Source organism: Eulemur rufifrons, chromosome 1 (assembly GCF_041146395.1).
Source record: "Eulemur rufifrons isolate Redbay chromosome 1, OSU_ERuf_1, whole genome shotgun sequence".
Lineage (NCBI taxonomy): Eukaryota > Metazoa > Chordata > Mammalia > Primates > Lemuridae > Eulemur > Eulemur rufifrons.
This window is the reverse complement of record NC_090983.1, coordinates 20,097,593-20,167,133: the sequence shown is the minus strand read 5'-3', so window position 1 is coordinate 20,167,133 and position 69,541 is coordinate 20,097,593. Positions and strand designations below refer to the sequence as shown.

Below are 69,541 nucleotides of genomic sequence, written 5' to 3'. Positions count from 1 at the left end.
TTAGCTTATATACTATTATATCTATGTGTGCTTCTTGGAAACACATTTTATTTCTTTTGGAGCATGACGTCAAAGACTGAAATAATTAATTTCAAATCCATGGGGGAAAAGACACTACAGGAAATAAATGCTATAACCGCGGCTGCTTTAGGTGTTGAATTAAGTGGTTATTAAGCTAATTGGCAGATAATTATGGGATCTATTATCATTCACTACAATTAATATGTAAATAGGTGATATAAATTATGTTTTGTGTGAAGTTGTTATTGATGGTGATTGTTTTCTCTGTGTGAAAGTGAGAAAACAACAGAAAGATGATTATTAGTGCCAGTAATAATGATCATAGGCATTTCTAATTATTATGACCCAATATGACACTTTTCTTCTGCTCATTTTGATTATACTTATACTCTTTTCCACACAGACTGGCATATTATTATAGTTCTCTTAAAAAAATTTACATTGAATCTTTTTTGTCCCTAATAGCACTATAAACTATTTGATGGTAGGCACTGAATTAATTTCTTTTAGAAAGGCTTTTTTTCCCCTATGATTTGAGTTTCTTTAAGGAGTGTGGTAGAGACTGCTAGTTGTCCACTCAGATCCATCCTCTTCTTCTACAGTTAGTCCCATTGTGCACAACTGGGCTACATTGTACAGCCTCCCTTGTGGTTAGGGATAGGAATAGAAATAGTTTTCATCAGTGGAATGTGAGAAGAAGTGATGTGTTCCAACTCTGGGACAGGGACCTAATTCGTTAGCAGGCTTCCTCCAGATTCTCTTGTTCACTCCTACTAGCTGCAATGCAGACACGGAAGACACCCGCCTTTTAACTAGGCAGATGATGAGAAGGTCTTGGGTCCTGAATCACCATGAAGACCAGAACTTGACTACTGACACAGATCATTCACTTTGAGACTGTTGCATGAGAAATAAACACATTCCTTCATTCTTCACGCCTCTGTGTCACTAAGCACCTTCGTTGCAGTGGTCCAGCTTTCCCAGAAACCGAGGTATTGGGCCTCCCACTACCTTCCTTACATGCCTCGTCACTGAGCTGCCTTGTGCCTAGTGACTGCATGTGGTTTGTCTACTAGATTTGTCCTGATGTTTGCAACTCTGCTTTGGAGTTTTCTCTCTTTTCCTGGCTTTTCATAAATTTCATGCAGAATTTTAGCCTCTATGCTAACTTCCCCTGATATTTTACTGTTCATTTCTAAATAATAAATTCAGGTCATCCATGAAATATTTTTGACCATCTGCTAAGAGCACTGTCATGGCTTGAAGTGTATCTCTCCCAAATTCATGTGCTGGAATCCTCACCTCCAGTACTGCAGAATGTGACCTTATTATAAGATAGAGTCTTTCAAGGGCTAATCAAGTTAAAACAAGTTCATTAGGGTGGGCTCTAATCCTATAGGACTGCTGTCCTTATAAAAAGGGGAAATTTGGAGACAGACATGCACACAGTAAAAATGCCATGTAAAGAGGGAGGCAGAGATCAGGAATGCCAAAGATTTCCAGCAAACCACCAGAAGCTAGAAGGGAAGAATAGAACAGATTTTCTCTCACAGCCTTCATGAGGAACCCACCCTGCTGGCACCTTGATTTTGGACTCCTCGCCTCCAGAACTGTAAGATGATACATTTCTGTTGTAGAAGCCAACCAGTCTGTAGTCTTTTGTTTTGACAGCCCTGGCAAACTACTCCAAGCACTAAGAGTATTAATGATCAGAAGAGTGTTAGTGATGGATTCAGGTTGATAGAGCTCTGGAGCATGATGTAACATGTTCAAAGGCAAACTCCTAGTTAGCTGAAGGGCTGGGATGGCTGGAGTTTTTGGTGCATGCTTTTTCTTACAGATCTTTTTGTGTTAATCATTGTGTGTAGGAGATAAAGACAGGCATGATGTAGGCCCTACTCTTAAGGAATGTAAAATCTAGTAGCAAACTGGCAGGGATGAAAAGTTTGATTTTACATGCTATTGGCAAATGTGTCAGGTGGGAAAAAGTATACATGAGCACAGATTTTAGGAGCATAAATTAGTGCAATCTTTTTAAAGGGCATTTTGGCAATATTTAAAATGTACATTCCTATAACATGGTAGACTGAACACATGCATTTCCTTTATACCCTCCTGAAATCACATTAATATGATAGTTCAGAGATGAAAACAATATAAACCTGTAAAAATCAAGAAAAGGCCAGGCGTGGAGGCTCATGCCTATAACCCCAGAACTTTGGGAGGCTGAGGTGGGAGGATCACTTGAGGCCAGGAATTTGAGACCAACCCGGGCAACATAGCAAGACTCCGTCTCTACAAAAAATAAGGAAAAATTAGATGGGCATGGTGGTGTTCCCCTGGAGTCCCCATACTTGGGAGGCTGAGGAAGGAGGATTGCTGGAGTCCAGGGGTTAGAGACCATAATGAGCTATATTCATGCCACTGCACTCCAGCCTGGGTGACAGATAGAGACCCTGTCTCTAAAGAAATAAAATAAAATAAGAAAATAAAAAAGAAGACAGCAGATAAGACATATCAACAACATTTTGGAAAAAGAAAAGCAGATGGAGAAGAGATAATAGAGGTCACAAGAATAAATGCCTGCAAGCCAATAAGAGGCAAGCTGACTGACATTCAAGAAACCTTGAAAGCCTTAATAATGGGAGGCACAATGTAGCCCTGAAGGTAGGGAAAATTGAGTCTGAGAAGTGTTTGACTCAGGTGGAGCAAAGGCAATATATGTAACCTAAACATTTGTACCCCTGTAATATGCTGAAATAAAAAGACAATGGTACACACACACACACACACACACACACACAGTGTGTTTGAAAGTCTCTAAATAAGGAGTAACTAGACACCCTCTTTCATCCCTCTCCTATTCTATCCAGCCAAGCACTGACCCACCCTTCCCTCACCTTGCCCAGGTAAAATCCAGGAATTTTACTATGTGGATAGGGATAGGTTGAACCAGAAAAATCTCAAACTCAGTGGCAGGGAGGGTGATAGAGGTAGAACAGTGCTGAAAACAGGAGGATTAAGTGAAAGTCTACGTGCTTACTCTTCATGTAGATTGAAAAATTTCTCCCTGAACTTAGTCTCTTTGGAGAGAATGGTGTGAAGATACCGATATTTTGCAATGAAATAGCTGGATCCCAACTCAATCACCTCCGGTGCTGCCAATCAGTCTCTAAGCTCCGCCCCCGTGCTCAGAGTTTCCAGCCAGATGCTTAATGCCTTGATTCTAAATATGAGTGGACAGCAAAATGTCACCAAACATGGGAGCAAAGCCTCCAACACAAAAGAAAGATCAAAATGGACTTATAGAAGACAAAAGAAAGGATGTGGGTAAGAGGCAATTCAAGAAATAGAAGAAAATGAAGAACAAAAATGAATTAAAACCTGAAAATCAGTGACTGTGGAGAGAGAAGATATTGCAGGAAGGAAACAAGAATAGTGACCTATATATATACAGGCATTTGGAGGGCAAGAAATAACTCTCAGATATTAAAAAATAACATAGCAGAAAGAAACTCCAAATATTGACTTTATTGAAACTTATGATGGAATTAGGAAGATGAGAGAAGAAGTGTGTATAGGGAGTAAGGTGATGGTGGAAAGAAAGACAGGGAGGAATGAGGCAAGAACAGCTGTTTTTTGTTAAAAACCTTATAGCACTATTTGTCTTTTGGTAAGAATAAAATCAAATTATAAAAACAGAACATAATGAGAAGCAAGAACTGTTAAAGACACTTGATTTAAACTTAATGTTCTGAATTACTCCATTACTGAGATGGATTTTGTAGTTTTCTCCATTTTAGTAACTTTTCGAGTTGGAAGGACAATGAGAAGCCAGGACAACTGAGAGAATCCTGCTACCCAGACCCCACAAGCTGTCTTTGGCAAACAAGAATCATTTCAGCTCCTTGGGAAGGAAAGAAAAAGGCTTGTTCCTAGACCCCAGATATCCCAGTGTGTTCTGACCATGTGAACACTTGAGCTATGAGGGGATTAGAGACACTAGGTGAAAAATCAGAAGGAACTACTGATGATTATTTCCAGAATGTGCTGATATTCTAATGTATATCTATTAAAAATACTCAAAATTATACTTTAGATATATGTTATAGACTGAATGTATTCCCTCAAAATTTGCATGCTCAATCCTTAACCCCCAATGTGGCTGTATTTGAAGTGAGGACTCTAAAGAAATAATTAAGGTTAAATGAGGTCCAAAGGTGGGGCCCTGAGCCTATAGGACTAGTGCGATTACAAGAAGAGACACCAGAGACACCCCCCCTACACCCCACCGGCAAGCACAGGGGAAAGGGCATGTGAAGACACTGGAGAAGGCAGCTGTCCACAAGCCAGGAAGAGAGCCCTCGCCAGAAACATACCCTGTCAGACCTTGATCTGGGAGTTCCAGCCTCCAGAACAATGAGAAAACAAATTTCCATTGTTTAAGCTCCCCTAGTCTGTAGTATTTTGTTTTGGTAGCCCAAGGAGACTTATATAATATTACATTAAATAAAATTAGATGAATCCTAAAACAAAATGCATTTGCCTTTTTTGATGAAGCAACTCTAAATTTCTTTGTCTATTCTTTAAGATACCTAACCTAACCTAGGGGTCAGCAAACCTAGAGGCCAAATCTAGACTACTGTTTGTTTTTGTGCAGCCTGTGAACCGGGAGTGTTTTTTAGATTTGTAAATAGTTGAAAAAATTGGAAAGAATAATATTTTGTGACATGAGAATATTATACAAAATTCAAACGTCAGTGTTTATAAATGAAGTTTTTTAATACAACCACACCCCTTTTTTTACATATTGTCTATGGCTGCTTTTATGTTACAATGGCACAGTTCAGTAGTTGACCACAAAACTGAAAATATTTACTATTTGTCCATTTAGGAAAAAGTTCACTGACCCCTGGCATTGGCTGTCAGAGTGAAATCTCCTTCCAGATTCTTATATTAATAATATTTTCCCCAATTTTTCATAGCTGTCTTGCCCACACTTAATTCAACAGCAATATTTTAAATGCCTCAACTTTAACGAGTCTTTCCAAAGTAACTCAAATTGGTTTGTAAAGAAAATGCTCTCTTTTTACATTTTTATTTCAAAGGTTCAAATAATATTTAACTAAATTACATGATTATGAAAAACAATTTCAACTGTGATAAACAGTTTGGTACCCTACAACTGACCCCATATACTTCCACTGATAGGCGCAGAAGAGCATTGGCCCAGGAACCGTGGGCTTTGAGCATGCCTTGGGCACCACCAGTATGTTTCACTGAGGGAAAACACAGCACAGGTTACTGTGGTGAGTGGATTCAGTGAAAGTTGCTTAAGAGGTGTTACATCGTAATTATAGTCTGGTTGTTTCAAGTATTTCCTTTTCTGTCCATAACAAAAGAATAAACCCCTCAAGGGCAAGGATCATTTTTTGATTCCCTTTGTTTCCTTCTTCCAAGCTTAGAGCACCAAGTTGGGCACATGACAAACACTCAGTAATGAAGCTTCGACAAGCCGGAGGTGACAACTCCTGAGGAAAGTCAGCTCTCGGCCACATAGAAGGGTTTGCTCAACTGCTGATTTTAGACGCTCAGTCTGTTTTGATTTGTGATGCTGTATTCTTCTTTGCCATTCTCCCAAATGACATGTCAGCTTTCATGATTCATTTTTATGTTTTCTCATCTATCCCTTCAATATTGGACTTCTGCCTAAGCAGCAAAATTCAAAGAACTCTCTCGTGTGGAATTGCTGATGTGAAAGACGACCATAAGGTTCGAATGACCTCATAGTGCGTAAAACAATGTGAGTGAAAATGAGGAATACTATTTATTGTCCAAGACAAAAATGAGGATTTCGTGAAAAGCTTGCTCAGTTTTTGGTAAGATGAAATTGTTTGCTGCAGACTGCCTGAAACCTGAGTTATAAGATGTCTTTAATATTGATAACAAAAAAGAACTGTCTTAGGTCAACTCTTATGTATAATTTGTATAGTTTTTTTTTTGTTTTTTTTTTTGAGACAGAGTCTCACTCTGTTGCCTGGCCTAGAGTGCCATGGCGTCAGCCTAGCTCACAACAACCTCAAACTCCTGGGCTCAAGCAATCCTTCTGCCTCAGCCTCCCAAATAGCTGGGACTATAGGCATGTGCCACCATGCCTGGCTAATTTTTTCTATATATATTTTTAGTTGTCCATATAATTTCTTTCTATTTTTAGTAGGGATGAGGTCTCACTCTTGCTCAGGCTGGTCTCGAACTCCTGAGCTCAAAGGATCCACCCACCTCAGCCTCCCGGAGTGCTAGGATTACAGGCATGAGCCACTGCGCCTGGCCTAATTTGTGTAGTTCTTGAATTAATTATTTTCATTTTTAGCCACCCAGGAATATTATTGAGAATCTTTAGTAGCACAGTCTAGTCTAAGTTGCTGTGTTATTTAATTTTTTTGTAGAGATGGGGTCTTGCTTATTGCCCAGGCTGGTCTCTAACTCCTGGCTTCAAGTGAGCTTCCCAACTCAGCCCCACAAAGTGCTGGGATTACAGGTGTTACCCACCGTGCCTGGCCATGCCTTGTTATTTCTTTCGGTTTTTTTTTTTTTAATTCTTATTTCAGCATATTGTGGGGGTACAAAAGTTTAGGTTACGTATATTGCCCTTGTCCCCCTCCCCCGAGTCAGAGCTTCAAACGTGTCCATCCCCCAGACAGTGAGCATCGCACTCATTATGTATATATACACCCATCCCCTCCCCCGCCCACATCTGCCCGACGCCGATCAATGTTATTCCTAAATGTGCTCTTAGGTGAATTTGGGGTTGAAAATTAACCCAACATTTTGCAACACATCTCAGTGTATAATTACTGTCAAATGCTGAATGTGTGTAATCTGGCATAGGAAACATTGATAGGAATTCAGCTATTTATTAATTTTATTCTTGATTTGTTTTAGGATTACAGAAAAAGTACTTATTTTTATAACTTAATCACCCTCTTTTGGAAAAGCTGGATAAAATTATATCTGTTTTGCCCATGCCATTATTACATTGCAAAGATGTATAAGAGTGGTCTCCAATGGCCAGATGTGGTGGCCCACACCTGTAATCCCAGCACTCTGGGAGGCCAAGGCAGGAGGATCGCTTGAGGCCAGGAGTTGAGACCAGCCTGAAGAAGAGTGTGGTGGTGCACACCTGTAGTCCCAGCTATTCTGGAGGCTGAGGCAGGAGGATTTCTTGAGCCCAGGAATTTGAGGTTGCATTGAGCTATGATGATGAGCTATGATGATGTCACCCACTCTAGCCTGGGTGACAGAGCAAGATCCTGTCTCAAAAAAAAAAAAAGTGGTCTCGAGAGTGGCATTTATGGCTTTGAGTTTCGTGATATTTATCAACTAGTATTTACATATATATAATTGGTACTCTGGTCCCTACTCTGTTGGTATATATCTGTGTGAACTTGATTATGTTTTAATCTCTTTGTGACTCAATTTGCTTATTCATAAAACAAGTGCATTAAATTAGATTATTTCTTATTCCTTAAGCACAAAAATTACATAATTGCAAAAAAGCTCATATCTATTATAATTTTTACCTTTACTTTTTAAAATGCCCAAATATATAATAATGATATATTTATACTTGCTAAGCATTCATGCACATATTTTGCATATGCCCAGAATATTGGAACATACATCTTAGTGATGAATATAGGTTAATATCCTCAATTTGCCTTTGTTTCTAAGAGAAAAGGTAGGAAGATAGGTTAATATCTTCAATTTGTCTTTGTTTCTAAGAGAAAAGGTAAAGAGCTGAAACTCTACCTCTAGCAAGAATAAAAGCTTCGCTTCTCCCCTCTGTTTAAGTAATTAAAAAATCTTTGTTACTCTACTTGACAGCTTCCCACTTTGAGGATCCCTAGGGGTGAGAGGAACAGCTCCTAAAACAGCACATCTCTTTCCGGCCTGAGTTCCAGATAGAGGACTGACAGGGGCCACGGTGTAGGGAGTGGCTCCGGAAGGGAGTGAGGTCGGCCTGGGAAGTGTGTCCCGCATTAAGGAGTCTCATCGCCCAGGAGTGGCCCACACAGGGCAGGAGGCTGCCCCAGCGAGGCCAACTGCGTGGATAAGCAGTGTAGCAAAAAAATCTCAGTGAACAGGCTGCCTACCTAGGGGGAAGAGGGAGGGCAGAGCGGAGCACTCTTGTCTGGTTATTCTTTCCAAATTCACAAATCCAGGAAGTCACTTGACTTCTCCAAATGAAAGACAAAATGAGAAAATTGGCGAAGGGGAGTACCAAGACTGTGCTTACGGAAAATCACCAGGAACAGGGAAAAGGTGTTCCCTCTAAACCCAGAATTGTAATCACCGCTAGCTATGTTCTGTAGAAGTAAACTTTTGCAAATTAAAAAAAAAAATTATAAAATGCCAAGATATGTCATGTAAAGCAATTTAATATAACTTTTCAAGTAGATTTGCCGGTAATGAAACCACTCGGAGTTTTAAATTACAGATGCTCTTTCCAAAGCAATGTATGCATGTGTTTAACATTTACCATCAGTATTAACTGTGTTAATATTACTATTGCTTACTTTGACATTTTAGTTTTAACACTTATATTTGGAGGAATTAAAAAAACACTTGACTACAAAGGAACTGTAATTCATTTTCACAATCTGAGTTCATGTGAGTGTTTTAGAAGACATTTCAGAAATGGTTTTGAATTCTTCTGAAATAATGTTTAAGATGGTGCTATTTAGGAATTAAAATCTTACTTGTAAAAATTGCTTCTACAGAAATACAAATTGACGTACAATGTAGAATGTAGTTTGATAGCATGAAATGTTAGCATTTTTACAGTGACTAAATAAAGACTAATAATTAAATTACAACTAGTAAGAGAAGAGCTTAATAGCCACAATCTTAAGTACAGTTTGACTTTCATGACTGTAGATAGAAATTACAGGAAGGCAGATTTTATTTCAACATAAAGATGAACTTCCTAACTGTAAGAGCCATCCAAGACTGAAATGGGCTGCTATAGTTAAACAGACTGTAAAATCACTCGGTGATGGTATTTGAAGGGGACTCACTCGTGCTTGTATTGTACTGGATGACTTCCAAGTTCTTTTCCAATTCTAATGCCTGTATTCTACACAGCATCCCCAACCTTTTTGGCACCAGGGACCAGTTTCATGGAAGACAGTTTTTCCATGGACAGGAGGATGGGGATGGAGGGGGTGGCAGAGCCCTGCAGCCTGGTCCGGTCCCTAACAGGCCCACGGACCCGTACCAGAATGCAACCTTGAGGGTTGGGGACCCCAGTTCTATAAGAGCAATTGAATTATGTAAGCATAGAAACCTTTTCAAAGTTGTTTCCTTTTACATCAGTTAATAGAATATACTAAAACTATACAGCATGCCTCTGCTTACCATAATACACTAGAAAAGAACCAAGAACATTTAAAATGGGTTAGGGAAGAAGGAGACCACTTGAAATAAATTTTTTACAAATTAAAGTGTTGAGAACCATATCTACTTTCTAAATAGATTTAAAAAAAGACCCTCGCAAGTATTCTGCTAGTATTCCTTTGTTAGTTCTGAAAATAGCTTCTGTGCTTTACTCCTTAAACAATACTGTATATGATTAAAATCTTATTGGCCAAATTATTTGGCTGATTCTAAAATTTATAGAAGGAAACCCCTGAACAAAAGTTGTCCAAAGAATGGACAGTATTAATTTGGAAGCACGGTCCTGAGGATTTGCTAAGTGGATGAGTTCTAGTGAACTGGCCATAATTTATAAGTTAATTTATAATAAGAATAGCCTCTTATTACCTGGATGAATGGGGCAACGCTGACATACAGACCTTGAGGCAACAATGGTCAGGATATATGACTAGTTTCCTTATTCCCCTTTAGAGTTATAGACTTCATCAGAAACAATTTCCTGCTTTGTAATAAACGTCATGCCCTCAGTGACCACTAGGAGAAGCTGTTCGGTCTCCACTCTGTCTCAGAACTCTCTGTGGGATCAAACATTGCACCAACTTGTACTGAGTTCACCTTTTGTGTCTTTTGGCTCACATACATAAATGGTAAAGAAAAATATATGTATTTTTAAGTCCTGTAGAAAAAACAAAATTTCTGGATTCTTGGGTCATTAAGAGTTTATGACAATGAAGTTTGCTTTGTCCTTTGTTCTCAAGATGCTTTCGTGGGCTGTTTTGAAAAGACAGCTTGTTGAGTTTTCAGCCCAGTTGTCACCTCTGAGTCCTGCTTCTGTGCATGGGAACTTTCAGTGCTCTTCACCTCCTTTTTTAGTTTGAAGATAGAGAATTCTAAAGTCTCAATCTGTGGTCTACACTGAAAAATATCTTTTCTCTCTAGTGGTTATGCTAATATAAAATCTCCCATATTACTCTGCATAACTCTTTGCATTTCAAAGTGCCAATATTGTAACCCTAAATGTTTATTTATTAATGTAAAAAAACATTGTACTGGAAACAAAGATATGGTTTCGGACTTCAAATACTTTCAGATCACATTTGAGAATAGGCACAAACTAATATGCTCACAATTGGTAACAGCAGCAGTTAGAAACAACAGGTTATGGGATAGAGTACATTTTCTCTGCTATAGGACCGATGAAATTGTCAACATATTAATATATGCATTTTTTGGTGTGTGCTTTTTTGGGAGTAAAGGGGTAAGCAAAGTCTACGAACATATTTTTTTTGTGTCTTCTTTTAAAATGTCAAATCTGTAAGAACCCATCAACTAAATCATATTAGATTGAACATACTCAAATAATATTAGATTGAGCCAAATGAAGTAATTATTTCTGTAGGTCACAACAGTCAATATTGGCAATTTAATGTGGTTCAATCTAATAAAAAAATCCTTGTTAGTTTTCTACTTCTGTATAACAAATTACCACAAATTTAGCAGCTTAAAACAACACTCGCTATCTTCTCAGTTCAGTAGGTCAGAAGTCTGGATGGGCTTGTCTGAGAGGGTCTCACAAGGCCAAAATCAAGGTGGGGCTGAGCTCTTATCTGGAGGGTCCAGAGGAGAGTCTGTCTCCAACCTCAGTCAGATTATTGGCAGAATTCCAGTTCCCTGTAGTTGTTGCCAGAGGTGGTTCTCAGAAACTAGAAGCTGCTCTCTGGTCCTTGCATGTATTCCCCTCCATTTTCAGGATGGCAATGGCCTGTTGAATTCTTATGTCTTGAACCTCCCTGACTTCTCCTCTGTCACCAGACTGAGAAAGCTCTTCGCTTTTAAAAGGGTTCCTGTGATTACATTAGGCCCATCCAGATCATCTGCTTTTGATTAACTCAAGGCAATTGGTTAGTAACCTTAATTATATCTGCAAAATTCCTTTTGCCACATATTGTAACATAATCGAAAGTGCTATGAGAGGTTGTGTAGCAAAGTGGCTAAGGGACTGTGCTAGAGCATCAGGCTGTCTGGTTCAAAGCCGTGCTCCATCACTGATTACATGACACTGGACAAAGTTTCTTAGCCTCTCTGTGCTTCTGCAAAACAGATGTCATCTTTAATAACCTATTTTGTTGAGTGGATTAAATGAAATAATCCATAAGAAACGTTTAGCACAGGGCCAGGCACATAGTAATTGCTCAATGAGTAACACATTATCAGTATTGTGGAAAAAAAGATGGGAGAAAAAAGAAATGGAAGGAAATTTATATAGGCAGAGTGATCAAGGAAGGATTTATAAAGGGGGCAAGGCTTGAGTTGGATTGACTTAAATTGAATTTTTGTAATCAGTAAAGAGTGGCAATTAATTTATTCTAAATTATGTCAAATGTACCAATAAAAGGTTTTTACTTTGTAGAAATGAGAAACTGATTACATCTGCTTATTTGGACAGAGAACGGGACCAATGGCCATCCACACATGCTGCCTGTGGGCAAACACCAGGTCTGTATAGCTTTTTTTTCTTCAAAGATAAGTAAACAAGCAGACCAAGCAACAAGGCACAATGCGCTGCCATGCTATCTTGAATAAGCAGGCTATTGCTGATACATGAGGCTTGTCCCAGGACTTTGGTAAACAGACATGTGACTTCAGCAGACCAGGGAGGGATCCTGAATATGCTTTTCCTTCATCTTCTGATTGGCCCAAATGCCTTTGCCATTTTCTCCCAGCATAATCCAAGCTAAGATGGACAATGTCCAATGACTAAGGCTCAACCTTCAATCAGACAAATGGGAAAGCACCACAGCCATTTAGATCATAAAAAATCTGAGTCTGTAGCCACTCTGAACATTCTGCTATCAACTTTCTGTTTATATATTTCTTCTCCAAGAAAGAGCTGATCCAGGGCTGATCCTAGATAACCAATCAGCAGATCAATGAACCAAGAGCCAGTTAGCCAATTAATCATCACCTCTTTTTTAAATATCTCTCTGTGATGAGAGAGCACCCTTATTTTCCTCTAAAGACCCATTTGTTCTTCATTTTCAGTCCATGATCTTTAGGCATGGCAGACCTCAGGGATGGGACTGGTTCATGGATGGGCTCACAGTTCAAACTAGACCAATGGAGACCTTTCCTGAGAATTCTTCTAGAATTACTTAATAATTGTGCTTCCACTGGGAGTTGCTAAAATGGTAGAACTGTAGGTATGGAGCTGCTGGTGGGTACCTTGTCTCTCGTGAGAAGAGCCTGCCTGAAAATAAAAACACCCCAAAGACAAGTGAGCTTTGAGGTGGAGAGACTTGGTCCCAGAGATGTCATTTGAGCACCTATATTCAGCCATGATATACACATCATCCTTATGGATTTCTACGTTAATGAGCAAATAAGTTATTATATTTTGCTTAAACACTTTCAAGGTTGCATTTCTGTCACCATCAATCAAAAAAGTTATAATACAGTCTGCAGAGCCTCAGATTTAACATCCCTGCTTTAGCTATCCAGTTGATTCGTTGATTTGAGTCCCAGCTATAGAGCCCCGATAGAGAACATCTCCACCCGCTGTTCCAATCAACTGTGTTCTGCATCCGATAGGCTCAGAGAGCATAAGCATGCCTGCTGTTGGGGCTTAGCTCAGCCTGTGAGTGAGGAAGGGTATTCTCACCAAAGAGGGACAGAGATACATACCAAAAGCCATTTGGTTCAAATGTGTGTGACTTATAACCGGAGAATAAAAATATTTATTTATTTTTGTTTTTAAATTTTTTCCCCTTTGGTTGGTACCCCAAATATTTATTTACTTTGAAAATTAATTAATTGAAATAAATTCAAGAAGTCTAAATAATTTAAAAAATTTTGCTCTTTTATTAAATTCAGTGGCTGCCAAGAATTTTTAGTCCTTCAAATAATTTTAATTATTTAATAATTTTAATTAACATTGAACGATGGAAATTCAAGCAATGAAAATGTTCACTCTAAGTCACCTGAAGTGAAGGGAAGAGTGCTCAGATGGTACACAGAGAGCCCAAATCCATTTAGTTATTCTTCCTGTACATGCTTCACAGTCTCATGCTCTTTAGCCAAATTCCTGAGTCCCTGTGATCTAGTCTCAGTCTCAAGCTACCTCTCAGCCTAAGGCAGTCTGGCTCCATGGAAACAGTAATGTATTGCTAAGTGGATCTTACAGATGATTTAGGTGAGCTTTCATTTGGGATGATAGATCTCCAAGAAGTCAAGTATAGTGAAATATATGTGTATATATAAAAGGAGGGTATCTAATTTTACTGAAATTCCCTAAACAACTTGATATTGCAGGTATCTAGCGGTCCTAACTGAGACTGTAGTGAGTTGAGTCCTTTGTTTCATAGACTTTATTCCTAAGTAGATCTTTGTCTTTAGAAGCGAGTGGTCCAGTCTGGCTCAGGAACGACAGGCTGGAGGAGACTTTGGGCGTTATCTAGTCCATACCCACCGTGCTACAGGGAGGAAACTCAGGCTCAGAAATGGAGACCAACAAGTGAAGCGAAGAAAGAACATTCCAGGAAGGACAAATAGCTTGAACAAAGACACCAAATTTAGAAAAGAGATGCTCAGGGACGAAATTCTGACAATGAACTTGGATGTGACTGCAAGTAGTTGAGGGGTTAACCATAAACTTGAAAGGTAAATTATTAGGTCCAAATTATAGGAGGTTTTGAATGTTAAGGGAAAGGGTTATTCTTATTGTTCCTTAACTTTATAAAACACACAAAAGCAGGTAAAATCCAATAATGAATCCTGTATAGTTATTATTCATTTCCTATAATGATGGACTCATGGCCAATCTTATTCCATCCCTGCCTGCACTCCCAGTCTCCTTTCTTTCTGGCCCCTGGATTATTTTGAAGCAATTCATTGTCATAATATCAATTCATCCATAAATATATCGATACATATCTCCAAAAATAAAGACCTAGAGGGTTTTTAACTATTCTATTGGTAAAAAGGAGGATTTTGAATATTTTTATTCTGGAAGCAACATATGCAGAACTGTAGAAAGCTCTTCTAGCAATTACAATGGGCTGAATCAAAGCAGAAAGGGCCGGGGCAGTGTAGCTCCTAATATTCCACATTGTCATCATCACATAAGCTACATTAATATCATTTCCTATTTTCTAAGTTTAAAATATAATATATGGTCTCCCATGCTGGTATTTAAGAGTAGAAATAATTTACATTCTTGGCCAATGGAGATATATCCCTTTTAGAGGTTTTGTCATCTAGAAGGTTCAGTTTCACGCTTTGTGGTTCCTTTATTCATTGAGGTGTATGGCAATAATGTAAATGTGAATTTTTCTGTGTCTCCTTATATGTTAAATATTCATATTTTATTTTATTATATTGCTCATGAGGACATTCTGGGTACTAGCTTGATGTTTATGGGAGGAAAAACAAGCTTTCTTAGCTCTAAAAAATTGCCTTTTAAGTTCCTTGTCTCTATAAGCAGCAAAATACACCACATAAATTATTCAGGCGCTACAAAAAGAAAATAAATACATTTCAAGTGGCTATCTAAGAGATCATTTCTGTGTGCACTGAGTCCTCTCTCATATAGACACTGCAAAACCATGAAAGATTGAAATATTTTCTGAATGAGAAAACTTTCAACATGATGCACCACACAAAGCATTGCAAATAGAAACAAAAATAAACCCTGTCTGGCCTCAAGGTTCATGTTGAATTAGAGTTGGAAATAGTCATTTTAGGGTACATTTTTCTTTAACCCAGTCATCCCAAAGTGAAGCAACAAGACTAGAGGATAGATAAGAGTGTCCGTCTGGCCAGCTGAACATGCTGTCCTTCCTGCTACTGAAAAGATTTACAGAGTACAGTAGAGGTTTTAGAACCTGAAACCATACAATACGTCTTCTGCTTTCAATTTATGCTTCGAAGATTTACACAAAACTAGAAAGACCAAATCACTCACTTTCCATTTAAAGTGCTTGCATTTTCCATCTGGCCCATTGCTATGAACAACATGTCTGCATTACATAAGAGTAAATTTTTCATACCAATGCTCATCTGCCATCAATTTATAATCAGAAATGTCACGTGATGCATTGAAAAGAAATCAGAATTACCCGTGGTTGCTACGCTTGCCTTCTTACATTTCTCACCAGAAGCTTTTTTCTTCTTTTTAGTGACCTCTGTAAATTGTGTGGAATCAGAGAAAAACCCAAGTAGAGAGCTAGAAATTTCACAAGACTGCACCAAAAAAAAAAAAAAAATTATTTGACTAACCATAACAATGGTATGTTTTTAAAGCTCTCTCTTATATCTTTTTGGATGCATTTTAAAATCAAAACATAAAATTGATAGATGATAGATAATCACAATTTTTTAAATCAAATCTCTCCTGATGCTTGAAATTTCAGACAGAACAGCAGGAAGTGACACAGGCGTGGGGTGACTGCTGCAATGGGTCAGACGGATGCCTCATGCTACCGAAGAGTCTCTTCAACTGTGGCAGTCATGCGTGTTGCTGGAAAAGAATTCTAGTTTCCCAACAGGATATCAGCCTTCGAACGTCAGAGATATGCCCAAAACTTTCCCCAAACTTCTTTTAATTAAGAGAGGAAAGGCAAGAAACCTGAGTTCTCGTTACTAATCTCCCACTAGCAAGTTGTGCCACCTTAGGCGTATTGTGGGTTTTTGCTTTTAGTGCTTCACTTTTCTTTATTTTTAAATAAGAAAGAATTCTAATTATAAAAACAATTTAAAAAGAACACACCATATAAGATAATAATTGCTATTATTTTTATTTATCTAAAACTGAGAAATCGTGATTGTCAACAATCACTCAGCCTCAACAATTTGTTGAATGTCTATTCCATGCCAGCACTGTGCTTGTGGCTGGAAATTTAGTGGTGAACCAGACTGAGTCCCTGCTCCACTGGGTATATAGTGCGAGAGTCAGACAGACACCAGTGAAAATGATTCTAAGTGCCACAGATATTTCAAAAGGAGGAGTAAAGAGGTCTGTGGGACTGAATGATAGGGTGTGCTAACCAAATATGGGAAGTCAGCGAAGGCCTCCTAGAAGAATTGGTGCAAGAGTTGAGTCTCAAAGGATAAATGGGGTGATGGCTTGGAACATAGTATTCTGGGCAGTGAGAACACCAGGGATAAAAGCCTGGAAGTGGAGGAGAGGCTGATGCATTTGGGAAATGGAAAGGAGATCCGCGTGACTGGACTGCAGCGATGCTTCCTGGTATTTTTCACATCGTTGCACACGAGGGTCCTGGACCGGCCCCTGCCTCCGTCTGTCCCAAAAGGCCCTATATCTCAGCACATTTGTAGTCAGTTTGCAGAACTCTAACTCTAATTCAGCATTCAAGAGACTACTTGGCATGAAAGGATGCTGGCCAGGTAGACAGAGGTCCAACTGGAAGGGCTGAGTGCTGAGTGGGGGTGGGAAAAGACAAGTTAGTGCAGGTGACATGGTCAAGATCTTCGGAGTCCAGAGAGGCCTTATTAAGGATATATACATGACTCTTCCAAGGGCAATGGAGAGACATTGAAGGGTTTTAAGCAGGAGAGAAGTTTGTCTGGGAAGGAAGGAAGAGATCCTGAGGTGCCTTTAAGAAATCCACTTGTAGGCCGGGCGTGGTGGCTCACGCCTGTAATCCTAGCACTCTGGGAGGCCGAGGTGGGCGGATCGTTTGAGCTCAGGAGTTCGAGACCAGCCTGAGCAAGAGCGAGACCCCATCTCTACTAAAAATAGAAAGAAATTATATGGACAGCTAAAAATATATATAGAAAAAATTAGCCGGGCATGGTGGCACATGCCTGTAGTCCCAGCTACTCGGGAGGCTGAGGCAGCAGGATCCCTTGAGCTCAGGAGTTTGAGGTTGCTGTGAGCTAGGCTGACGCCACGGCACTCACTCTAGCCTGGGCAACAGAGTGAGACTCTGTCTCAAAAAAAAAAAAGAAATCCACTTGTAGGTGTTCAGGTCTGGCGCTTAGGGAAGATTCTGACCCTGAGCTTGGTTCTCCAGAATCATGCTGCTGCTAGGAAACCCTGATATTTTTCTAATATATTCTTCTTTTTTTGGCCTGTGATAGCCCTAGTTGTTTTCTGTTGCTTGCCGTGAGAGAACTCTAAAATTTGATAGTGCAGAAGTAATAATGAAAATGGCACTGATTCACATGAGATTTAATGTGCCACACGAGTAAATAGAACAAAATGGTCATAACTGACGATACTGCATCCCTGTTGGGAGTGTTTGGAGCTGTCTGGCTGAAAGGCCTTTGTGACCAGGTGAAAGATTAGACATGCATTGTCTTCAGTGGGGAAAGAAATGTAAAGTGTTCTCTTTAAAATGGATAATATTCATTATAATTAAGAATAAAAGCTGTAAAAGATTCCAGGTTGTATAGAACAAAGTTACAGTAGAAGCACTTTGAGTGAACTTTATTAAGGAAATATTGATTATGACATATCAAGTCATATATACTAGACATAAAGTTAAAAAGGTATAAAACTTTTTGTTTCATTTTTATAGTCAGGAAAAGATTTTTTTTCTGCATATGTTGGGAACCTAATTTTTAAGGTTAATGTCTAAAGCTTTATCCAAGTAACAAAAAAAAAATATTTAAAGCTTTATATCAGTTAACATTTGATAGGTATAGATTGAACACAAATTAACTCTACTCTCTCCTTATGGTGAATTATGTCATGTTATTTGGCGCCTTTTCTGTTTTAGCTGAGTTTTTTCCATTTACTTTGATAAGGAATCAAAGATGAATTTCTTCTCAACTTGTGTGACTTCAGCAGATTGATTTTCCATTTTCTCTACTTCAAGACTGAAATGGTAGCATCTGTATGAAAAATCTTACTACCCATATTGTCTTGGAAAAATATCATGAAAAGCTTTTACTAAAATTAATGAAGTGAAGACATTCAGTTTTGACAGTGACTTTCAGAGGTAGCTTCACCAATGTATAAGTAGCCTTAAAAAATCCATTGAACTTTAAAAAAAAAAGCTGGAACCCATTCTATTAAGTGAAGTATCCCAAGAATGGAAAAACAAGCACCACATGTACTCACCAGCAAACTGGTTTCCCTGAGAGCACATTTGGGATTCACACCAATTGGGTATTGGACAGAGGTCGGGGCTGGGTGGAAGGGATGGGTGTATACCTACTTGATGAGTGCGATGCGCACTGCCTGGGGAATGGACACGTTTGAAGTTCTCTCTGGGGGGGATGGGGTGGGGGGAGGGGAGGAGTGCACACCTACATGATGAGAGTGATGTGCACTGTCTAGGGAATGGACACAACTAAAGCTCAGACTCGGGGGGATGGGGAGGCATGGGCAATGTATATAGCCTGATCTTTTGTACCCCCTTGATGAGCTGAAAAACAAACAAAAAATAAAAATAAAAAAAAAAAATAAAATAAAAAAAAAAAAAGAAAGAAAATTTACAAAGGCACATAAAAAATTATGAACTCTAGGAGTTATCTAATTTATACATGTTTTCTTTTCATAAATTCAGGCACAAGCCGTAACCTATTTCTCACCCCTATGTTTTGTAAATTCTTCCTGCTCCTATGCATGATTACGTGTGGATTTAGTCTAGGCACACCAACCATTAAGCAACCAATTTCACAGTTTAGTGAGTTGTCTGTGCTTAGATTTCCTGTTAGTCTCTTAAACCCTATTGTCTTCTTCCCTTGTGATAGTCAAATTACACACCTAAATTGGTATACTTTTTCAGATATGACCCAGTGGTTCTCATCTTAATAGAGAACATTCCTAGTAGAATTCCCACCCTCTACTGTTCCACTTGATTTTCTTTTGCCCTAGAGCAATTGTCTCAGTGTTACAACTGGGGCTCGATAAGGGAGTCTTTAGGAAATTCTTCCATGATGACAGGCATGTTTGTACTCCTACCAATGTCAATGAGACAAACCTAAAATCAGTTTTAAACTCTTAATGCTGTTAATATTTAATTAATGTAACTTTTCTTCTGACACTTCCTTCAAGGAAGCATATGTAATTCTTCTATCACATTTCTTTCAGTTCTCATTAACCTTCCCCCCAAAAAGAAATGCCACTCTTTCTAAAATTTCAAATATAAACTACTAAAGTTATCTTAAGTGATTTTTAAGTCAAGTATATAGGCAAGTGGGAAGAACATTAACCTGCTACTGAAAGCTTAAAAAACAAAGGTTAATATAATGTAGTCACCCACCAATCAGCCTTTCCATTATTTGGGAAAGTTCCATTGTATTCTGCAGCCACATCCATCTACCTGCCCGCTCCAGGTGTCTGATGAAAACATCTCTGAAGGTGGTGGGACTGGGAGAAGGTACTTACTTTGCCTGAACGGGACAACTGACTTTGTAAGCTCATGCCAATGGTTTGCAACTTTTTTTTTTTTTTTTTTTTTTTTTTTTGAGACAGAGTCTCACTCTGTTGCCCAGGCTACAGTGAGTGCCGTGGCGTCAGCCTAGCTCACAGCAACCTCAAACTCCTGAGCTCAAGCGATCCTCCTGTCTCAGCCTCCCGAGTAGCTGGGACTACAGGCATGCGCCACCATGCCCGGCTAATTTTTTCTATATATATTTTTAGCTGTCTATATAATTTCTTTTTTTTTTTTTTTTTTTTTTTTTGAGACAGAGTCTCACTCTGTTGCCCAGGCTAGCGTGAGTGCCGTGGCGTCAGCCTAGCTCACAGCAACCTCAAACTCCTGGGCTCAAGCAATCCTCCTGCCTCAGCCTCCCGAGTAGCTGGGACTACAGGCATGCACCACCATGCCCGGCTAATTTTTTCTATATATATATTTAGCTGTCTATATAATTTCTTTCTATTTTTAGTAGAGATGGGGTCTCGCTCTTGCTCAGGCTGGTCTCGAACTCCCGAGCTCAAACGATCCGCCCACCTCGGCCTCCCAGAGTGCTAGGATTACAGGCGTGAGCCACCGCGCCCGGCCTATATAATTTCTTTCTATTTTTAGTAGAGGTGGGGTCTCGCTCTTGCTCAGGCTGGTCTCGAACTCCTGAGCTCAAACGATCCGCCCACCTCGGCCTCCCAGAGTGCTAGGATTACAGGCGTGAGCCACCGCGCCCGGCCCGGTTTGCAACTTTTTAAATTTACATTTTCATTTTATCCATTTCACAAACAAATTAAAAAGGCAAATATTTTCTTGACCGAAATTAAAAAAAAAAAAAAAAAAACAATAAGAAGAAAGAAAGAAAAGAAAGCCCATCCATAAACAATATTGATCAGGTCTCTTTCAATTGCAAAAGTCCACAATCTAAACTCTAGCTGGCCTGAGCAAAGGAGTGGACATGTTGGCTCCCATAACTGAACAGTTCACAGGCATCAGACGCAGCTGTTTAATATGTGTCATCAGGATTCAATCTCTTTCCAATACTTCTGGCTCTGCCTTCTTTGCCTTGGCTGGTTTTCAGGCAGGACTCCCCCACCCAAGCTCACAGAGATAAGATGTCTACCAGCAGGTCCAGGCTTCTATTCTACTAATCTAGCAACAACCTCGGTGAAAAGAATGCCTCTTTCCCCACGGATGGGCTCTTCTAGGGGCTTAGTAAATAGCATCAGTATTTGCAGCCTAGATTCTGAACCAATTAAGAAATAAGAAAAATAATAAGGGGCCCAAACACCACCTTTGTTACTGATAAAGTTTGCCGGTTGGCTGCAGATGGACTTCCTAATGTGAACCATAGAATTGGGCAGACATTCTGCTCAGTCCCGGGCCTGGGCAGTGCTGCACTGGGCTGGGCCTCCCAAGAGGGCCTCTGTAGGCAGGCTGGCCTAGTGAATCCACCCTATCTATTCTTCTCATTTTTAGCAGTTAGACAAGTCACTCTTCCCTGAGGATTAGGGGGAGGCAGAAAGACCAGAGTTGTTATGTCTAGTAGAGCTGGAAATGTCATAAATGTGGAGAAAGTTCTTACCCAGTATTTCCTGGCTCTTTGTTCTCTTAAGACACCAAATTGATCATTAAACACATGAGCAGCCAGAAATGTGGCTGCCTCCTCCAAAGACAGTCCTATTCCCATCTTTATGGGGTCACCCCCAATACTGGCCACTGCTCTGTTGACGATCCCTCTGGACCTCCGGCAGGCAGTGCGGATTTAGTTTCCAGAAGGCTGTGAAGCACATCAGAGCAATACAGACATACCTCAGCGGTATTGTGGGTTTGGTTCCAGACCACCGCAATAAAGCGAGTATCACAATAGAGTAAGTCACACAAATTTTTGGATTTCCCAGTGCATATAAAAGCTATGTTTACACTGTACTATAGTCTATTAAGTGTGCGATAGCATTATATCTAAAAAACAATATACCTACCTTAATTTAAAATGTTTTATTGCTAAAAAAATTCTAATGACAATCTGAGCCTTCAGCAAGATGTAATCTTTTTGTTGGTGGAGGGTCTTGTCTCAATGATGATGGCTGCTGACTGATCAGGGTGTTGGTTGCTGAAGGTTGTGGTGGCTGTGGCAATTTCTTAAAATAAGACAGCAATGAAGTTTACCACATTGATTGATTCTGCCTTTCATGAAAGATATCTCTGTAGTACATAATATTGTTTGGTAGCATTTTAGCCACAGTAGAACTTTCAAAATTGGAATTAATCCTCTCAAACCCTGTTGCTGCTTTATCAACTAAGTTTACATAATATTCTAAATCCTTTGTTGTCCTTTCAACAGTGTTCATGGCGTCTTCATTAGGAGTAGATTCCATCTCAAGTTACTACTTTTTGTTCATCCATAGGAAACAACTCCTTATCCGTTAATGTTTCATCTTGAGATTACAGCTATTCAGTCACATCCTCAGGTTCCATTTCTAATTCTAGTTCTCTTGCTATTTCCACCACATCTGAAGTTACTTGCTCCTCTGAAATCCTGAACTCCTCAAAGTCATCCATGAGGGTTGGAATCAACTTCTTCCAAACTCCTGTTGATGTTGCAATATTGACCTTCTCCTGTGAATCACCAATGTTCTTAATGACATCTAGAATAGTGCCAGAAGTTTCTAGAAGTTTTTCATTTACTTTGTCCAGATCAATCAGGGGAATCACAATCTATGCCACCAATAGCTTTAAAAAATGTATTTCTTAAATAATAAGACTGGAAAGTCAAAATTACACCTTGATCCATGGGCTGCAGAATGGGTGTTGTGTTAGCAGGCATGAAACAACATTTATCTCCTTGTACATCTCCATCAGACCTCTTGGGTGACCAGGTGCATTGTCTACTAGCAGTAATATTTTGAAATGAATCTTTTGTTCTGAGCAGTAGGTCTCAACAGTTATCTTAAAATATTTAATACACCATGCTATAAACAGATGTACTCTCATCCAGGCTTTGTTGTTCAATGTATAGAGCACAGGCAGAGTAGATTTAGCATCATCCTTAAGAGCCCTAGGATTTTCAGAACGGAAAACAAGCATTGGCTTCTAACTGAAGCCACCAGCTGCATTAACCACTAATGAGAAAGTCAGCCTTTCCTTTGTAGCTTTGAAGCTGGTCATTGACTTCTCCTCTCTAGCTATGAAGGTCCTAAATGGCATCATCTTGAAATAGAAGGCTGTTTCATCTACATTGGAAATGTGATGTTTAGTGTAGCCACCATCATCAATTGTCTTAGCAGATTTTTTTCTGGTTAACTTGCTGCAGCTTCTGCATCAGCACTTGCTGCTTCATCTTGTACTTGTATGTTATGGAGATAACTTCTTTCCTTAAACTTTATGAACCAACGTGTGCTAGCTTCAAAGTTTTCTTCTGCAAATTCCTCACCTCTCTCAATCTTAATAGAATTGAAGAAAGTTAGGAGCTTGCTCTGCATTAAGATTTGGCTAAAGGGAATGTTGTAGCTGATTTGATCGTCTATCAAGACTACTAAAACTTTCTCTATATCAGCAATAAGGCTGAATGTTTCACTTTCTTCTCATTTTCATATTCACTGAAGTAACATTTTTAATTTCCTTCAAAAATTTTTCATTTGCATTCACACGAGTTGGTTAACTGTTTGCTGGATGAGACCTAACATTCAGCCTATCTTGGCTTTTGACATGCTTTCCTTGCTGAGATTAATAATTTCTAGCTTTTGATTTAAAGTGAAAAACATGCAACTCTTCCTTTCACTTGAACACTTAGAGGCCATTGCCGGGTTATGAATTGGCCTAATTTCAATACTGTTGTGTCTCAGGGAGTAGAGAGGCCTGAGGAGAGGGAAAGAGATGAAAGAAGGGCCAGTTGGTGGGCAGTCAGAACACACACAGCATTTATGAATTAAATTTGCCTTCTTATATGTGTGGGATTTGTGTTGCTCCAAAACCATCACAATAGTAACATCAAAGATCATTGCTCACAGATCACCATAAAAGATACAATAATAATGAAAAAGTTTGAAATATTATGAAAATTACCAAAATGTGACACAGAGACATGCAGTGAGCACATGTAATAAAAGTAGCACCTATAGACTTGCTCAATGTCACAACCTTCGATTTGTAAAAAGTTCGATATCTGTGAAGTGAATAAAATGATGTGTGTTTGTATATTAATCCAACTAACTCCAAGGCCCATTTGTAGCAAAGACCATATGCTCACTTCCTGTTCTATTTCCCATCCAGCAGGATGTCCAGGGTCATCCGTTCTAGCCTTTCAAAGATCAGATACCATCATAAAGACACTTCATTAATGAAATGAGTAGAAATTCCACTAGTATAATTCCAACAGTTTAGTGATCCCCCAAATGTAACCATAACAGTCTTTTAACAATCAAAGTCCTAGGAAGAAATTATAAAGTCCATAAAAAATCCCCTTTTTAAATTGCAATCCACAGATATTAAAGTCAAGAGAATATTAAATTCTATCAATAAGTGCTCTAAAAATCAAAGTTTAAAATTCTGTGTTAAAATTGAAGTTCAAAAGCTATTCCCCTCAACTTACTATTCAGCTGATTAGTCTCAGGGTGTGGGGCTCTGGGTTCAGTGGGAGGGGAGGCTCTTGAAGCACGTGTAGCCTGGGCTGTTTTTTCAGAAAGAGCATGGTTCTTTCAGGACCTCAGAGGTCATATTAGTTCAACACCAAATCTCTTACTTTCTAAAGAACCTGAAAGTTAATAAGATACACGAGATTTCTATAGCACTGGCCTCACACCCATCATTTTAGAAAACAAGACAATACCCAACCCACTAAAGCTATCATTCTCAGCAAAATTATATATCAAAAACTAAGTTTTAAGTGCTGACAAAAAAGCATTACATACACATCAATGTGTTTGTATAAAAGAATAGATGAAATTCTTGGTTGCAGCCTCCCCAAATGCTGGCCAGTTGATGCTGGTTGCCCGGACTCCATGACCTATAAACTTAAATTCAACTGACAGAAGATTCTCAGAAGGAAAGAAGTTCATTTTGGCAGTCTGCATTTACCATAATTGGGGAGAAAAATCCAATTCTGCCCACTGTCTCCATTCCTAGGGAGTGGCATTGGGGACATTCTGTCTTCCTGTACAGTTGGAAATGGGTAACAATGACAGCCCCATCCACCAGTTCTTGTTTGGGTGCATGACTTTCTCCTCCTCCTATTGGAAACCTCTCAATTGCTGGTTTCTCTTGAGCCCTGTTTTTCTGGCACTCTGGGGCTGCACTGAGAGTAGGTTCTGTCTGACGACATAGCCCCTGCTGTTTCTGGCAGCAGGTATGTAGGGTCCTGAGGAACAAGAAACCTGCCTTCTTAGATAAATAGAATTTTCAATCCAGAGCCAAATTTTGACCACATTCCACATTTTGACCACCACATTTTGTGTGGGGGAAGAGAGTAAGTAGTTGTGGATAATTGTTGAGCCTGTGGACAAGCCACATAAATTTAAGATTTCTTCATTGTTCCCTCCCTGAAAATGCAGAATGGAATTTGCATGTGTGCACTCCTAGTGCACCCTTCCTAGACCCAAAGCAAACACTTTCAATCTAAAACCTCCCAGGGCTCTGTAGTACCCAAGACTCAGTTGTCTGGCAGTTTAAAATAAAACAAATATTATTTTGTCTATTAATGCTTAAAGGTCCTTAAAGATGCCTTTTTCCTGCCATGAAATCCTTGCATGAGCTGTACCTATTTAGGAAAAGGTGCTTTTACTTGCAGAATTCATTCTGGATTTCCCAACAGCCTAGCAAGACAGGCACTTGGACGGGGCTTGAATTTGACTTCAAAGGAATAAAGAAATAGAATATTCTTTCACACTTCCATCGGGGGACTGAGAACCACACTTCTCACATGAGATGTAGAGCCAAAGGGTGCAGAGTTAGGAAAGAGGAGATGGGGGTAGAGGTTGGGGCAGATGATGGCGGCTCTTGCTCATGACCAGGGTTTGTGCACAGTGTGCGTTGGGGGAGCTACTAAAAGCTCCTCTGTCTGGATGGGCAGGAAGTTTTACCTTTCTGGGCTATGCTTTGCCTTCTCAGGGTAAACTGCTTCGTCCCGGCTCCCCTTCCCATCTCCTTGGCATCTGCAGGGAGTAAGGGAGCCCCCCACTAGTCTCTCAGCTCCCCAGGCTGCCTCGCCGCCAAGCTCAGCCTCGAGACTGTCTTGATTAACCTCACTCTCTCCTGTTCATGTGGGTCAGACACCAGAAACCTGCCATTCCTCACCCCCAGACTCTGTTCCATCACCTCCCCTCTGGATTCCTGTAGAGCCTCCAGCCAAACTCCCAGCCCCCTCTTTCAGGAAGCCCTTTCTGGTCCATAGTCTATTTAGACTGATTGTCTGAAAACTTAAGTTAGATGACGTCACGTCTTTTCTCAGATACCTCCAAAATCTCCCCAGTCCTTTCAGGATAAATGACAAACTCCTTACCATGACCTCCAGGCCTGATGCCACCTGCTCCCCTTCCACCCCTGGACCTCCCTGGCTTCCTCCTGCTCCTCTTCTGTCATCCAGCCTCTTCCCTAGTATTCGAGTGTGCCAGCCTCGCTCTTGCCTCGGGCCTTTGCTTGGCTCAGAGTCTGTTTTCTGTGGCTAGCAACCTCTTCCCCCAGATATCCTCTTGCCTGGCTCCCTCACTTCCTTCATTCTTGCTCAAAAGTTACCTTCTCAGAGAACCCATCACGACCACCCTAATTAAAATTGCCATTTCCCCCTATGGTGTCCAGAATGATGTACCCCAAAGATGTCCACATCCTAATCCTCTAAATCTGTGGGTATGTTATAGTGCATGGCAAAAGGGACTTTGCAGATGTGATGAGTTTGAGAGTCTTGAGCTGTGGAGATTATTCTGTCAGGAGCAGGCGTGGGACTGATGTGACGGCTGGAAGGGGCCACTAGCCAAGGAATGTGGGCAGCCTCTGGATGCTGGAAAAAGTAAGGATGCAGATTCCCCCCTGGAGCCTGCAGAAAAAATGTAATTCTGCTGACACTTTGATTTTAGCCCAGTGAAGCCCATTTTGTAATTCTGAACTACAGAACTACAAGATGATAAATTTGTGTTATTTTAAGCCAAGTCTATGACAATGGGTCATAGTAGCAATAGAAACTAATACAGAACTAATATAAATATAAACAAACCAAGAAATTAATATAACCCCTCACCCCTGCAATCCCCACCCCCTCACCTGTTTAGTTTTCTCCATCATACTTATCACCATATCACATGCTAAATATTTTGCTTATTTATTTTGTTTATTTTTTGTCTCTACCCACTAGAATATCAGCTCCATAAGGGCAGAATTTTGTGTGTGTTTGTTATTAATCCCTGATAGATATAACAGAATCAGCCATATACTAGAACCTCAATAATGATTTGCCAAATGAAAGGGTGTATTTGTTTTTTAAAATCCTACCACACCCTTAGGGTTTTTTTTTTCCTAACAGCTTTTTTTTTTTTTTTTTAACTTTTTGGTAAATTGACTTTTTCTTCCTTATAATAAGGAATTCCTTTCTATACTTTCAGTCTTTCAAATATAAAATGATTAGCAGTGTTCTATATTTTTATACAAAGTTGATTTAGATGAATATTAGCAGTTTTATTTACAAAGCTCACTTCCACATTTTAAATGTTTGAAATAGAAAAAAAAATTTCACATGTAAGATTTTTTTAAAAAGAGACTCATGTTTCAAAAGGATTAGTAAATTCAGAAATTATGTTCTTACCTAATAAAGAAAGCAATCTTTAAATTCCTGGCCAAATACCAATTTCCTGAAGTCATACAGCTTCAAATCTAAGGACTTTAAGTCTTTTAGTGAGAATTCCAAAATATGTTTTTCATAGATTTAGGGGAAGTAAATCATCATAGAATAACTCCCTCCCTCCCTCCATCTCTCCTTGCTACCATGGTTTTTCTCCATTTCAAATAGAGCAAATGACAAAATGTGCTCTGTTCTAATTTTTATGACATCTACCATGTTGTATCTTATCATATGACCCTGAGTCCCAGGTTGGGTTTATGGCATTCCACCTCCTGCCTATGCAATAGAGGAATATTGCTTTTTCTTCTCACCTTTGGAAAGGAGGTAAGTAGCACTGCATGTGGTCATTCCGTAGCCCAAGGCTCCTGGGCTTGTCATGGGCTCTGCATGTTACACGGTATTAAAGAAGCATTGTCTGCACGGGCATTCTTTCAATACACTTAAGAATATTTACTAAGCAACTATTTTGTGTGAGGTGCTAGAGGTACAAAGACCAGTCTTTAATCACCTTGAGCTTTTAATCTGGGAAATATCTTCCATTCTGCTTTCAGGGTACCAAGTATCAGAGCTTATTGCTGTATAATGAATTCCAACAGGCAATGGGGAAAATGTAGGCATAAACTACCTTTTCTCTTACATTTAGGATGTAAAGAAAACATCTTCTTAGTAGGAAATCTTTATTTTTTAGAAAATAACTTTTTAGATAAAGCTTAAGATTTTAGCTTTTTTTACAAAAAAAAAAAAATACAATGCTTCCGGTTTAAGATGATGATTTGAGCATATAGGTTTGAATCCTCCCCTTCCCCAAATAACCCTGAAAATGTAGGGAACACTTTGAAGCACTGTTGAGGCCAGAACAAGAAGTCATCAGACTGAATTGAATTCATGGAGGATATTATGCAGATAGATTGGGTTGAGTAATGAGTCAAACCTGATTTACTGCACAAGAAGCCAGACACACAAGTAGGTGGAAGAACCTTCTAGCACCTTCTTTCTACTCCAGAGGAACAGGAGCTGGAGAAAAGGCTGGGCTTTGGGAGCCCTTTGAGGTGCAAATATCTGTGCCACTGGTCACAGCTCACACAGAGCACGATTCCTGCCATGGCTCTTAAATTATTGGAGCTCACAGTTCATGTAGGTCGTCATTCCTAGACAAAAAGCCAGGGCTCCCTTTGCTGGGTCCCAATGAGGCAGTTGTGCCAGGTGGAAACGGGAAGTGCTGCTCCAGCGAGCCAGGTGCCACAACAAAGGACACAAGGAATTCTCCCAGATGGAGGGGAGCTCTCGGTGTAACAGCCTTTGACTTGCAGCTGGGCGTTCCCTTCCTAGTCCACATGCTGGTGAACAGGTGGACTTGGAATTTCTGATGACAGCATTTTAACCCACAGTGATGGAGAAGCCCCTATCTGCTTTTTAAGGATGGGTGAATGGAGATAAATCATAGGATGGATAGGTGAGAATGCTCAGCTGTCAGAAGGAGAGGACCATTATAAGAAAAGGTGTTCCTATGATACAGTGATTATAAAAGATAGGATTTAAAGGTCTGAAAGCTTATCCTCTACAATTGATTCAGTAAATTAAAATGCCACATTGCCATAAAAAAGGCAGCCATTAAAAGAATATGATTAGAAATATTGATTGGCATGGAACGACTTTCACAATATATTGCTAAGTTTAAAAAAGAGAGAGAGACAAACCAGATAAGAGTAAAATAAATGCACTATGTGTATGTGTGTGGATGGGGGAAGGGAGGGAGAAAGGGTTGGCAATGACAGGAAGATAAATATTTAAAAAAATACACAAAATAATTAATAGGCCAAAAATTAATATATACTCTAGAATATGATATTAAGATGAGTTTATGAAGTTCTTTTTGACAATGTATTTTTTAACTTTTTGGACAAAATGAACACATGTTTTTCTTAAAGTAAATATTGTTTCTTAGAAAGCTTACTCCCCAGGAAGGCCCCAGACCGAAACAATTTTATGGATGATCCAGAGATGGGTAATTTCCATTCTATGTAAAATATTCTACAATGCAGAAAGACATGAGAAGTGTACCAGTTCATTTTATGAAACTATCATATCCCTGTATGTCCAAGCCTAACAAACAGAGCTGGAAATAAATCAACCATGTGCCAATTTCAGTTGCGAATATGAATCAAAATTTTGAAAACAATAATAGTAACTTGTTTTTAGTATTCTCCGATAAGAATAATGCCACGGCCAAGTAAGGTTTAATCTAAAAATGCCAACATGCTTCAATACTACCAAGTTTGTTAATAAAACATTTTAGCAGATCGAAAAGATAAACCACGACCTCAGACATGTCTGCACTTATGACAAAAGGGCAAAAGGAAATGGCTTTCATTGCAATCTTGCACTTTTCTGGGATAGCACATTCAGTGGGGAAGGAGGAACCTGTCATAACCAGCCCCCAACAAGGACAGTGTTGCCAGCTACGGAATGGTGGGCTGGGAGGCTGCCACGATTACCAAGAAGAAGAGACCTCCCCTCAAGAGTGACACCTCCAAATGTGCACACTCTCTAAAATGACCAAATAAAGTAACAGCAACAACAACAACGAAAATCGACGTTTTACCCTACTATCACCTCCTGACCCTGAAAGACTTGTGCAGGGATTTATATAATCTCTGGCAAAATCTTTTATCAAACAAACTGCAAGAAATAGAAGAAAACTTTAGAAAATATGTAATTCATTGTATTACTGAAAACTGTCAGGACATTTGATTTAGATCAAGATGTGAAGTCAGGAAACATTTCCTTGAGGTGAAAAAAAAATGTTATTTTAAAAATGTGATGGAAGCAGTGAATAGCAAATTCTAAAACCAGGAATAAAACCAGTGAACTGGAAGACAGTGGAGAAAATTCTCCCAGCACTGAGAGAATAATAAAGAAACAAATAGGATGAGAGAAGAGACAACAGATTGGAAGAGAGATCCGGGCAGTTCAGTATATGCATGAGGACTTTTAGAAGGAGATGGCAGAAACAGACCAGAGTTAGTAAAGATGTGGTCTTCATGGCAAAAGGACTAGGGAAATGCCAGGTGAATTAACTAGCAAACCCCACACACAGTCATAAGCATAATATTTCTGAGTTTCAAAGACAAAGGAAACTCTTTAAATGTAAAGCTAGAGGTATCTTGACAGGACACTGCAGAGGCAGGCAGCACATTGCCACGGGAAGGACCCCAGCACCAGACGTGAGTGGGTGTCGGAGGACAGAAGCTGTTTGATACGTGCAAAGCTGGCGTGAATCTGTGAATAGTTCCCGTATTCCAAATAGCCCATTCTACGTGAAAGAAGCTAGATCGCGCTTTTCCAAAACATGACAAGGATCCAAAAGTGGTGAAATTAAAAGTAATCTTTGAAAATGTTAATAATAAGAAACAAATTTTGATCAAGTAAGCTGTAAGAATCCTCTTAGACTTCTCTGCATAGAAAAAGATGTCACAAAATTGTTATTTGGAGAGGTGATTAAAGAAGATCCAACAAAAAAATGTAGAAAAATTATGTATTACAAAAGCATATTGAGCAATTCATTAATATAAATACTATATTATTTGTCTAGATGTTGTGACTTTTGTGAATATTTTCATGTTTTAAGATTGTGTGATTTGTTATTTCTCATTCAAATAAGAATTTATGTTCATACCTAATTTTTCAATCAAGGTATGGTTTACAGACAGTAAATCATTCTTGTGTATTTGTCTTAAATATAAACTTTAAAATTGTCTAAGGTTCAGGCACCCACAAATGGGATCCCTTCCTTGTATATAACTCATTCCTGTATTTCTTCATCCAGCCAAGAACAAAATTAACAGAAAGAAATAAAAGCTTTAAAAGGGGAAGATTAAAAACTAAAAAGATTCTGGATGATATCAAGATTGGAAAACATATTAACTGTCTAAATAATTGTTAATATAGTTATAAAACTTGGTATAAATGTAAAAAGTGACTCCTGAAAGACAAAAATAAGATAAAAAATTGGTTATTAAAGATGAGAAATATTGGATCATTTTTATGAAATGTGGTACTCAGTGGAAGGAGATATGAAAGGAAAACTATGTTTCTCATATTTCATAAACTTTGTATTTATAGTCTGTTTATGATGGCATATGATTTTGTTATTTGGCATAAAATGGGCATAGTATTCTAAATATGAAATAGCTGGTGTCTCGCGAGCACTCACACTCACTATGGACACAGTCCTAACACCCCACGTGGGCATCCTGGTGCATGTAGAAGAAACACTATCTTGGACATCAATGATAATCATTGTAGGAAAAGTAAGAAATTGCAATTCTAAATCATTAGATTCTTTAGATTTTTTTAAAGTGAACTTTTTATCTTCAATTAACTTCCAGTCATTCTTCATTGAGAATATTGGATTTGGGATAAAAATAACTATTCATTGGATAAAAAAATTTCTATCTTTGCCTTGCCATCATTAAGCTAAGGCAAATATAGATTATAGGGACTCATTATCTCCCATATTAGATTGTTAGAATACCAGGGCTCAAAACATTACAGCTTCAAAGCTTCTGGTGCCTTCAACGTTGGCTTCAAAGAGAGCAATTACAGTAAATTTCTGTGAACTTTTGAAGGGCTGATCTCACTTTCTTTTCTTCACTCCAGGAAAGAAAGCAAAGTCCTTTTGAAAAAAAAAAAAATCATACTCACCATCTATCACCGCCTTGACTTTGTTTTTGCCATGACAGTTTCATTGGTTTAAAAAAAAAAAAAAAGTATTTGATAAAATAACCAAAAACCACCCTCCCCCACCTCCAAAAAACCCCACAAAAACTCCTAAACCCAAAGCAACAACACTATTTCCTGGGAAATGTTAGCTAATTTATGCATTTGTCATATAAAAAATGTTGGAATTATAATTGGAAAATCAGTGAAAGACTTGGAACTTTGAGGTAGTGATTTTTTTTCTTATAAAAGGTACAGATTTAATATTTAGGACCTCTAAGTTCTATATTATATTTCTTTATTTGTTAGCAATTAAAAAAACACAAATATAGAAATACATCGTACCTTCTACTTAACCTTGAAGCTCACGTCAGTACTTGATCACTTGTAGGTTATTGCCAGAGTTGACGTCCCAATTATTCATCTGAGCATGACAGTGGTGTGGTTTCCCTTTTTTCACTTAATTATAAACAGTAGCTACTAAGTTCCAGTTCACTTACTGGCTACAGGTGTGTGTGTGGTGTGCGTGTATCCAGTCTGTTCCTGTGTACAAAATTTTCCAGTAACTTAAGAGTGTTATACCAAGGCAAATGTTTCCAGCATCCAAAATAAATTTTTCATAGGCCTGTCATTTTTTTGGCCTTTGCTTAGGAATAGTTTAGTTCAGTTGCTTGGGTACAGTTGATTGAATACAGTTGCAACAACTAATCAAAATCTGTTACAAGTCAGGGGCACTTGAAATTTGTACCCTCGTCTCTTCACGATGATGCATTATTTTAAACCCAGAGTTTAGCACCTGTACCAATCTTCTCTTCGTCGAAAGCCTTAACAATGATGAGCAGGATGAGCAGAGCATTACTCACTTTGAACTAAAGAAAAGTTTATTAAAAATATAATGTTCTATATAAAAGTGACAGAAACAGATTTCTTTCTCTTGTGTGGTTGAAAATAGGTAAGCCTCCTTTGTCTTTGGGCTTCCTGTCAATGGTTGGGTTTGTCTGGTGGAGGGCCCAGCAGGAAGTTGGAGGTTCAGGGGAGTGAGAGGGTAGGGTATCTATTATCCCATCTACCTGCCTGCTGGGTTGCTGAAAATTGGCTTTGCCACCCTGCCAAAGGCCAAAGCCCCTGTCAGGGAACCCCTCCATCCAGCCTTCTGTCTGGGTTCTAGTACTCTCTCCTCCCTTTCTGTTTCCAGACCAAGGGCTGGGAACAGCTTCGTTCTGTTGCCATGCTCAGGGTGTTGTACCCTGCTTTCTTGCTTCTGTGTAAAAAGTGGTTTTAATTAAACTCACCTCAAATTTTCCAGCGAAAGTGTGCTTTCTGTTTTTTGCCAGGTCCTTGGACAAGGTAGTAACTTTAAATAAAACAAGGCATTTGGCCAATCTTAGTGATGAGTGAGAGAGAATAAAGGAGCCCTGGAGCACTGAATGACATTTCTGCACAGTCTTTTCCCTCCCAACTGCATTTGACCATCCCGACCCTCTCTTCCTTCTTCCGGTCCCGGTCTCTTCATGACTGACTGAATCCCTTCATTTCCATTGTTCATGGAATCTTCTCTACTTTGGATTAAGTCCCATTTTCTAGACATATCACTCTCTCCCATCTCCTGAACATCTCATCAACCTTCATTTCTTATGCCTCATTCTTTCAGAATCCCAATAATAATTAATGATTAAATAGGAAATAAATTTGATATACTAATCTATGTTAAGGTACAAATATCTAATAATGCCTTAATCATGTGTAGCACTCCATAGAGTACTGACTTGAAAGATAAAAATGGCTTATTACAGATTATGTAGCACAAATAAAGAAGTAAGTCTCTACTGGTGAGAATATCATCCGTGAAGGTGTGAGTTTTGTTGGGAACATTCTATGAGGCAGCAAGTGCAACTCTAAGGACATGCAATAAGACTCTGTCAGCTCTACCTGGATGTAAGGTTTGCAGAGGAGCTGAGTGGTAAGTTTAATGTTAAGGACTATGCCCAAATGAGACCGTTTCTTTTCTTAGTGAAATAGATAAAAGGAAAGAGGAATGAATATTGGAAAATTTGATGTAAGAAATGAATAGCTACTATAATAATTCTTTCTGGACATGAACAAACTCTATTTAGATATGGTCTTGGCATGATTTAATGTGTCAAAACTTAGGCAGAAATCTGAAGAGTACAAAATTTGATGTACTTTGGATAAAGCTAAGAACTGCTGTATGCTTGGACCATTTTCAGAGTCATGTTTCTTTTTGTGCTTCTGATATGAAACTTTGGAGTGTCATTAATACCAAGACCCCAATTTCTGACAGTTTGCTCTATCATGTATTTGATTCCATTAATTCAGCACTCAGATACATTTTGCACACCATTTCTTAAGAGGTTCTGCTGGTAATGCCTTCAAATTCAAACCTAGAAATTAATAAACAAACCTCACTTTGTCATATTCACTGTAATCCACTTCAATTAGGGCATGCAGGTATGTTGCATAGCAAGATTTTATTAAAATACTGCATATCAATTCATTTGCATGGGGGAGGCTCAGTCTTACCCTTCCAGCATCTAATTTCCGATACCCTAAACTCTAAATCTACCGTCTGGCAGAGACATGGGAGTTGGAGAGCAGCTGGGTCTCAAATCAGGGGCAGAGGCTTAGAGGATATGAGGGACTGAGTCCGAGGGAGGCTGCAGGAGAGAAGCTTTAAAAAAGCACCACCGTTTGACAACCTTCCCTACACTTTTGCTAAATGCCTCATGTACTGACCATTGAGATTTCCATTGAATATTTTACATTGTTTCTTTTAATATTCACTGTTCATCTAACCTATTTTTTTTAATTGCCTATCAAATGCCAGGCACTGTTCTAGGTCCCGGGGATACATCAGTGAGAAAAAATAGAAAAAATATTTTCACCTTATAGTGGGTGAGGGGCAGAGAGATAGACCACAAGCAATAAATATAATAAATAAGTAGGCTATATAGTGAGGTAGAGAATGCTAAGTGTTAGCTGAAAAGACATAGAGCTGGGTAAGGGAATCAGGAATCTGGGAAGTTGTCATTTATATCGAGTGGGCTTATTGAGTAGGTGGCATTTGAGCAAAGACTTGGAGGAGGTAAGGGAATGAGACACGGAGCTACCTTTTTAACACTGACTGTTAAAGCCACCTCTTAAGGCAGCTTTGTCCAATTAAAATAAGCAAACAGCATAGGTCATTTAAAATTTTGTGGTAGCCATATTTTAAAAAGTAAAAAGAAATAGGTAAATTTATTTTAATAAAATATCTTATATAACCCAACATCTAAAATATCATTTTAGCGTGTAATCAGAATCTAGAAAAAATGTTAGATATCGTGCATTCTTTTATTTCCATACTAAGTCTTTGACATGTAATGTGTATTTTATAATTACAGCACATGTCAATTTAGACTAGCTACATTTCAAGTGCTCAGTGGCCACGCATGGGACTGGCTACCATATTGGACAGTGTAGCCTTAAAGAGTGTTGAAAAAGTGCCACTTTTAAAGAACACACTCAAGAGGAGTGAGTGGTCCCTCCCTCTCCCACCCTCCACGCTAGTCAGGGAGTGCTCGTGGGCAGCTGGAAAGGAGGCAAGCTTAATTTGGGGTGAAGGAGAAACTTATTGCAAACAAAGCATTAAAGAATTTTCTTTCTGTTTTAGTTCAATAAGGATAATCAGTATCACCTCTTTTGTATTAGCAATGTGACATAAATAGTCATGTTTAATGCTCAGACGTTTGTCTACACCTTTCACAAAAGCTTCTTCTCTTTTAGGAATTGTCTCACTGAGAGACTGGTTTTGCTGTATTATCCATTCAAGATCAAGCCCTTATGTGTAGACAAAGAGGATGACCTTAAACTAGAGGTTGAGAATATAAATAGCAGCTTTAAAGATGCAATTGTACTCTAGATGCCAGGGTTCTAATACTATGACTACTTGTAAGGTATCCAGTTCAGCAAGAATGAGGAAGAAATAAACCACACATTGATGCCGTTTTTGTAGTTCCTAGCAATCAAGTATGAAGAACAGCTGTTACTAGTTTTTCTCTTCCCAAGTAGCTTTTAAGTCCCCAAGAATAAGAACCACGTCTTTGTTATTTTCTCTTTTCATTTGTATCCTCCGTAGAGGGTAGTGATGAGTTGATACTTAATAAATATTTGTAGATTACTACAGGGGTTGGCAAACTTTTTCTGTAAGGCCCAGATAATAAATATTTTAGTCTTTGAGGGCCATACTCTTTCTGTCAAAGCTACCCTATTCTGCTGTTGTAGCACAAAAGAAACCACAGACAATATGTAACCAGTAGGCATAGATGTGTGCCAGTAAAACTTTATTTATGGACACAAATGTGAATTTCATACAATTTCTACATGTCACAAAATATGTTCCTATTTTGAGTTTTTTTCAACTTTTTAAAATATAAAAAATCATTGCTAGCTTGGGCTGTGCGAAAATAAGCAATGAAGGGACTTGGCGTGGTGACTCACATTATAATCTTGGCACGTTGGGAGGTGGAGGTGGAAGGATCACTTGAGATCAGGAGTTTCAGACCAGCCTGGGCAACATATCAAGACCCTGTCCCCACAAAAAATAAATTTAAAAAATTAGCTGGGTGTGGTTGTGCGCACTTGTGGTCCTAGCTACTTGGGAGGCTGAGGCAGAAGGATCACCTGAGCCCAGAAATTGGAGGCTGCAGTGAGCTATGATTGTGCCATTGTACTCTAGCTTTGGCAGTAGAGCAAGACTCTATCTCCCCCATCAAAAAAAAAAAAAAAAAAAAATCAGTCAATGGCCTGGATTTGGTGCAGGGGCTATAGTGTGCCACTGCCAGGCTTACATTATTCTCATTTTTTGTTCTGCTTTTTTTGTTGTTATTGTTCCCTTGCCTCCTTGTTATCTAAATCTCTCTCCTTGCTTCTTTTTGACCTTCCTTCAACTCATTGACAATTCTCCTACATCCTTCCTTCCTCCCTGTTCTTCCTTCTTCCTTCTCTTTTTTTTCTTTCCTATCTGCAAATGTTATAGCTATTTTTTTTTTTTCTATTTACCTAAGCATTGTCATCTTAGGTGGAAGGATTTCCTGAAACACAGATCCAATCTCAGGGGAAAAAAGATACATGGGCTTAAAACAATGCTTAAAACACTGTGTCTTAAATGGTTGTATTATGGTCTCCTAGTCTCCTTCTCCTCCTCCTCATCTTTACACTCCTTCCTACGCCAAGCACTGCGGTAAAAGAGTATCAAAGTGACTTATGTCAGTCTCATTACTAACATGTACATGTATGTGGGTGAGTGACGGTTATGCCAGTTGTGCTGTTTGTTTTGTGTCAACCTGGAGTAACTGAGCCCCTCACTGTTTATTCTCTCACCCCTTCCTGCAAATTCAGACACCTGTTTGTGAAAATTATCTTGACTCACTAAAAATTTTGGCTTTGCTGAAAGTAGTTTTTATTATTTCCAACCACTTTAATTCATAGCTTCTAGTTATTAATATGACTTTATTTTAAGTCTTTTTGACAATACTTTCATAAACAATTTCCCCCAAATCTACCAGGTTTGAGCAGTAGTCTTTATAATTCAGTTACCAGGGGAATTTTTGAAATACAGACATTACAAAGCCAAAAGCAAAGAAAATAACTTCACAGAAAAACCAAACCAAACCAAAACAACAACAACAAAAATACCCACTTTAGTTCATGTCAACAACATTCAGAGCATGTCTTTTTTAAAATAACATGGTCTCAGCAATTTTTTTCCTGAAAAAATGCAGCAGATTTTTCCTTCTTGTTTACTTTCTTTCTTTATAAAACTGCCAACTTAAAAAATATTATAGAATTTTACCATTGTCAGCAGTTATGCAGAATCTTGCCCATAAGTCCAAAATGTGTTTGCCTTTCCTTATTTTTTAGGCTACTTTGATTAGGTGTTAGAATCAATAACCCCCTCCTTTTTGAATAGATTTTTTTTTCTTTTCTTCTACTAATTTCTGAATTAGAGGTAGGGCAATCAGTTTCTTCAGCTGTCTTTACCAATGTGCTATTCACAGAGATCTGATCTTTTTAAGACATACCATGATTTTTCACCCTTAATTCAGAATATTTGAGAAAATGTGATAGCATAATTAGCAAAATCTAGACTGAAGCAAAATGTTTACAAAAGACAGGAAAACTTCATAATCATTCCATCCTCAAATGAACACACAGTATTGCTATGAAATATTCCTCCAGCTCTTGTCCTCTTTAGATATATACTATCAAGTCACTGAATCTCACTAAATCATTTCAGTTGCATGGATTGCAGACAAATGCTGACTATGATGGAATTTTTGATTTGTTATCTACATATTGAAAGATAATAAAGTGATTATCCTCTAGTTCAATAGTTTTTTTTTAAGCATTGCAAACATATTACACTCATTACCTTGATAATATTTACAACCTCCGACAGGTATGAGTGAAAAATACAAATACTAGTATTTTCAAACAAGAAAGCATAGGTATTTAGTAAATGTTTTGTAATAAATTTATACAATATTATACAGCTAATCATAAATATTAAAGTTTAAGTTGTATGCTCTTTATAATTCCCCCTTAGTTCATTAACAAAAATTATTCTGAAGACTATAGACATAAAAATGTTACTGTTTATAAAACATAAAACTTTGCCAGTCAGATGTCCTAAAGTCTTTCAAATACTTTATATGCAGTTTTACCAATGTTAGAACAAGGAAAAAAGATAACTTTCTCTTTGAATTCAGAAAAGACCAAGAAAAATAATTTCATGGGCATACTCAAAGAAACAGAGGCTATAAGGCAGGCTACTCCAGGAGTGGCATTGCTCTATTTGGGCTGAGTAAAAAAACGTGCAAGGAAAGAAGTAGGCTATTACGGCTGATTGTACTTTCCAAAGGTTGTTGCACCAATTTATATCTCATCTCATATGTTCTTCTTACAGTGTTGCATTGACATGCCTCCATTGAGAAGTGAAGTCTGTTTTCTCCCCTTGAATATGGGCGGATCTTTCTAACTGCTTCAACCAGTGGAATGTGATGGATGTGACATTGTATGGCTTCTGGGACTAGGACACAAGGAGATATCTAACTTCAGTTTGGCTCTTTCTTACTTGCTCAGGGCACTTGCCCCTTTGGAATCAGCCACCATGATGTGAGAAAGTCTGGGCCACAGGAGGAGGCCACATGCACGTATTCTGTCTAAAATTCCCAGCTAATAGCTAGGCTGACAGCCAGCATCAACTACCATTTTTGTGAATGAATGAGTCTTCAGACGATCCCAGCCCCCAGACTTTGAGCCCCCGTGGCTGATGTCAAGTGGAACAAAAATGAACTATCCTCACTAAGCTCCACCTAACTTGCAGATTTGTAAGCAAAATAAATGTTGTCATTGTTTGAAGCCCCCAATTTTAGAGTAATTTATTATGTAGCCATAAATAACTGGAATGGCCTTCAACAAGATAGTGCTTTAACACCGTAAAAATTACATTGCCCATGTAGTAGGAATTCCTTTGGCTCTCAAAAACCAAGGTTAAACCAAGCCCTGGTGTACTTAGCTTCCTGTTTGTTGAGTATAGAGTTCCCTTTTTGTGATTGCCTTGGGAATAGAAACAAGTGAGACCACTTTAGACAGAAAGTGACCAGCAAATTATTGTTCTATGGCTTTTGTGAGTCCCCAGAAAGAGAAAAAAAAAATAATTGGCTTGCATTAAAATGCTTCTATTAGCTCTGCTCTTTGAGAAACACCTTCACAGCTAGCAACATGATGATGTCACCCTTGGATACCTATTATGAAGAATGATCCAAGTCTTACCTTGATCTATCTCTGTAATTCTGACACAAATAATTTTTGGGGTGCAGATGAGTAAGCAGCAGATACAGACAGAGCAGTAACTAAGTATGTTCTTATTTTTGTGCAAGTTCTTAGGTAGGCTGGCAGCATGCGGTTGAGGCAAGTTTGGAGTTTATTTCCCCATTTGTAACTCAGCAGGATGGCTTCTGTTGAGGACTTACAAATTATAGGATGAGCTGGAGAAATCTGCCAAGGCACTTTGGCCAACTGCTCCTAGAAACATTTCAGTTAACTTAGAGGTCAGCATCACTGTTTCAGTCTGACTTTTTTCAATTTTGGCAGCTTGGGTAAGATTCCTGCTGACAAAACCTTTCAACTTTATTAAGGTAAATTGTTTACAGCAATCTATATGGTGCAACTAGCTGGTGTGGCTGAAAAGTTTATATTTGGGGTTATTTCCAGGTGTTTTAAGAACTCTATGTCAATAACCTAGTTCTTCCCTGGATGTGATCCTAAGAAATCCATAGACTATTGAGCAAACATAATCTTTATAGAATAGCAGGAGGCTTATGTGCAGCAGTGTAATACACCATTGAACATCTGACTCCATTGCAGTTCAGTAGACAAAGCTTTGAGTCGGAGCTTTATGCCAATACTCTCTGAAAGTGCCATAATAAGGTGGCCAAGACAATGTAGAATCCATTTCCCAGAAGAAAAAGGCAGAGAGTAGAATATTTAATAGTTTGGACTCTGGAGCCAGACTTCCTAGGTTCAAATTCTATCTCTGACATCAGTTGTGTGATCCTAGGGCAGATAATTAGTCTTTCTTTGTCTCAGTTCCTTCATTTCTAAAATGAAAATGATAGAGCTGTTGTAAGGTATGAAAGAGTTAATACATGCACAGTGCATACGACAGTGCTTGGTATGTAGTTACATGCTCAGTAAATGTTAGCTATTACTATTATTTTGTGATGAACTGTGGAGTGTCTTAAATTACTCAAAAATTTCCCCTTTTACCATTATGAAGTATTTGGGGGTTATGGGCAGTTAATCACCCAACTTGTTCAGGCAGAAAAAGACATGCTTCAAGCACATTTTTAACATCAACACTTTCTCTGGAAGTGGTACAATCTCTCTAGGGATCTGTAACAGTCAGCTCTGAACATCAACATTAGATACTATCCTTTTTAATTGCACCCTAGGCAAGTAGAAAACTTATCATGACCACTGATTACGTGGCTCCAATGTTGCATAGTGACATAATTAACGATAAAACCTTGCAAGAAGAGTTTCAAACAAGGCTTGTTTTGGTGAAAATTGAGAAAGTAGGTGAGAGATTCTTGACTTCAGAGTCAAGAGTCTACTCATGCTGTAGACGATATTCTTGAAGCATTTAATATTTCAGAGCTGGCTGCCATTATTTTTCTTACTATGTATAACTCCCTCACCATCAGTTTAAGAATCATATGGTAAGAAATTGTGGTTTTTCTCAACATAAGAAATTCATTCTGACTGAAAAGTGAATAACCATATAACATCCTAGAAAGTGACATTTTGCTGAGACTAGCTCCATAGAATGATTTTTTTTTTTTCCAGTAAGATAGGAAGTAACCTGACAATGGCAGACTCTTGCGGAAGAAAAACAGTAGAAAGCGCAGCGCCCCAAGAAAGTTTAGTTTTGCTTCGCTTTACATCATGTCCGGTATTGCACTTACTTATCTCCGTGGACTGAACGCTGATCACAGAGACAGAGTAACCCAAGAAGGTACCAGTGGAAGTTCTCATTCCAAAACTTCCCTCATCATTTAGATGTCTACTATGTTCTCCTTTTATGACATTATCAACATTTTTTTCTTCCTTGAAAAGACATTAGTATTTTACTACTGTCAGCTTTTTCTTCTTTCTGTATTCCTGAGTTGTTCTGTGAATTCAGCCTTTTTATTGATGCCACGATTAACACATTGCTGAAATATGAGCACCTTTTGTCAGTTACTTCTGGGTTTTGCTCAGATGCATTCCTGGCCCTCTTCTATATATTGGGGGAGCCACATTTCTCAAGTTCCATTCCCTTTGACTTCTGCATAGGTTTGACCAATAGGAGGCAGAGGTGAGAGACTGGAGGGCAGCAGGAAGGGAGAAGGTAAAGTATTTCTCCTCCTCTGTGTCTGCTTTGGGCAACATCTCTAACAGGGGCTGTGTGTCCTCTGTGGCACTGGGCAGTCGGCCATGGTTCCACTCCACACTGGGCTTTGGCTTTGGAACTTCTGTAACATTGATTTAACAGATTTCCTGTATTAAACTCCCTCTGTCGAAAACAGAGTGTTTTCTGACCAGATCCTGACTGATACACACTTGTAGAATCCTTGCAAGATCTCTGAAGGAAAGCACTAGAATGCTAGAAAATTCAAGGATTGTAAGGGTAACAGAAATTCTAAATGATATAACTGAAACTTTCTGGATCACTGATGATTATTTGGGCATCTACAATTATGTCATTAATGATCAACTATTAATAGACATACACGAGGCCAATCTTTGCAAAGCCCTTATCCTCAGTAAAGATAGTGGGAAGTTTATTAACTATGAATACTACAGACGGGGATTTCTTAAGGGCTTTCTTCAGAGTCCTTTTATAGTCTCTACAGAGTTCCAACATAAAGAATTAGTTGCTGTATAATTAGCTTAGGCCTTGCTATGCACCGTTTATTCAATGGCATCCTAGTTGACTAGAAACTCGAGTATCTCCTAAATATTTTTCCTTAAAACAAAAAGTTCATATCTGATTTGGAGTGAATTGCTGCAATGTCTGGATGTAGACAAAATGACACAGGCATTTTTTGGAGCAGTTTTAGGTTTATGGAACAATTCAGTGGAAAGTATAGAGAATTTCCATATATCCCTCACTCCACCCTCCTCCGTTCCCCAATTTCCTCTGTTACTAACATCGTGCATTAGTGTGGTACATTTATTACAGTGGATAAGCTAATATTTACACATTATTATTAACTATATAAACTAAAGTCCATAGTTTACATTAGAGTTCACTCTTCGTGATGTACATTCTACGGATTTGACAAATAAAAGTATCCACTATCACAGTATCATACAGAAGACTTCCACTGCCCCAAATCCCCTGTGCTCCACCTCCTCATCCCACTGAAACCCTGACAACCGTGGGCCTACTGTCTGCATTGTTTTCTCTTTTTCAGAATATCATATAGTTAGAAGCACATAGTATTTGGCCTTTCTAGATTGGCTTTTTTCATTTAGAAATATGCCTTTAAGATTCCTCCAAGTATTTTGAAGTTTTGATAGTTTACTTCTTTTTATCATGGAATGGTATTCCATTATATGGATGGATCACATTTGTTTATCCATTAGCCTATTAAAGGACAGCTTGGTTGCTTCTAGGTTTTGGCAATTATGAATAAAATTGCTATAAGCAATTGTGCTCTAAGGTTTTTGTGTGGATGTAAGTCTTCAGCTCATTTGAGTATATACCAAGGATCACATGGTAAGACTATATTTAGTTTTGTAAGAAACTACCAAACAATCTTCCAAAGTAACTGTACCATTTTGCATTCCCACCAGCAATGAATGAGATTCCTATTGTTCCACATCCTGGCCTGCATTTGGTGTTGTTAGAATGTTAGCCATTCTAATAGGTGTATAGCGATACCACATTGTTATTTTATTTTATTTTATTTTATTGAGACAGAGTCTCACTCTGTTGCCCAGGCTAGAGTGAGTGCTGTGGCGTCAGACTAGCTCACAGCAACCTCAAATTCCCGGGCTCAAGTGATCCTCCTGCCTCAGCCTCCCGAGTAGCTGGGACTACAGGTATGCGCCACCATGCCGGGCTAATTTTTTCTATATATATTTTTAGCTGTCCATATAATTTCTTTCTATTTTTAGTAGAGACAGGGTCTCACTCTTGCTCAGGCTGGTCTTGAACTCCTGAGCTCAAACGATCCTCCCACCTTGGCCTCCCAGAGTGCTAGGATTACAGGCATGAGCCACCGCCACATTGTTATTTTAATTTGTAATTCCCTAGTGACATATAATGTTGAGTACCATTTCATATGCTGACTTGCTATGTGTATATCTTCTTTTTTTTTTTTTTTTTTTTTTTTTTTGAGACAGAGTCTCACTCTGTTGCCCAGGCTAGAGTGAGTGCCGTGGCGTCAGCCTAGCTCACAGCAACCTCAAACTCCTGAGCTCAAGGGATCCTCCTGCCTCAGCCTCCTGAGTAGCTGGGACTACAGGCATGCACCACCATGCCCGGCTAATTTTTTCTATATATATTTTTAGCTGTCCATATAATTTCTTTCTATTTTTAGTAGAGATGGGGTCTCGCTCTTGCTCAGGCTGGTCTCGAACTCCTGAGCTCAAACGATCCGCCCACCTCGGCCTCCCAGAGTGCTAGGATTACAGGCGTGAGCCACCGCGCCCGGCCTGTATATCTTCTTTTATGAGGTATCTGTTTACATTTTTACTCACTTTTTAATTCGGTTGCTTATTTTCTTTTTTATTAGATTTCTTTAATTTTTTATTTTTAATTATTATGGATACATAATAGAAGCATATATTTATAGGGTACATGTGATGTTTTGATATAGGAATGCAATGTGTATTAATCAAATCTGGGTAATTGGGGTGTCCAACACCTCAGGCATTCATCTTTTCTTTGCCTTAGAAACATTCCAAATCCACTCTTTTAGATTATAGTCATTTTGTTGTGCTAGCAAATATTGTTCATTCCATCTAACTATCTTACTATCCAGTGATCACAATACCTGGTTTTAACATTATTTCAAGGAAAGAGTCACTGAAGGGGGCAGAAAAGACAATCTTGCATTGGCTACGCCACCACCCTTCCCCCTAGCCCCCCAGCAGTGCCCAAGAGAGAGAGAGTGAAGTGATCATGGGACTTTGCACTGAAACTCAGGGCCACCCTGGCACAGGGGAACACAACACAGGGCAAAATTCTGCTGGCCTAACAGAGGGAGCATTTAGACCAGCCTGGCCCAAGGGAAATCCTCCACCTGGAAACCCGAGTCCTGCTAGCCCCATCACCAGCTGACAAAAACACAGCCTGTGGCCTGGACTAAATTTGTAAGGCAGTTGGACCACAAAGGCTGCAGTCCTTTGGCAATTCCTGCAACTATACTGGCTCAGGGCCAGGGAACTTGGGGTGCACATGACCCACTTAGACACCAGCGGTGGTGGCCAAGCCAGTGCCTATATCACTCCTTCCCCACTTCTGGGTAGTGTAGCTCAGGGAGAAGTTTTTCCCACTTGAGGAAGAAAAAGAAAGAGTTCAGAGGACTTTGCTTTGTAACTTGGGAACCAGCTCAGCCACGGTAAAATAAAGAACCAAGTAGACTCCTGAAGCTCTGATTCCATGCCTTAGTTCATGAACAGCATTTCTGGACCCACCCTGAGCCAAAAGGAAACATGCTGCCCTGAGGGGAAAGACCCAGTGCTGGCAAGATTCACCACCTGCTGACCAAAGAGTCCTTGGGCTTTGAATAAACATCAGAAATAGCCAGGCAACAGTCACCATGGGCTTTGGGTGAGACTGGGCTGGCTTCAGGTGTGACCAGACGCTGGTGATCATGAGGGAGTGCCCACATCACTTCTCCTCCAACTCCTGCAGCTCACCACAGAGAGTGAGGGAAGAGTGAGAGATTTTGCGTGATTATCCATGGAATTCTCCCATGTCTTACCCAAGTCTGCCAAGGTGGTACCACCAGGAGTCTGCAAGAGTCACAGCATTACTGGGCTTGGGGCACCTCCAGTGCTGATGTGGCTGCAGTGACCAAAGACTTAGATCACAACACTCAATTCCCTTTGAATATCTGGAAAGCCTTCTCAGGAAGGATGAGTTCAGACAAGCTCAGATTGTAAAGATTAAAATAAATACCTAACTCTTCAATGCCCAGACATTGACAAGTGTCCTCAAGCATCAGGAACCAGAAATAAATCACACGTCTGTTGTGAACTTATCTTTGACAAATGGGCCAAGAACATACAGTGGGGAAAGAACAGTCCCTTCAATAAATGGTGCTGGCAAAATAGGATATCCATATGCAGAAGAATGAAACTAGATCATTATCTCTCACCATATACAAAAATCAAATCAAAATGGATTAAAGACTGAAATCCAAAGCCTGAAACTATTAAAAGAAAACATTGGGGAAACACTTCAGGACACTGGTCTGGGAAAGGACTTCTTGAGTAATACCCTCAAAACACAGGCAACCAAAACAAAATTGGACAAATGGGATCACATCAAGCTAAAAAGCTTCTGCACAGCAAAGGAAATAATGAACAAAGTGAAGAGACAGCCCACAGAATGGGAAGAAATATTTGCAAACTATCTGACAAGGGATTAATAGCTAGAACATATGAGGAGCTCCAACTACTCAATAGGAAAAAAACAGATAATCCAATTAAAATGGGCAAAGTATCTGAACAGCCATTTCTCAAAAGGTGATGTACAAATGACCAACTAGCACACGAAAAGTGCTCAACATCATTAGTCACCAGAGAAATACAAATCAAAACTACAATGAAATATCATCTCACCCCAGTTAAAATGGCTTTTATCCCAAATACAGGCAATAATGAATGCTGGCTAGAATGTGGGGAAGGGGGAACACTCATACACTGTTGGTGGGAATGTAAATTAGTGCACCCACAGTGGAGAACAGTAGAGAAATTCCTCACAAAACTAAAAGTAGAACTACCATATGACCCTGCGATCCCACCACTGCTGAGTATACATCCAAAACAAGGAAATTCAGTATATGGAAAAGATATCTGCACTCCCATGTTTATTGCAGCACTATTCACCATAGCAAAGATTTGGAATCAATCCCAGTGTCTATCAACAGATGAATGGATAAAAAAAATTGTGGTACACACACACAGTGGAATGTATTTAGCTGGAAAAAGAATGAAGTCCTGCCATTTGCAACAACACAGATGAAACTATAGAGCATTATGTTAAGTGACATAAGCCAAGCACAGAAAGACAAATCTTGCATGTTCCCCCTCATATGGGTGAGCTAAATATTAAAACAATTGATCTCATGGAGACAGAGTAGAATGATGGTTACCAGAGGCTGGAAGGATAGTGGGGATGGGCTGATAAAGTGGGGATGGTTAATGGGTGCAAAAATGGATAAATAGAATGAATAATATTTGATAGCACAACAAAGTGACTATAATCAACAATAATTTAGGGTATATTTTAAAATAACTGAAAGAGTAGAATTGGAATTTTCATAACACAAAGAAATGATGAATGCCTGAGGTGATAGATACCCCAATTAGCCTGATTTTATTTATTTACATTTTATGCCTATATCAAAACATCACATGTACCTTAAAAGATATACAACTATCCTGTACCCATAATAATTAAAAATTAAAACAAAAAGTCCAAAAAAAAAAAAAGTTAAGAAAATTTACCTAGTGCCAATTTAAAAAAAACAAAAGAAAGAAACAAATAAAAAAACAAAGGCATGACCTGGAATTGAGATACATCACTTCCACTCATGTATCATTGACTGGAACTTGGTCATGTTACCCATGTAACAGCAAAATATTGGCAACTATATTCCTGTCAAGAAGATAACTTGGATATTGACATCATTAGCATTGTCTTTGTCATCTCTGTGAGGAAATTTAATAAATAATTTCTATTTCTTTGCATTTTACTGCTTTGTTCAATTTTTCCCCAGTAACTATGTATTAAAAGAGAAAAAATGTATGATTAGAAGCCCTCGAAGTTTAAAAAAAAGGTACTCCTTTAATTTCTACAACATAAATTTACACTGTCTAAAATATTTCCTTGGACATTCAAAAGATTAAATTTGGTTCAGGCAAGGGTTGCTCTTGCAAGATTTTCTTATTAACATCATAAAAAGAAATCCAATGTAATATGGAACATGCTTTGATTCAGCTGATAGAATCCATAAAGCTAAATAGCATTGAGAAGTATATTGATTCCCCCACATATTCATCAAATATTGGTTAGTAAACTAGGATGTTGAGCACTCTAACTTTAAATCATGTTTTTAGTAGAAAGAAATGGAGAGGTGGAAATGTCTGAGACCAGATTCCTGAACCTCAAAGTCTTTTCTATTAGCACCCTTTCTACAGTTCATTGCTCCCAAATTGCCTTTATCCTTGACCACATCAGCCCTGTTATTAGAAGAAGTAGAGAGAGAAGATGCTGGAGAAATACCTTGGCCTCTTTCTTCAATCCCTGCCTGCAATGTCCAGGGGCCAGCATTTTCCTGGATAATATTGAAAATGTTGTCTCCCCAAATGTCAGGGTGATGGCAATATCTCTATCCACTGGTCCATCATCCGTCTTTCCTTCCTTCCTTTCTTTCATCTATCCACCCAACCACCTATCTGAGAAACATGGAGACTCTGCAGTGACCCAGAAACCAGGTACATCAGAACTGGTACACTGATAAAAATTCTTCCTATTTGCTCTTGAACAGCCACTTGAGATGCAGGATCCACTCAAACCCCAGATTGAAAGTCATATTATTTAGTAACACTTGATGATCAACCTACACTGCCTGTTGGTCACCTTCCTTTTATTGCACATACCTGCCTCAAACCTTTCATTCTCAAGTTGTGAAAAATGTAGCATAGCAGTGAAAAAAAAAAATATCAAGCTAAGACCAGCAGGTCTATCACAGGCAACTACTACTCAAAACAATGGAGCTTGCAACCAGGATGTCTTTGAAAGACTCTACAGCCACAACCAGCCCATAACCCACAATATATTAATATATGGGGATAAAAGAGCCTCAGTGAACACAAGGTGCGGGAGGCATTGATTTTGCCATCTCTTGTCTCTCAGGCTGGTGGAGTGTTGACAAAGGGACTGCAGGGGTGATGTCGCTGTGCTAGGAGAAGAGCTGGTCTTGTCCTCGTTGGACGGACCCACGCATGGTCTTTCTGTGCCCATTAGAGTCTGCTTTCACAAGTTCACGAGCATCCTTCATTCCCATGTTGCCTAAGGAAAATGTGTCTAGAACAAAAGTCCTAAAGAAGAAATTGCACTAACAGCTCGTTTAATTCTATAATTCTCAAGTTAAAATTAGGAAAGTCACATTTATTGCCCTTCTCAGTTTATCAGATTGAGAAACACAGATTGCTATTCCATATCATCCTTTGATTGTTAGCATTTCACAATCATTAACATTTCATTACCCTTTTTTCTTCTCAGTGCAAAATGTCACTAGAAACACATGTGAAATATTTAGGAATCCTGTATAAAAATGTATAAAAGGACATGAAAAATATTAGTGTTTAACGGTAAGAGGGAAAGAAAGAACCTCTTAAAATGTCTTGTTAGTTTCCAATTAGGATTTTAAGCTCTTGGTTAAATGCTTAAGTCAATCTTGCCTAATAGAGTGGAATTTGCCATCTCTCCACCCTCGCCCAGTCTTTCATATCTCCTATTTACATTCTCACACTTACGTGGTTGGTTGTGTCTGTAGAGCCAGGAGAATCAGGACATAAAGTTTTATTATATGTGTTTGGGATTATTGGATCAACCACTCCATATTATATCAAAGCAAAGAACACTGGATTTTCTAAATTGTCTGATTTTAAAATAGATCAAATTTTCTAGGTGTTTTGATCACTCTCGCCTTTTTCTAAGAGACGCAGGGGTTTGCTCACTATATAGATATGCTGATGGCTTTTTTGAGTACACACGGTAAGTGATGCACTATACAAAAAAGTTACTTTAGATTCAGTCCCTGACCAGCAGGTTCATGGTCTTTGTTTAGTACTGGCACTTAAAAGGAAACAGGATTAACTGTGCTTTTACGGAAACATAATTGCTACAGTATGATGGAAAGGAAATTTAAAAAATTTTTTCTCTTCCATTAGCATTTCTTGGTGGTGATAATTTTGACCATGCAATGAGAAATAAAGGCTCCTATCTTATGAAAGTATTTTTTTATGCTATAAATATGCCCATTTAAAGTGAGGAAGTGCTCTTTGGGACTAGAATTAACCAGCTGATATTTGAGGCCAGTACCAATGTGTACTAGTTGTGAGTAGTGCTTCTCAGTGAGGTTTGAGTTATGTGGGAGGTCACGGTCCAATCATTTACTCCCCCAAAGGGGTCTGATCTGCCTCACAGTATCATTTTCTAATAACAACAACAAGTGAGCTATATGTATAAACTGCTCTGGAAAACTCACACAAATCCCTGTTGGAGCTGAGAGACTTGAATATAAATAATTGGCACTTCCTGGCAATGGTTTGGATTAAAGGGCAATGTTAATTCTCCTTTAGAATTTTATACATTTTCTCATCATCTCTTTATTCCCCTGAGATGAAAAGAAAGGTCTAGTCATTAGAAGATGCAGATTCATCTTTCCTTTTTACCTTTGGTTAAAAAATAAGTATTCACAGTTCTCCTCCGAACCAAGTTGGCTTACTTTGGCTTATGTTTTTATTTGCTTTTTTCTCCCTGCTTTGCCTTCTTTGTGCCTGTTTTTCCCTTTCCGCCTCTTCTGAGTCATATGTTGACATAACTCGGTGTGAAGCCCAGGGTTTGAAGAGACACAGACACTGAGTCCAGGTACACGGAGATTTTTGTCTGATAACACCTCAACACTCTGCCTGCAGACTTCCTACACTCGAGACATAATATTTTCAAACTGCAATTTGCCAAGCAGGTTGGCGGTGAATACACCAGCCTGTGGAACTGATCTGTTAGGACGCCTCTCTCTAGTCCTCTTGACTCTCGGGCTTCATTCTCACTTTAGCCACACTAATAAATATAGCTTCTTTTTGAAGTGGAGAGTCTAGATTCTTCTCCCGCAGGCTTTTTAAAAATAGACTGCTTGATTTTTGATGAAATACTACTCACAATTCATCTTGGAAAGAAAAGCTTTTCAGATTTTGAACTATTCGAGTCTGAGGTGCTATGACATCTTTTTGATCATTTGATAACTTTATTTCCTTTCTTTCTTAGTGCTTCACAATTCAGAAGTTACATGTGCCTAGTGCCACTGTTCATATTTGATGTTTTCAAATGTAAATGAGGGTGGCTCTTCTATGCTTAATTAAATCTCTTCTCCCTCAAGCCCACGCCTACATTTTTACTAAGTTTTTTCTATTCCATTTACAGCTGATGTGTGTAGATATTATATAGAATGAATGAGAGGAAAAGAAACATAACAGGGAAAAAAGGGATGCAAAGAGAAGAACAAAGTGAATGACTAGAAAAGACAATTAAAAGGAGGTGAGAATCAGAGCAATGGGTAGAAAAATTTAAAAGAAAATGGAATAAGATTCCTACTTTAAAATATGAAAGATTTTACTAGGTATAGTTAGACAACTTGGCTTCTTTCATGAAATAAAACAAGTAAAACTGATAAGTTTTCATAAAGAAATAATCTGTAATTTAAGACTGGCAAAATATATATAAATAAGGAAGAACTTAGGAGTTAGACACACACACACACACACACACACACACACACTCTCTCTCTCTCACCCCATTCCTGGCTGTGAGATTTGATAATCAACATTTAACATGTAAAAACAAAAAGTTTCAAAGATAATGATTCAAAGTCAGTGGAGTCTCTTTGTCTTTGATTTAGACCAGAAAATGTCCAATATTTAGCTTTGGACATGTCTTAAGAATTCTTTTAGGTGTAGTCTTGCTGAAGCCAAGAGCTTAAGGCAAAAGCAGACATGCTTTCTCCTCTTTAATGTTCATGCTACTTTAGCACCAAAACACACCCAACATCTATGGTCTATGGTAGGAAACGCTTCAAATAGACAGATGGATGAATAGATGGTACTTTCTCTTACTCAGCACTGGTCAGCTTTTTACAAGAAAGTACTTTCCAGTTTGGGGCTCCACATCTTAAGAGAACTCTAAAATTTGGAAAGAATTGAGACGAGACTATGAATGTTGATGAGAGGGTTGGAAATTGGAACTTACAAAAAAGAGTTAAAGAAATTGAAATTGCTTATCTTGGAGAAGAAAAGAAAAGTAACCTAATAACAGTCTTCCCATTTTTGAAGGTATATAATATACATGATGATTCCCAGCTGTTTTCCTTCTCCATCAAAGAGACCCAGAGGCCAAGTTCTCACTGCATACATCACATATAAGGAAAAGTTGCCTGTGGATGGTGGTGGTGGTGTTAAAAAGATAAACTGTTAACCATTGACTTTGTCAAAACTTTTCTGGAGTTATTTAAATATTGGATGGTTTTTTGGTCTCATATTTTCTGGGGATTGGAACATAATATTTATATTTATGCCATAGTTCTTAATGTAGAATCATGATTTATAAGTCTGTAAGAACTGAAACGTATTTTAAGGGAATTAAGTGTAGATAATGGTCCAAGATTCATAGATTCGACAGTCTACTTTCTGTGAATAAGTGGAATCACGATAGGAGATATGATTTCCACAGGGACTCAAGATGTAAACTTTTTAGCATGATGCTCTCTTTCTTAGAAAAATACTGCTGATAATTAACTTTAGATGTAAACATTTTAGTGTGATGCTCTGATTTCTTAGAAAATTATTTTCACTAATTGATATAAGGAAAGGCAAAATCAATTGTGTAAGTGTGTGTGCACAAAATATACAATGATACTAAAATTATATGAACACTAAGAACCTCAATTAGAATTTTATTGGCAAAAAAAGAAAAATCCAAGACCTTTTCCTTGTCTCTATTTTGTAAATTCCAACTGACTGAGTTAATTCTTCTGGCTGATCTCCAGATAGATATGCATTTATGCAAAAATCTTTGTGTGAACCAATATGGTTTAAATATTCCTCATTTTCCCAGCCAATAAAGTAATCTTATCAATTCAATAATAATAATAAAGATGTCTATCTGCTCTCTAAATGGCTGGTCATATTGGTTATTTGGTTACCTCAATGAAGAAATAAAACACATCTAATTCTTTGACAAATTTCTATTTTTTTTTTGTGGTGCTAGGATCATAGAAACATAGTTTGCATTTTAAACTCTGATACAGTGTATCACATGGTTTATATGGAATATGAATTATCACCTAATGCTAGCAAAAGTGGGATTAAATATTGTACTTAACAAAAATAGCACTATATGTTTTTCATACTACAGTGCTATCTTTATATTCTTCTGGTTTTTATCATACAAATGCATTATATTCTGGTTTCAGTTGCTACTTTCACCACTAGGAGTAATTCTTTATGCTGAGTAGACCTTAAAATGTTCACATAATTCTCTGTGAGTAAGCACAGAGAGCTTTGCTGTTCAAACTTAGGCAGAAAACAGATCATCTGCTATGGAAATGTAGTATTAATAATCTCCAGTGGAAATAAACCAATACCAAAGGCTTTCAGATTAAATTATAAAAGGAAGGGTTTTGATTTTGGTCTTTCACATTTTATTCTAGGAGAAGAAACAGTGTTTGTTTAATACAGCAGTGGCTCTGCTTAGAGGGTCCCTTTTGAAAGCTGTTTAATTTGGGGGAAGAAAAAAGTGTTTTTAAACTTTACTGTGAACATTTTCAGACATTCAGAAAAGCAGATGAAATGGCATAATGAACCCTCATCACCTACCATTCGACAATTATCAACATTCTCCATTCCTGTTTTACCTACCTTTCCTTAAAAAAAAAAAAAAAAAAAACTTCAATGGGGTTTAAATGCATTTAAACATCCTTTGGAATCTGTGAGATTTTTGTCAGTATCTAAAATATGAGTGTCTTTATTATTAAATTTATCCACACTTTTTGTATTAACATTTTGTTTTAGAATACTGGGTATGCTCGTTTCCTCTGGCTGCTATAATCAATGACCACAAACTTAGAGGCTTAAAACAACACAAATTTATTATATTACAGTTCTGGAGGTCAGGAGTCTGAAATGGGTCTCATTGGGCTAGAGACAAGGTGCCCACAGGGCTGTGTTACCTTCGGAGGCTCTAGGGAAAAATCTGTTTTCTTGCCATTTCCAGCTTTTAGAGGCTTTGTGCATTCCCTGGGTCATGGCCACCTCCATCTTCAAAACTAGCAATTGTCAGTTGAGTCTTGTTTACATAGCATCACTCTAACCCTCTCTCTTCTGTATCCCGTTTTCACTAATAAAGAGCCTTCTGACTACAACAGACCCTCCTGGAAAAGCTTCCCATCTCTAGGTCATCTGATTAGCAACCTTAATTCCATCTGCAACCATCATTTACCTTTGCCATGTAACCTAACATATTCATAAGTTCTGGGCATTGGGGTATGGACATTTTGGGGGGGCCATTATTTTGCCTACCACGTGGGGTATATTTTACATTGATTCACAAATATACATTTAAACCTTTCATATTAAATATATAAAGTAGATTTAACATGATAGAGAAAAAGTAGAGGCATTTTGCCAAATCCTATCGGTTGGATATCTAATTCTGTGGCCTGATTATCCTTTAACTCACTGTTCAATCTTGAATAAACACAGTAGTAATTATCATCCCACAGTTGGGAGAGTAAAGTCAAAAACAGCAACAAAAAAAAAATGACCATGCAACAGATCAACTGCAGAGAGAACAGTTTACACAGATGGACTGGGCCTTCTATCCTAGAATCTTAACATTATGATCTACATATTTCCTAGAGTATGTCTGTAGCTCTGTTGCTTAGGATACCTTAACCATCTGAAATGGTGGGTACTTTGTGTCTAGATTCTCATCTTTGTCTTCCACAGACTGCCCCAGGCCCCATGCCACACCCAAACCCTCATTTTCCTTCCATTTTGTTCCCTAACACTGTGTTTGGTGGGGCGGCCTCTTAGATTTGCCTTACAGTGAAGAGGATAGTGTGATTTCACTGTTGCCACCAGCTGTAAAGTTGTAGACAGAGAGACTACAGATGTGGAGCAGATGTGCATAATGATCATTTAAAAAATTCTGTGTAGAGCTCTCATAAAAAAGTGACTGCAATAAATGTTTGTATGTTTGGTGCTCACATTCTATTCTATTAGTTAAACAAAATCATTAACTTATTTGTACTTCATAATCTACTTTTTATATTGTACTGAAAGCTCTTTATTACTACATTATTTCTCTTAAGCTTGGGAGGATGACAGCTTTGCCTTCCCTCCAAATTCAGGACAAACTGGTTTACCTTTTTCTTTTTCTGTTCTAGATGGATTTGTTCCAAAGGGATGGGGAGACCCCATCCTTGAAAGGGGCATGTCCCATGGAGGCAGGATGAGATTTAGAATCAGGTGAAATCCCAGTCCAGCCACTCGAGCTAGTTAATTTTTCTAAGCCTACATTTCTTGTTTGCAAAATGGGGCTAACAGTAAACTTCATAAAGTTGCTGTGAGAAAACGCTGGGATGATTCTAGAAAGCAGCTAGCACAGTATCTGGTGCATCAGAGGTCTTTTCCCTTCCCTTTTCAGTGGAGGAGGAGGCCATACCACTAGAAAAACACTTTTAGGTCCACATACTTCCATTTTAAAATAAAATTAGTTTTCTATTTGTGTATATTACGTGAAAATGTCTGGATAGACTTTCACAAAATTTGGAAGGTATTGTTAATAAAGGTCTGATTTAGAACTTGGGTTATGTAGCATATCATAAAAATAACTTTAGGAGATCCTGGGGAACCTCACAGAATTAGGCAGTGATAATCCAAGCAAGAACTGAAAGTATCATTTAATAAGGGGCCTGAATAAATGCCATTTAGGAAAGACCTGTCCTATTTAGTAACATGCCATAAATGGAAAATAATGAGACATTGGTTTTAAATAATGAGGCATTGATTCCCAAATTGAAAAACACAAGGGTATGTGCTTTACAAAGCAGGTGTGATTTGTGACCAAATTGCCTCTCACATGGGCGCTTTGTGGATTTCTCTGGATGAAGTGCAGTTGGAACGTACTTTTTCATGAATAATGGTTACTGAGTCATTCACACAGCCCAGGATAGGCAGTGGGGAGGGGGGTGTTCTCTTTTCAAGTTCTCCACCATCCGTAAGTCACAGAACCACATCTGAGGTTCTTCTGCATGGGCCACAGAGCCCTTCTGCTCCTGGGAAGAAATGCAGTATGCAGAGTCCAGAAGTGTGTCTTCTAGGGAGACACAGAAACAGAAACTACCCAAGAAAAATAATATACTGACTAAACCAGATGACAGAGCAGAAAACATTTTCTGATAAGGCAAGGGATAATAACTTGGTGAGAATTACATACGCAATTAAATAGTTATTTCCAAGGGCCAGGAAAAGGCAAGCGTTATATGTGTTGGCGGGAATGGGAATCTCAGATTTATTAACATGGATTTGAGGGTTTAGGGTTATTTGTGTTTGTGGTAAAGAGCTTAGACAAGAAGTCTTTGTTTACTGCCTAAAGATTTAATAAGTCAATTTGTTTCCTGTCTTCTATCTCATCCACAGACAATATCTTCTTAAATAGGATACTAGATTGGTTGCATGGAGTTAAACAAATGTGGAGTAGGAAAATCACCTCATTGAAATAGATCTTGGGGTGTAAGCCGTAACTCACAGGAACATTAGGAAATTTTCAGACTTCTACACCAGCAGAGGAGGTAAATATTTAAGGCAAGATGTAAAACTATGCAAATCTCTGTGTCTGGAATACACATTAATATTTTGTACTTATGGTAAGTTTACTAGAAGGCCACCTCCCAATTCAAATCTCTATCGAGTGATAGAAGAAGAAAATGGGTTGAATGAGCCAAATAAATAGTGAGTGTTATTTAGACACATACTCATGTATAATCAAAATTTAGAAACAGAGGGTGGTTCTGAATTTGACTTGGCTTTAGATAAAACACAAAACAAGAAAGAACGGGAGTCATCTGTTCTAGAAAGGTAGGTTGGCTACAATTCCATGGATAAGACAATTTCATAAGCAAAGATTTTGAAAGAATATACGAGAGGAAATTGCAATAGCAGAAGAGGAAGTGAGAAAAGCATTTCACAAGAATTTCAGAAAAACCAGGGTCAAAATTCAGTCACAATCTGGCAGCTTTCAGGAGGAGGTGGGATAGAGTGATGGGAAGAGAGAGAGGTCCAAGTCCAAGGTACCTCAAAGGCTTCTGCTGAGCTGGCAAATCTTCCTTCTGAATTGAGGAAGAGCAGGAACTAGGGCTCCTGGAGGGCTGCATTTGTGTAAAAATGTTTTTGATTTCTGATGCCCAAACCTGGATTTTTGATGTAACTCAAGTCTGAGAGAATGCAGATAGAAAAAAAAAAATAGCAGCAATGAATAGTTTGCCTCTTATTTAAACCCTGTTATGAAAATAAAGTGTATTTGTTAGCATTTTAAACTTAGCAAAACTTTTCACAGCTACTATATGTGTAATTCCTGTGTGTCACTGATACACTCAAACAGGTTGTTAATGTGGCAGAAAGTGGGACGAGAGAAGAGAGAGTGAATGTTCTCAGGCTGCGGTTCTGTGGATATCAGGGAGGGGCGCTGCTCACTTCCTCGGGCAGCAGGCACTTAAGGGGCCAATGGGATGGGCTGGGGTGATCTTTCTGGAATAACAGTGACCATTTGTTACGTATTCATAGACTGTATCTGCTGATTAACATACATTATCTCTTTAATCCTAGCATGATGATGTATAAGTCCCATTTCTAGTTGAGCAACTAAGGCTTACAGTTACTAAGTGACTTACCATGTGGACAGCAGTGGTGAAGATAGAATTTGTATTTAGTACTGTCTAAAACAGATATTTTGCAACTATGTACCCTTCCTGCATTGCATTTTTTAAATCTTGTGTATTATTGGGTGTGTACTTCACCAAAATCAAGTGTAATACAAAAATATATTTTGGCTTAATTTGCAGGGTATCTACTATTTCATATACCTACATCATTGCACCCTTCAATGTGTAAAAGTAATGAAGTTAAATATAAATCATAGCCCAACATATTTTGCTATCTTGGGTCAGTTCTGCAGTTCTATCACATATTGGAACAGTGCCCTTTCACCAAGTCTGAAGGAGATGAACAGTATTCAGGAAAATCCAGTCGTAAGGAGTTGCCTCCTTCATTTTTAATTTCTCTCAAAAATTATTTGCTCATGTCTTATTATAAGTGACGAAGTACTCCCTTTCTGCTGTTTCCTGTGTTGAATGTGAAATTGAAGAGTTCCATGATAAGGCAAACTGTGAAAAATCAGAGACACCAAGTATCTTAAAAGTCAAAGAATACAACCTGCAGAGGCTGTTCATTGGATGTGATTCAGTCACACGTGTTTCTGGCTGGTGCAGATTTTTCACCCTTTCAATGAAAACTGCTTTCTATTTTTTCAACTTTGATCACCTTGGTGTCAGCGTGCATTAATTTAAACTCAGTGGGCACCTGCCAGCCTTTTCCTTGCATCCATCTGGTGAATGGGAAAAGGTTTGGTTTTAGGCAACTCTATGCTTTATTCAGAAAACTACAGAGACTTTGAGAATGGGAGAAGGAAAATCTCCATTACATATTTTTACTCTTTTTTTTATTAATTTTCCATCAAAGTGCTTAAAAAAGCTCTGAGATGGCATATGAAATGAGGACAAGAAAAGGCAACAGGGCTTCAGGTAACCTGTGTGCTCTACTCACGACAAGCTCTAGGATAAAGAGGAGAGGCTTGTCCTCTGCACCTTCATCTGTCTTCCCATCAGTCACTCCCAGGCAAATGCCTTCTTGCTTTCAGAGCCCCTACCCTCTGGCTCGGCCTCAGGAACTGTATTTCTTTTGGGTAAATGTCCCACACCCCAGAATTTGATCTTCTCTCTCTCTTTTGCTCTATTATTACGGTAACTGGCCTGTTTTCTCAAAACCTAGTTAAGGGACTAATCTGTTCAACTATTCAATCTGTTAAACTAATTGTGTAAAACTGTCAGTGAGTGATAGAGGCTTCTGGGGGCTCCTCCTTCTAGATACCACTGACAGTCTACTAAAACCACAGTCCCCAACCCCAGGTCCACGGCCTATTAAGGACCAGGCTGCAGAGCTCTGCTGCCCCCTTTACCCACCCAGCCTTCCATGGAAAAATTGTCTTCCATGAAAAGGGGAGGGGAGGGGCGCCCACACAGCAGGAGGTGAGTGGAGGGGAAGCAAGTGAAGCTTCATCTTCATCTATATTTACAGCTGCTCCCCTCGCTCCCATAGCTTACATCGCCACCTGAGCTACACCCACCCGCCTCCATGTCCATGGAAAAATTGTCTTCCATGAAATCAGTCCCCTGTGCCAAAAAGGTTGGGGACACTGTACTAAAATGCCCTAACACAAATGAATGCCTCTCCAGCTAGAAGCCAGCCAGGCTGCTGGAAGAGAAGTTCTTGGCCTAACGTATATTCTTGGCACTGCTTAAGTCACAAATTCCTCATGCCTGTTACTCTGCCTGAGTACAGACTAAAGGAACCATTCAGAGCCCATAAAAATAAATAAATAAATAAACAAGTGATTCTGAGATTAGAGTCTAGGGCTAGAGTATGGAGCACATATTCTCCCTGAATCTAGCTAGCACATGGGAGTGGCTGACACAGACACCTGGGAAACAAAGCAGAGACTCATGACTTCCTAGCATGGGGTGCAGTCAGTCTGATGACTTGACTCCCAGGATCAGTTTATTTATTTATTCATTCTTTTATTCTTTCATTCTTTCTCATTTTCAGTGCAACTATTATGGGTTAGTCATATGTGGTTAAATGCACTAACAGCTCTGTCATTTCCACAGCTGGAAAAGAAGAATCAATTTGCAACAGAGAACAAAACTGGGGATTCTGAAATAAAGACATTCTAAGTTGTTTTTTTCATGGAGGTACAAATAATCTCATACAGTTACTTCTCTAAAACTGATATAAAAGAGAAGAAACAGAAATTTAAAAACAAGTATTTTTATAAATTTGTACCATCTAATTACTAGCTAAATGATAGTCTTATTCTGTAAAGAGCTACCACAGGTTTTAGTATAATGATAACATTTATTGAGTACTTACTACTATATATGCCAAGCAAATGTGAAAATGTGAATTTTTACACTTAATCCTCAGGAAAAAATCCTATGAGACAAATTCATTATTACTTTCTCTCTGCAGATGAGCAAGCAAATCTAGAAATGTTGGTTACACAGTTGGAATTTAGAGCCTGAAATTGAACCCAGGCAATCTGACTCCAGAGTATGCAGTCTTTTGCTGTTGTCACCTGTCTTTAACTACAAATGGTCCCAACTGACGATGTTCAGCTTACCAGTTTTTGACTTTACAATGACGTAAGAGTTATGCACAGAGTAGAAACCATCCTTTGGGTATCTATACAACCATTCTGTTTTTCACTTTCAGTACAGTAGTCAGTAAATTACATGAGATATTAACACCTTATTATAAAATAGTCTTTGTGTTAGATGATTTTGCCCATCTGTAAGCTAATGTAAGTGTTCTGAGCACATTTAAGGGAGGCTAGGAGAGAAGCTGTGATGTTTGGTAGTTTAGGTATATTAAATGCATTTTCAACTTATGATATTTTCAATTTATGGTGGATTTATTGGGACGTAACCCCATAGTAAGTAGAGGAGCATCAGTATTTGTTTTGAAAAATTTCAAACTCACAGAAAAAATGAAAGCATAGTACAATGAACACATATTTACCCTTTACCTAAACTCACTGCATGTTAATATTTTGTCATGTTCTCTTTGTGTGTGTATGTTTGTGCATGTGCAAAACCATTTGAAATTAAGTGTTAGAGACACTGTACCTTTAAGAACAATTACATTCTTCTCTCAAGGGTCAGACATCTCATTTGGCTGTCATATTGCTTTAGTTCCTGCAATACAGAAAAGTGAGTCTACCTTTTTTCTGTCTTTTGAGACACTGAGATTTTTGAAGAAACTTATCCAGTATTCTTTGCAGAATATCATACAGTCTAGATTTGTCTGGCTGTTTCCTTAGATTAGATTCAAGTCAGTTTTTTCAAGAATACTACATAGATGATGGGTTCTTCTCACTACTTCCCATTAAAAAGCACGTAATGTCAACTTGCCTGGTGAAGCACGTGATCTCTCTGTTGTAAAGGTACATTTTCCGTCTTTCTTTGATGTTCAAATTGCACCAAATTTGGCCAATGGAAACGTCTAAGCCAGTTGTGTTCATTTGAAATATATTCATTAGTGTTTGAGAATTTCTTTACTTTTTTCCTCGACAATTACTTTGTACTTTTCCTATCCTGACCTGGAATTTTTCATTTCTCCAAAAACCTCTGGTGCCTTTTAATGACCAATAATATTTAGAAACTAAGATCTGGGCACTAGTGTGTTCATTGATAAAAGGTTGTCATTGCTTTGATTTGTTTTGTTTTCCTACTTATTTATTGTGGTAAAAAAATAACATAAAAATTTACCATTTTAACCATTTTTGAGTATATAGTTGGGGCTGTCATTGTTTTTAGGCCTTTCCAGAGGATAATATATATGAATATAAATATAAATACAAATATGTGCATATTACTTCTATTATTTTAAATTACAAGTTTATACTGATATCACAGGGCTTTTCCTCACCTCCCCCCATTCTATATTTGTAACTTCTTTTTCCTCCAATTTATTTATTAATTGTTTTATTCTACACAAAATAGTTTGAGTTACCACAACAATATCATAACCAATAAAAACCTACTAAGTTCAAGATTTCTTTGCATTTCTTTTTGTTTTTAGACTACATCTCTCCAGGAATATATTGTCAGAGTACTCTGTTCAAAAGCTATTTGAATTATTATACTGACTTTTTATGAATTTCAGTATTCATTTTCTTCTTTTTAAATTTAAATTTATTTTCTAAACTGAAACGTGTTTACCTAGTTCGAAAGTCCTTTCCACACAACCTGTATTCTTAACCTACACTTTTCTCATTCATTCATTCATTCACAATGAGAACCTCATTCAGTTCTAGGTGCAGAAATAGAGCAGTGAGCAGGAAGGTGAAGTCTTTCACTTCTTAGGGAAGATGGGAAACAAATAAATGAATAAAGAAGATAATTTCAGTGGTTCCTAAGTTCTTTGGAGAAAATTTTAAAAAGCTAAGATGATAGAGGCTAATCGCAGGAGCAGAAAGATCTATTCTGGATTGGGAAATTGGACACAGCCTCTCCAGGGTGATGAATGAACTGAGACCTCAGTACAAAGAAAGGAGTCAGGCTTTTAGGCAGAGTGAGCAGCAATGCCCCAGGCGACAGCAGTGAATGATGTCAGAGCAGCGGGAGGTGAGAGCAGAGAGACTGTCCTGATGCTCCAGACAGGGACTTTCAGGCTGCGGTGAGTTCAGATTTTAGTCTAAGTTATGGGAACCAGAGGAGTTTTAGTAGCAGACGAGTGTGAGATCTGGCTTACATTTTTCAAAGATTACTCTAGTTCCTGTGTGGGGAATGGATCACAGGTGGGCACAGCTGGAAGTGGCAGGCCCATGGTCAACAGCAGGAGGCCCCCGAAGTCTGCAGGTGAGGGGACCCTGGTTTAGACTGAGGCAGTTACAGGAGAGATGGGACAGAAGTAGGTAGGTCTGGGATAGGATTACCAAAAGACATCCCCTTGCCAAAACATTATTTTTACAATTTAATCAGAATGTTCTAGTTAAAATGATTTTTATGTTGTATTAAGATTCATCAGAGATAAATTTTTAAAAGTTTTGTGACTTTGAAACAATCTCAAATTTACAGAAAAATTGCAAATACAATACAAACTACTCTTTTTTTTTTTTTTTCTTGCCCAGTTTGGTAATAAGTTGGTGGCAGGATGCTTTGTCACACCCAAAACCTTACAGTGCATTTCCTACCAACAAAAGCATTCTCTTACATAACCATCAAAATCAGGAAACTAAAATTGCCTTATTACTGTGCTTTGATTCTCAGATACCATTCAAGCTTTGCCAATTGTCCCAGTAATGGTCTGTATCGAGAATCGAAGTCAGAACCACATGTTGCATTTAGCTGGCATGTTTCCGTAGATTATGTCAAATCAGGACAGTTCTTTGGTCTTTAACCTAGACACTTGATGATGACAGGTCAATTATTCTGTAAAGTGTCTTTCCATATAGATTTGTCTGGTGTTTTCTTGTGATTAAGTTTTTATTTTGTGCATCTGTGGCAGTAATATCATGGAAGACATGCTGCATTCTTCTTATTGCATTCCATCACGTGGTGAATGATCTTTATGTATCTCATTTCTGATGCTGTTCACTTTAATCCCTTATTTAAGTGTCTGCCAGGCTTCTTTACTGTGGATTACTGCTTTCTCCTTTGCAACTAATACGTATTTTGTTGGGAGGTACTTTGAAATCATACTAATATAAATATCTTGCTCCATTTCCCACTCTCCACTTATTAATTTCTATATTTATGTTAATATACGCTCATGGGTTCTCATATAATCCACTACTGTCATTTATGTTAATACTAAATTATTCTAGATTTGGTCAGTAAGAGCTAACTTCTGTGTCGTTTGTCATGTCTTCATCTTTCTTTGAGCACTTTCTTACTTTCTGGCCCAAAAAGATATTTGAAGCTCATCTTGTATTGATATTTTCCCAGCTCCAGCCCACAAATCAGCGACTGCTCAAAAGAACTTTAGGTTCCTTTAGTGGAAGAAAAATAGTTAGAAGTCAAGATCTAAGTGCTGGTTTGTTCACTGTTATTGGGATGTCTTCCCACTCAATGGACGAAGCTAAAGAATATGTGTACACACACATATACACACATCACATCCATCCATCTATCTATCTATCTATCTGGAAAACCACCCTTTTTCTAGATACCTCCAATTCCATTCCTACACCTATAGGGCTCAGTCTAGCTCTTCTCTCTTTCTATATTTTCAACCACTTTCTCCGAAAGTGAGAAATCTGGCTCCAATTATCTTTAATATATTAATTGATTTTTGCAATTTCTCTGTCTGTGAGCAATCTGCTATCCCCTACCTATGCAGATAACCTTCTCAACCCAGGTGAATTCCAACATCTTGCTCCTGGCATCTCCTAGCCTACCTCCTCCCTCCTTCCCCCACCTGCCTGGTGGATGCCCTCCTCTTCACCTATTTGGACTCCAGTGTCCTATAACAGGTGATCCTTGTGTGGACACCAACTCAGACTTTGGAACTCCAGACTTGGAAATCACTGCTGCAGTACCCCCCCTGCTACTCCAGCTGTGGCCACCACTTTCACCTTGCTCAGACTCCAACACTGTGTGACAGTCATTCCCACCCTGCAAACTGTGTAGACACTGTCCTCACCTGTTACCCCAGATTGGGCCAACCCTGCCTGGACGTCCTTCTGACTCAGCTCAGCCTTTAATACCTGACTCTGGGCTGTCATTCCTCATGACAGTGCTCTGCTCACACTGCTCAGGCTTGAACACCCCGTGGGGGGCTCCCCACTTGCACAGGTGCCCCTTGTCCCACCCAGGCTCCAATGCCTGCTGTGGCTGTTTTGTCCTCCTGGCCATCTTGGGCTGTAGTGCCCTGCTCTGGCCATTGTGGCTGACTTCTGCCCCAGAACATGTGAATCCTTTGCTCAGCCTCACCTCATAGCACTCGGACAGCATCATTCAGGAGAGGAAGAGAAGGAGAAGAAAGGAAAGGGAAAGATGAAGAGGAAGGAGAAGAGAGAGAGAATTTTCAAAAAAACTATTCTAAGGCTAGAGAAAATCTCATAGAGAAAGTCTGAAAAATCACATTATAAAACAGCCAAATCAAGTTCACAATACTTTCCAGGCCAACAGCATAAAATAAAATTTACAAAACTGAAAAGCACCATGATTTAACTGAGAAAAACCCCTAAAATTTGTTTAAAAAATGACAGAGAAATAATACTTACTGCTTGCAACTGAACTTTAAAGAGATTTTTATAGTTTTTAAAATAATATTTACAAAATCTTTCAAAAGAGTGAATATTAAACATTGACCATCTTCAGTTTCCAAATAATGTGTTATAACGATTTTAAGAAAAAGTAGGAACACTTTTGGAATGCTTGCATTTTTTTTCCAGAGGAAGTCTTGGAGGAAAATAAATGATATCCTGATATAAAATTCTAACTGGTTTGGGCACTGTTGTGGAGAAAAACACCAACACCTATTATTTTTATTACCAATAAAATGAAATTTGACTTTTAAAATTAGAATTTTTCTCACTCTTTCCATCAATGTAAACACCACTGTTTTCCTTGCTGTGTGCTTTGTATTGGTACGAAGCCACTTATAATGGCAGAAAGTGTCATTTCCCAATGTCTCAAAAATTCCAAACACAAGCTTAACAAGGTATATTTAAGAAAAGAACTTCTACCTGTATTCCAGAGTTTTCTCCCATTCGATGTAACAATGAAGATTTGGGACATGACTAAGGTATGACAGTGAAGACAGGAGAGAAAAAATCATAATTTGAAATTTATTTATACGTTGGCATAGAAAAGAGTTATAGTTATTACTTGGAAAATTCTTGTTGGTAATTAAAGTCATATTCTTCAGGTCTTTTAGGTTCTGAAATTGAAAAAAAACTCGTTATACAAACAACATTACCATAAATTTCACGAGATTCTTATTTCAGATCTATGTAAACAATATGAAGTGGAGAATGTAAGAAGTGATTTGAATAATTTAATTTAAAATACATCTGCCTCAGTTCTTTGGTATTTATTTAGAATACATTCAGGATCTTGGATCATTAGTTTAACCATCTTCTTCATTTTGGTAGCATTAGGAATAACCATGTTCTTCCAGGTAAACCTTATAGGGCCTTAAAAATATGCAGGTGCCTCCAAGCTGATGGGCAAAATCCTCCATGGCCTAAAGTGGGCCAGTCTTTCTTCTAGACGCTTGTAAGATCATAACTCAGCAAACCGGCATAATCCTTCTTCGGGTGTTAGCTCAGAGATGGGAAGTTTTAATATAACATCAGAGAGAGGCGTGATCATTTAGCGTAAAAATTTGTCTTTGAATGACCTAGAAAAAAGCCTGAGATGGGGATCCTTGTGCAAGAGGTGTAGGAAGGTCGTGCTCTCAGGAGACATCTACAAGGGAGTGAAGGACGAAGGATAAGGAAGGGGAAGCTAAGCAAGGATGTGGTTTCAGGTTTAGTCTCACCCTGATCCTGAGAGGAGCTCTAGAGAGTAAACCGCATTCCGCAATTTGTTCTACCCTTAGGCAAGGGGGCAGGGCTACTGTGTCCCTGTAGCATTTAGTGGTTGGCTCTGGGATGTCCAGGGTGCGGGGCTGTAACTCTCAGGTGCCCCTCAGGAGGCTGCTCCCATCATCCAAGGGCAAATCACAGAGAAGGTTTCAAGTGTGACCCACCAGGGACAGCATCACAGCAACTGGTGAAAAGGACACGAGGCACCTGAATGGGGCACAAGCAGAACCTTCTGCGTCTGCCCTTCGTGTTGCTCCACATGTTTTTCAATCCAACCTATTGCAACCTCTCAACACTTCTGGACTTCTGGGAAAACTTCCAAGAAGATGTGTGTGGAATGAGTTATGGTCCCCCCTGTTACAATTGGTCCTGGGACAATAACAGATTTTCGTCACCACATTCCTGATTTCTTTTGCACACAGTCTGCTGGTGACTTGCCTGAGAGAGGGGAAGTCTTACTATAATATCAGGAGAGAGACAATAATTTGGATTAGAAGATCGTCTTAGGACAACCTAGAAAAAGAGCCTGAGATGAGGATCCTTACACAGGAGAAATCTATAGAAGATCCAGAACCTCCTATTTGAGGGTGTTGAGCCTCTGATGACCACACCCATATCAGGTCATGGTCATGGTGTCTGGCCAAAGAAAAACAGGTCCTAAGAGTACCAAAACATGACCCAGGGGCCATCAAAGCACTGCAGGAATTCCTGACTGCCCCATGAGGTAGCAGCAGCCCTGCCTCCTCACAATGATCAGGGCCAAGTTCCCCGTGGGGAACTTTGCCTACTGATCTTCTGGCACAAAAGTGACTGGGTGGCAGCTAAAGCTTTAGGTTCAGTGTGACTATTTCCGTGTCCCCCTGGTGGAAGCATTTCCCCCCCCAGGAACCAGACACTAAAATTGCTCAAGTTGATCACCAGGCATGATAGTGAGTGGGGTCATTCCTGTTTCTGCCCCTTGGGCACTAGAGCTGTATTGTCTAGCTTCTGGGGAAATGGAACCAATGAAATGGCCATTGATTAAAATTCTCTACTGCATCCTAAAGGATAGCTCTTTATTTCAAATAATGTCATCTTCAAGCTGGTAACTCTGCTGTGTCTGTAAGAGGTCATTGTATTCCTTTGTCATGCCAGTAGCTCCTGGATGGTGGGATATGTGGCATGACCAGTAAATTCTGTGGTCATGTGCCTATTGTTGCACCCCTTTTGCCATAAAATTAGTTTCTTGATCCAAAGTAATGTTATGCAGGATACTAAGTCAGTGAGGCTGGCTGAAGCGCTGTGGGCTATAAAAGCAAACCCATTCCTAGAAGACACATCAGTTCTGATCAGGATGAATGATTGCTCCTTTCAGGATAGAGAGTCCATCTTAGAATGTATTTCTGCTGGTTTTGCCTTGGGAAGGAGGCAAATTCATAGGCACTTCCAAGGAAAGTGGCTTCAATTGCCCAAGGACAATGCTCTGGAAAAAGTTGCAGTGTGAGCTGTTACCAGTAGCACCTGCAGCATCCAGTAAAAGGGATTTCCGAGCATCTGGGCTTTTAAATCTTTCATATCATCCCAGGAAAAACAGAAATAATATTCTCAGAGGCTTCAGAGGCCAGCCTGGTAAAGTAATTGAGTGAAGCATGCCAAGTGGGAGTTGTGGCCAACTCGAGAGCTGACGCCCAGTCTAAAAGGGAAGTACCAATTCATTATTGCCAGCATTGTCAGATCTTACCATTTCTCATGAGAATCTGACATTCTAATTTGTTTTCATGCAGAATCTCTCAATTTTTAAAATGTTGACAATTATATCATCCATTTTTCTAACAGGAAACAGATGACATTCCCAAATTGAGATAGATGGAGGAGGGAGGATGGTGGAGACTGGATCTGCAGGAGCAAATGGAATATATCCAGCACAATGACCAACGCAGAGACACTCTGGGCCAATAGTGTGCAGGCATTAGATTAGTTTACTTGGACTGCCACAACAAAATACCTGGTGACTTAAACAACAGAAATTTATTTTCCTACAGTTCTGAAGGCTGGCAGTCCAAGACCAGGGTGCCAGCATGGTCAGTTTCTGGTGAGAATGCTTTTCCTGGCTTGCAGACAGCTGCCTTATTGCCGTTGCCTCTTATGGCCTTCATTTATTGCATGCAGAGAGAGAGAGAGAGAAAGAGAGAGGGAGAGCACGTTCTTTGGCATCTCTTCTTATAAGGACACTAATCTTACCAGATCAGCGCCTCACCATTAAGATTCATCTTCTTGTAATACTTCCTTAGGGGCCCCATCTCCAAATACAGCCACAGTGAAAGTAAGGCCTTCAACATATGAATTCTGGGAGAACACAAACATTCAGTCCATAACAGGCACTGAATAAAAAAACTTAGGTAAAACAAAACAAATGAAACCTATCCTCTAGCTAGCAATAAAACACCAGGGTTGGACCTCTGATCCAAACAGCAACTGTCTACATACAAGGTTGGCCCTACATAAATGTGCTGCATCAGTTAGCCGTATTTTGATCACAATATTTGATTTACTGTTTAATTGATTACCCTAAGTTTTCACCTGTAAAAAGAAATAATAAGAAATCTGGGAAAACTATAGAACTGGAAAATATGTTGCTGAGCTTTTCACTTCAGATGAATTGTCTGGTTCAACAAGTATTGACCTAGTAATTTTCTTGTTCTTCTTGACTTCAAACTGAGCTCTGCATTCAAAAGCAGTATGCAGAGGAACAGAAAACTAAAAACAAAGTAGAATAGAGAATGAATATCAGGCATGTTGTCACTGTCAGAGTAAATTCAGGTGTCCCAGCTGATGTATTTTAATCGAACTTTCAATCAGAAACCAGAAAGGGGCCCAATGAGCTTAGTCTTTGTTCCTCCAGCAATTGAAAGTAATTGCTCTATAGCTATATTAATACCACAGTGTCGTTCACAAACAACTCCAGTATCACCTGGGAACTTCTTAGAAATGCAAAATCTTGGGCTCTGCCCTAAACTCACTGAACCAGACGCTCTGGAGATAGATACTACAATACGTTTTACCAAGCCATCCGGGTGATTCTGGTGCGTACTACAGTTTGAGAACCGTTGTTGTATATTAACAAGCTGATAGAAAGAGAAGAACCTAGGAGGCGAAGAGGAAGGAATGACCTTTTACTAAACTTCTGCAATGTCC

The 69,541-nt window shown here is 38.7% G+C and overlaps 1 pseudogene; it reads right to left on the bottom strand.

The window, feature by feature from the left end:
- Nucleotides 1-21,841: 21,841 nt before the first annotated feature.
- LOC138387230 (tigger transposable element-derived protein 1-like) lies at nucleotides 21,842-23,626 on the bottom strand (annotated as a pseudogene).
- Between the last annotated feature and the right edge of the window lie 45,915 nt (nucleotides 23,627-69,541).